This window comes from Sturnira hondurensis, unplaced genomic scaffold (genome assembly GCF_014824575.4).
Source record: "Sturnira hondurensis isolate 20B ecotype Veracruz unplaced genomic scaffold, ASM1482457v3 Scaffold0009719, whole genome shotgun sequence".
In the NCBI taxonomy this organism is placed as follows: Eukaryota; Metazoa; Chordata; class Mammalia; order Chiroptera; family Phyllostomidae; genus Sturnira; species Sturnira hondurensis.
The window spans coordinates 5,379,609-5,451,697 of record NW_028082350.1 but is presented as its reverse complement, the minus strand read 5'-3'; the positions used below and the strand labels follow the sequence as shown (position 1 = coordinate 5,451,697).

General features: G+C 36.1%; 1 protein-coding gene and 1 pseudogene across 1 annotated transcript; both read right to left on the bottom strand.

Annotated features, from left to right (window-relative positions):
- Positions 1-33,660: 33,660 nt before the first annotated feature.
- SLITRK5 (SLIT and NTRK like family member 5) lies at positions 33,661-42,983 on the bottom strand. The gene is made up of 2 exons (XM_037057548.1): positions 42,179-42,983; positions 33,661-39,160 (listed from the first exon to the last, which is right to left on the bottom strand). Exon 2 carries the CDS (start codon positions 39,150-39,152, stop codon positions 36,261-36,263), a length of 2,892 nt encoding a protein of 963 aa, XP_036913443.1. The 5' UTR covers positions 39,153-39,160; positions 42,179-42,983; the 3' UTR covers positions 33,661-36,260.
- A 6,719-nt stretch (positions 42,984-49,702) lies between these two features.
- LOC118994884 (uncharacterized) lies at positions 49,703-49,775 on the bottom strand (annotated as a pseudogene).
- Positions 49,776-72,089: the final 22,314 nt, after the last annotated feature.

Below are 72,089 nucleotides of genomic sequence, written 5' to 3'. Positions count from 1 at the left end.
ACAAAATTTATGCAAATCCTCAAAATGTATCTTTCTGGCACTGGAAAACTTATCAAAGAGTACATGGTGGTATGTGGAAAATGATAACACATGGATGAAAATGCTCTGAAGCATGATCTTACACACTTTATATTTGTTTTATTAATTGATCTGATAACTTTTCAAGTATCTTAAAATATAAACATTTTATAGTTCAAGCAGAATCAGATTAAGCTAACTTTGTAAACAATTCTTTATCTATTTATAGTGAATGTCTATACCAATATATTCTGTAGACTGTGGTATGACGTTAATAAAAGTAACATGTTCTATTGGATTCCTAATATGGTTAACTTTTCGCTGTTTAATATCCATTAATAGAATAATTAACCTCAGTCTAACATGAGGCAGACTGCTTTCAATTTATGCCTGTGATCACAAGGATAACACTCACTGGTGACAAGAGCAATAAGCAATATAAATTCATACACACTTGCAAAGAAAATATTTTTGTCATACTCCTTACTGGCTGTTCATCATATCTATTGCTTTCATACATATGAAGTGAAATTTTATGTTTCAGAAAGGCAACCATTTAAAGTAAATAATTATGTAGGCAAGCTGATAAAAAACAAGAATATTTGACGTCAATATTATGAAATATTTAAAAGCAGAACATTTGGGTCAGGCAGATGTGAGTTCCAGCATCGGCTCTGCCGAATAATTTCTTTGTGAACTTGAGAGAATTATTTACTGTCTCCAAGATGTTTAATGATAAATAAGGATAATAATAGCTTTTAAAAAAATGGGTTGTTTTCTTAGCTAATAGTTAAAATGGTTTAGTAAATTTAAATGCTTAGTATGGTGTTTGGCACTTGGCAAGCAATCAATAATGATGTTTTAAAATAATTATTTATTTACTTTTAGAGAGGGGGAGAGAAGGAGAAACGGGGTGCGGAGAAACATGGAAAACATGGACAAGAGAGAGAAACATCCATAGACTACCTTTCCTACACACCCCAAGTGACTGAACCCACAACCTAGGCACGTGCTCTAACTGGGGATTGAACCAGTGACCTTCCTGTTGTTGGATTATGCCCAACCAACTGAGCCACACCAGTCAGGTCACACTCAATAGCTCTTAACTAAATCAGTATTTACATTAAAAAATATTCTAAATGTTTTTAGGATTATTTGTGTGTACTTAGCACAATACCATTCAATAAAGGACAGGAATATAGGTATCAATACATTCATTATTATAAGTTGTATTGATAGATTAATAGATTCTAAGATCCTCAGTATTTTGAGATTCTAGAATTAGAAGCTATGTTTATTTTTAAACCCTCATACCTAACAACATGCTTAACGTATTATAGGTGAGGCCTATGTTATTTGTCATGTGAATATGTTTTAATTATTTTTAGTTTTTACCTTTGAAAAAATATAGACAATTAAATCTCAGAAATCATTTTTAAATCTTTAAATCATGAGTTTTCCTCAAAGAAGAATAAACAGATTACTCACTTTTATGTTTCTTAAAAATATTTTCGTATTATTCCATAATATATTTTATTATAAGATATTATAAATATACTTTCAATATTAAAAATTCAAAAATATATTACTGCTAAGTGTGATTTTATAGTGTATTATAACCTAGGATGGTGTTTAATTCCTACATTGCTGCTTTCATACCCATTAATAATATTAACCAATTTCTGACAATTGTTTGGAGAAAGTGTTGTATGGATATCAACCTTATTAACAAAACTATTACATTCTTAATTTTGGAGAGACCTTATTTTTATTTTATTTATTTATTTTCAAAGATTTTATTTATTTATCTTTAGAGGGGAAGGGAAGGGGAGAGGGAGAGAAATATCAGTGTATGGTTGCCTCTAGTGCACCCCCTGCCGGGAATTGCATCCCCTGCTGGGAACTGGCCTGCAACCCAGGCATGTGCCCTGACTGGGAAACGATCCGTGATCGTCTGGTTTGCAGGCCCGCGCTCAATCCACTGAGCTACACCAGCCAGGGCAAGNCATTCTTAATTTTGGAGAGACCTTATTTTTATTTTATTTATTTATTTTCAAAGATTTTATTTATTTATCTTTAGAGGGGAAGGGAAGGGGAGAGGGAGAGAAATATCAGTGTATGGTTGCCTCTAGTGCACCCCCTGCCGGGAATTGCATCCCCTGCTGGGAACTGGCCTGCAACCCAGGTATGTGCCCTGACTGGGAAAGGATCCGTGATCGTCTGGTTTGCAGGCCCGTGCTCAATCCACTGAGCTACACCAGCCAGGGCAAGGGAGATCTTATTTTTAATGTAATCCCACAGGGAAGTTGAAGATGATTGACTGACCTGTCAAGAAGCTGATCTGGCACCACCTTTTCTAATTTTCGACCATTTTTTAACCCTTTCAATTTGAGTCAATGCCTAGTTTTGCTTTCTGTTTTCCTTTAAGTGACTTGATAAGGTATTTTGTCATGTAATCTTTTCAAGATATAGCTCTTCATATTAATCATTTTAATTTGCCTTATAAAAGATATGTGTACACATATATGTGTGTCTATATGTGCATGTATATCTCAAAATCACTTCCCATGCAATGCAGAAATAAAAGAATAATTCACGGTAAGTTAAATAAGAAGTTAATGGGGTTATAAATTGTAAATAGAAAAATAAATATATTCTTCCTAATATAAACACTTGGACCTTTTATTTGTGGACTAATTATATATATGTATATGTCGTAATAATTCACTGTTTGCAGATTTGATTATTTTGTGTCTTTTTAATTTTAGTGGATCTCATTGGGACATTTAACCAGTTTTTAATCTTATTTTTTTTTTAATCTTCATTTTCTTTCCACTCATAAATAGGTTCCATATACCTGAGTCACTGCTCCTTTTTACATTTTCCAATGTTCCTCAAGTCAGTTCAATTACTAAGTCAGTTATAGTAAAACATTCATTTAAACTTATAATGTTTCTTGTATGTTATGTATCCCCTGGTAGAATTCACTCGGCATTTATTTATTTTTTAGTTTTGACCTATTGACTTTATTTTTACTACCTAGTATTTGTTTCCAAATTCCATTGCATGCCTCTTGTAGATGTTGTTCAAACAGCTTCTTTATACATTCTGTGAAAATCTGGCTATTCCCCATCCCCTAACAACCTGTATTTCCTTATTTGCTCTGAGTTTCCCGTTTTGAGAATAAAACAAATGAAAAAATTTGTCCCCGACAGGCTGACACATTACTAGTGACTCAGCTTTGAAAAAATTACAAAAAAATTAAGATTTTGAATTGTAATCATCATACAAGATACCAAATGTGTACATGTTGATTTACCTTTTCAAGTCTATTTTATTAACAGCAACCTATTCTTGCAAAACCATGTACAATTTCTACTATTTTTTGTCTCTGCTCAATTAACTTACATATTCTAAAGGTTTTCTCAGCAAAAACGTAAACATGTAGTCTATAGTTCCCGAGAAGATTTTTGGAGCCATTCTAATGAATCAGATTTATATAAAAACCTCAATTATTTTTTCAATGTACTGGGTAACTATTTCAATGAATAATTTCATTTAATCCACCTCAAAACTTTGGAAATTTTACTTTTCGCACCATAACCTTTGACAGTATTAATTCAATATAAAACACTCTAGTTATTTTTTACAGTTTGACTGAATTTTTACTCCCATCTACTTGAATAGATAACAAAGCAGTTATACTTTGATTTAACTAATAAGACAGACTGTCCAATGCTTAACATCAGAAGAACAATCAGAAATGAAATATTATTTTCAATGTGTATTCATTTCCTATGGTGGCTGCATCAAAACAACACAAATTTATTTTCTTACAGTTCTGGATATCAGAAATCCTAGACCGTATTATGGGCTAAAATCAAGCTTTCAATAGGGCTAATTCCTGTTGAGTTTCCAGGGCAGGATTCAGTTCTCACACAGGTTCTGGGGACTGTAACCATTCTCTGGCTGTCTGGCTGCATCACGGCTATTTCTGCCAACTACAGAAATAGGGGAGCAGAGAGAGTGTAGATAGGACTTTAATTACAGTTGGCTCAGACTTTCCAGAACCATCCACCAGTATAAGGCAGGCACCTCATAAACTGTCCTATTCTTTTACTGTACTTGTGTATTCAGTTGACACCTTAAATTCTAAACATCCTTAAAAATGTATTTTTAGAGAAAACTGAAATTAAGAACCATTTAAAAGATTAAAAAAATAAAATAATTCAGTACATGGAACACTCACTGATAAGAAACTAAAATATAAATAATTATATTATTTTTGAGTTTGGAATTAAAGAGGTGAAAAAAGTATCATTGATGCCTCCAATACTGAGACAGAGAGAGAGAGAGAGAGAGAGATACATCATGGAAAACACAAAATTCTTACCAAAGTCCCGAACTACTAATATTATTCAAGATGCAGCTCAGAAGACAGTTATTCCACAAAGTCACTCTTGCCTTTTATCTCCCTTTCCCCCTTTATCTTCAGTAGACTAGGTACCTGTGTTATTAAAAAAAGAAAAATATTGCTATATCTTTTATATATTAATAGGCAAACTTCCTAGGATCTCAATTCACCATATCTTTTACCTAATTTTATTATACTGCATAACACATTGCATGAACCAAAAACATCCATGGAAAAAAAATATAGCATGGATGTATGGGTAATTCTTAAAATAAGATACTGCAGTTTTACACCTAAAATAAATATTTATGAAGTAAGTATTCCATATTGGAATCACTAAAATATAAGGGACATAGAGATAGACTCACATTATTATTATTATTATTATTATTATTAATTTGTTAGACGTGTCAGTAGGATGTTTCTATCTTTTAGAAAACTAATGACAAATTAACATAATTTTCTGTAGATATTCCAAGTTAGAAGCCAAGTCCAAAGGAGCTGGTCTAGTAAAGAACAGCACTTCCTCAAGTCTTTACAGAATTTGATAAGTGAAGGAAGATTGATACTTTACTAAATACGAATAATATTATCTTATGTAGTTTTATTTTCCAATAAAATTTACAATAAAGTCTATAGCATATTTTTATTTTTTAGTACTTTAGTTCATTTTAGAGTAAGCTAATTGTTGGTTTGACTCTGTTCCTTACTTAACTATACAGGGAACATACTTTTATCAGTTAAGAAAGATATTGAAAGAGATGATATTCCTACATACAACCACAGACAACCTGAAAGTCAAAACTAAAAACACAAACAAAAGCAAAACTAGTATGTGGTATGTAGAAGTTTTATAACATGAAGTAAATAATTGTTTCAAGTCTCAGCATAAACCAACACAAATAACTGCCATTTCCATAAATCAGAAGTATATATATATATACATATATGAATTGTGATATTATATTTAAATTGGTTTATTAGAATATTTGGTTGAGTTCTCAGAACAGATAGACTTATTCAAAATTATTATAGCCTGAGCTTAGTACTGGATTGAGTCATGTGAAAAATCAAGAATCTCCATTACAGTGTTCTTTCCCACCTATTATATTAATTCTAAAATGTCCGATAAGGAATGGGTCCTGGCCCACATGGTTGGTAAGTGACCAAATGGCACTCAGTGTGTCCTTTCTTCTGGGTACATTCAAGGTCGAGCCAGGATTTACTATCTCCCTATGGCCATCATTTCTCTCCCTTACAGGTAATGCATCTACCACAGCTGCTGCTGTCCAACTGCTGCTGACAGCGATTTTTGTTTCCTAAGAGGGATACAGCGATGCCTCTTTTTGAACATATTTTCTAATTGGCATGTAGCCCAGAAAGAACTACTTAACTTTCCTAGATATTCTTGACCTTCAACTTCAGGTGACCCCTTTCAAATCTGCTTTGAATCCCACATATATATATATATATATCTATTCTCTTGCTTTTATCCAGGTTTCTTGCTCATGGGTGCTGGGCTACTCTCAAATAAATGCTCTTTTAACTCTTAAACTTTGCCATTCCTAAGGGAGTCCTGCCTTCCAATACCTGCCCCATTATCACCGTTTCTAACCTCTTTTACCTCAGCTTATCTCAGAACTACATGCCCTTCAAGTTACCACCTAATCAGCCACTAATTTAATATTAATCCTAGCATTATGCTAAGCCACAGGGAGTATAAAGATGAAGTAAATGTAGTCCTCTCCCTAGGACAGCTTTTGGTCTAGCAGAAAAAGTGACAAACAGTATCATTATACAGCAACTGATAAAGTCATTATAAGAAATAGGCATTAGATTTAATGGTGCACATGAAAGGGACCCTATTTGAGTGTGATGCTTAGAGACTGTGTTCTAAGGAAGTACTTCTGCCCGAGGGAGGTGGAAACTAGAAGAGAGAGATGGCGACCAAGAAAAGAAGTATCACCAAAGGCAGGAGGCAATAAGGTACAGATTATATGACAGTGCTGTGTAAGAGTGTGGAGAGTGAGGCAAGGGGTTATGTCAGTGAAAATCTTGTTTTTGACCATATGGACCTTAGCCTTTTTTTTCATAGACAAAGAGGATATAGCAGGTCTTTAATTATGATCAGATTTAAAACTTATACAAATTACTCTGATAACAATGTAGAATGAATGGAGGAAAATGATGTTATAACAAAAATATAGTAGCTTCAAAAATAATGAAGTTGGATCCTTACCATGTACTATATAAAAGGAACCTCCAAACGGATCAAGCACTTAAATATAGGAGCTAAAACTATAAAACTCTTAAAAGAAAACATGAAGGAAAGCTTCATAACATTGAGTTTAACCATCATTTCTTGGATTATGACACCAAAACCACAGGCAACAGCAAGAAGTGGATAAATTGGATTACATCAAAATTTAAAAATTTTGTGCATCCCAGTACATTTTCAACAGAGTGAAAAGGCAAACCATTGAATATGATCATATATTTACAAAACAGATTAAATAAGGCAATATTATTCGGGTTACAAATAAAACTCCTAAACAACAATAAAGATCAATTTTAAAATGGGCAAAGAACTTTAACAGGTATTTCCTAGAAAAATCTACATGTGACTTACAAGCACATGAAAATTTGTTTCACATTATTAATTATTTGGGAAATGCACATTAAAGCCATCATATTATACAAGTTCATATTCATTAAGATGACTACTATCAAAAACAAAAAATTCAAAAACAACATCAGAATATAACGAATGTTGGTGAAGATATGAAGAAATTAGAACCCTTTTTCATTACTTGTGGGGATGTAAAATAGGGTAGCTGATATGAAAAACAAGTAGGGAGTTTTGTGAAAATAATTAAAAATACAAGTACCATATGATTCAACAATCCCACTTCTGGGTGTTCACTCTGCAACCTTCCCCATCCTCCCAGATTATTAGAGACCCAAACAGATGTCTGTACACCCATGTTCATAGTAGCATAATTCAACATAGCAAAAAGATGAAAGCAAACCAAGTATCCATGGACAAACAAAATGTGTTATACACTATACGTTATTTGGCCTTAAAAAGAAAACAAACTTTGACACATGCTACAGCAAAGATGAGCCTTGAGGATTCTGTGCTAAGTGAAATGAACCAGGCATAAAGGGACAGACATTGTCTGATTCCACTTATATGGAATATATGAAAAATATATGGAAAATACCTTGAGTATCAAATTCATAGAGACTAAAAATAGATGCTGGTTTTCTGGGTCTGAGGGGAAATAACATGGATTAACTGTTTAATGGTTATAGAATTTAAGTTTGGGAGGGTGAAAATATTTTGGGGCTGGATAGTGGTGACTGCACAGCAATGTAGATATATTGATGTCAGGGCACTGTGTTTTTAAAAGTGTGTAAGATGGTAGATTTTATGTCATGCATATGTTACTACAATAAAAAACTAAGGACTTAAATTTGAACAGTATTATCAGGAATCAAAGAGAATAATTTGGGGAATATCCAAAATTATAAATACTAGCAAATAAAGAAAGAAAAGTGTAAAAAAAGTTTTTGCTGGGTAGGGGTGGGTTCTATTTTACCATCCTTGGGAATTTTCAGCAGTGGTGATCTATATAAGCTAGAGAGGATATGTAGCATTTTCTTTCACATAGTACAATCTATAGACCAGCTAAATCAGAATGACATTGGGAGGGGGTGGATCTCCAGCATCTGAAGTTATAATAAGCTCTGTAGATGACTTAAAAGCACATCAAAGTTCTAGAACTATAAAGCTAGAGATAATAAAAACATTAGAAGAAAAAAATGGACACCTGGAGAACACGGACATTAAGGGGAAGAAGGACAAATGGAGATAGGATAAATGGTTAAACAGATGCAAGATGAATTCTAAGAAGTTACTTGAAGGTCACCAGACATGTTCATGAAACATAGGAGTAATTGACTGTGTCAAATGCAGCAGAAAAGACCACTAGATAAAAAACAAATTTACTGGGTTAAAAAAATAGGCCATTAAGAGTGACATTACTGGGGACATTGTCAAAACATTGCAGAAACATAAATCCAATTGATGGGTTGAAGAAAAATTTAAATCAGTTGACAAGAGTTAAGAACTGAATGGCAGATCATGGTTTAAACATAAGGTTTGATTAAAATGAGAAACGAGGGGAAAAAAGTCAGTTAGAGGAGTCATCAAATAAAATTAAGCTTTGTTTTATTCATGGAAAAAGGATGTGAGCCTGTTTATAGACTGCAAGTAGAAATCCAGTAGAGAGAGTAAAAATATATATAGAACAAAAAGAAGAAGAGAAATAGAACATTAGGATTACAGCCAAGGAATAAGGCAGATTTGATGACCTTGAACTGGAGGCGTTAAGTTAAAGAAATGCCTCATCAGAATTTCTAAATCCTGTTCACTGCATGTACCAAGCCACGAATTTCTTTCAGCTCACAATTAATTCTTCCCAACAGCTATGACAAAAGTTGCACCGTGCCTCAAATTTTAGGTTGGTATTCCAGAAATTCATCATCTAAACATTTCTAATCATCCCAGAGTGTGATGCCTTTTCTGCCTCCTTTTGAGGCTCAAAGAGAAGCCTGGGAAAATTTGTATTCCATTTTTAATTTTGTTTCCTCTCTCACGATGAGTGCCTAGGGGCACATCCATACATGCACTTAGGAAATAAATGCTGCATCTGTGCCTCTCCTCTAAGCAGGGACTTAAAACGGGGCCAGCTGGTCAGAGCACAGCTATTATAGCATTATCTCCTACAAGAAATCGTATGGTCCTTGCAGAGATAGCTTCATTTTCTGGTGCTGAATTCTGAGCCTACTGTCATTTTGCTTGTATTACACAAGTTGCACAAGAGATTGTGATTGCTTCAGGGATAATAGAAATGTGAAAGAACACCTTGTGAGGAAAATCCCAACTTCCAGCGCCATGAACAAATGAGGCCACTGGGTGTCCATTTCCTTTTCAGGAAAAGGAATAGTGGAAGTAAGAACCCACTCAGCGCAGATGATAAAATATGTCGTAGGAAATGAGTTCTTGAAAATTTAATGCAAAGAGTCTGTTATATTACTAGAAAAACGTGAAGTATGTTACCTTAACTCTTCAGTGAAATGAAATCTGTAAGTCCAAAAGGAATACCTCAGGAATTGTGCAAAGTCAAGGTTGTGTTAATGGTGAATGGCACAAGATGTTAGACCTTGGTTCTTGGGTTTCAGCTAAAAAAAAATTCAGAAGCAAGACTTAAATACAAGTAAAAATTTATTTAGAAAGTCATAAAGGTACAAGTGAGCCATGGAAGAAGTGAGCCAGCTGGACTGTGTGGGCTCAGGAAGCAAGTTACCGAGGCAAAGAAGGGCCTTTTAAGCTTAAGAGAAATAAAGCAAAGGCACAAGCCATGAGGGGAAAAAAAGAGGAAGGAGGGAGAAAGAGAGAGAGAGAGAGGTGTTCTCAAGAGAAAGTACACTGAGTCCTCTGTCTTGAGGTGTCAGGGGAGGATCTCAAAGGAGTATTTATTCATCGACTTCTCAGGTGTAGCTCTTCAGAGTCAGGGTCTCCACTGACTAAGCTGCACCAAGGAAGGGGAGCAGCACGCTTCCCTCCTCCAGGTCTTGCTGCTTGTGCCTGGAGCAGAAACAACCGAGGCCTAGATGTTATCTCTGGGCTTAATGCTTAAGCAAGGGATCATGCCAGTGAGTCATAGAGGCTATTCACCTGCCCCTATTCCTCCTCTAAGGGGGCATCTAACCCCATGACTAGCAACATATCAGAGGAGGAAAGTTAAGGGGGGGTCTCAATCTCATGGCCAGTGATCTGAAAGGTCAGGGGGTCTGAAACACAGGGCCAGGGTGTGCTAGGGGAAGAAAAGTCAGCCTGGGGGAAGGTCCCACCCTAGTTTTGCTTGTTGTTAGGCACCCAAAGCTTTCAAGCCTGGGGACCTTCTGTACCTGCTCATGTCTGTTTAATTGACTACTGTATCAGCTGTATGTTAAAATTTTTGACAGCCATAGAGAAATTTAGAAATAATTTCTTCCATATAAAAAATGGAGATTCTGTTCAGGTAAATATACCCAGAGGACTGATAGATTCAAGTGATTAAGCTAATTACTGTGAGTAGCTATAAAAATATGCATTTTCTGTAAGGACACATATGTACACGCTCAGGAAAGCAAGAGAGGTTTATTAAAGTTGCCCTTATATTGAACTTGTTTAGTTTTTACTCACAGGAAAATACGTATTTTTTTATCTGCTTTTCCCCATCATAGAAAAGCACACTCAAAAAAACAGTTACATGTCTTATACTAGCTATGTGGCTAAAAGCATATCTAAGAGGTAATTTAAAAATCTGTTGTGCTGATGTTCAATTCACTCTGGTGAAATATTTCAGTTAATATTTAATTATATAAGAAACTATAGAAATAACAAAAAATTTTTCATTTTCTTTTTTGGTGTATACCTAGCAATGTTCAAAGGCAGATTTACAAGCTCATGAGCCAATAGGAATGATGACAGGAATATTTCTGACTTCAAAATTTGGGATAATATATATTCCAAAAACCTCTTGCTTTCTGTATCAAACAATGTCATCCAGGTTCATTTATATTTGGCTAGTTTTTCTCTTTTACCCATTATGTTTATTAATTAAAAAATATTTCCTGATTGTATTCTTAATGCCAGATTCTTATCTTAGAGTTAGAGATACTAGAGAACCAAAGAAAAAATTGCTGTATGTTCAAGTTTAAATTCTAGTAAACGCATTCTATTACCTAAACTTGACAACTCTTTCTATGTACTGTCTTTGTTAAATGTATCTCATTACCTTTTCTATTGTCTCTCTCTTTCTCTTTCACGCTTGGGTTACTGAAATGCCTACACAAAGTGTTCTCCTTTCCACTATTTCTCCTTTTCAGTTTCTTTTAACCAGTCTACACTCTTCTACAAAAGTTATATGTTCTAAAAGAAAATTTTAATTATGTCAGAACCCTGCTCAAAAACTTTTAATCTCCCCCCAATTGTCTGGAAATTCCCCAACATTGCTTCAAGGCTCCTCATCAAAAAAAATTTCCAAAATTTTCTGCAAATTAAACTACTATATTATAATTAATACTAATGTTAAACAGGACTCCTTCCTATTACGAGGCTATCCCTGGGGTTTACGGCTTTCCTTCCTTGCCTGATATTGTACCTCAGAGTTGTCACATTTTTCTGTTAAAACTTTGAATGATTTGAAGCATTTGAGGGTATCACTTCTTCTGTGATAACTATTCTCTTCCCCAATGTAGTGTTTCTTCCACCGTTTGTATTTTCACAAGCTCCCTTTGTATTTCTATAGGAAATCTCTCCGTTATGTTTTTATATATCTACTTTTCTATGTATTTTTAGACTTTGGCATTCACAGGATGAGAAAAAAATGGAGGCAGAGGAGATTATCTCTTAATTCTGACTTCATCACTTAGGTCATCTTAAAAAATTTAACTTCTTCCATTCATTTTATTACTGCAAAATAGAAACCAATCTCTTTGGAGAGATTGTGCATGTAGAAATCTACAAGGCATTTTTATCCACACGTATAATAGAATACAGCTTGAGAAAATGGTTGTATATGCCATAATAGATGCAATACTAGGATTTTTCATGGCTTAATAATAGTGCCTGGTGAGTATAAAGGTATGCAGCAACCTTGTAAAATTTATTAACTTATATTAATGCCAATATATATTACGACTACCAAATGCTAGGTATTAAGACAAAACTGAAGATTTCAAACACAAATCTACATAAAATTTAGAATCTAGATTTTTTTTTCGGCTGAAGAATGTATTTTATTTTATTTTTTTAATATTTTATTGATTATACCATTACAGTTGTTCTATTCCCCCCTTCAATCCCCTCCACCCGCACCCTCCCTCCCCCACCATTCTCCCCCCCCTTAGTTTATAACCACGTGTCTCAAGTTCTTTAGATTCTGTATTTCCCCCACTATTCTCGCCCTCCCCCCTATCTATTTTCTGCCTACCATCTATGCTATTTTCTGTGCCTTCTCCCCCCTTCTCCCCCTCCCACCCCTCTGTTTCTAACCCTCCATATGTTCTTCATTTCTATGGTTCCACTCCTGATTTAGCTGTCCTCTTGGTTTGCTTTTGTTTTAGGTGTGGTTGTTAATAACTGTGTGTTTGCTGTCCTTTCACTGTTCATATTTTTCATCTTCTTTTTCTTAGATAAGTCCCTTTAGCATTTCATATAATAAGGGCTTGGTGATGATGAACTCCTTGAACTTGACCTTATCTGAGAAGCACTTTATCTGTCCTTCCATTCTAAATGAAAGTTTTGCTGGATAAAGCAATCTTGGCTGTAGGTCTTTGGATTTCATGACTTGGAATACTTCTTTCCAGCCCCTTCTTGCCTGTAAGGTCTCTTTTGAGAAATCCGCTGACAGTCTGATGGGTACTCCTTTGTAGGTGACTGTCCCCTTATCCCTTGATGCTTCTAGGATTCTCTCCTTCATTTTGGTCTTGGCTAATGTAATTATGATGTGCCTTGGTGTGTTCCTTCTTGGGTCCAACTTCTTTGGGACTCTCTGAGCATCCTGGATTTCCTGAAGTCTATTTCCTTTGCCAGACTGGGGAAGTTCTCCTTTATTATTTGTTCAAATAAGTTTTCCACTCGTGGCTGTTTCTTTCCCCCTTCTGGTACCCCTATAATTCGGATGTTGGAATGTTTAAAGATGTCCTGGAGGTTCCTAAGCCTCTCCTCATTTTTTTGAATTCTCATTTCTTCATTCCTCTCTGGTGGGATGTTTTGTTCTTCCTTCTGGTCCATTCCATTGATTTGAGTCCCCGTTTCCTTTCCATCACTATTGGTTTCCTGGACATCTCCCTTCATTTCAATTAGTTTAGCCTTCATATATGCCTCTAATTTGTAACTTTGTTCCTCTAATTTGTGACTATAATCAACGAGTTCTGTAAGCATCCTGATAAATAGTGTCCTGAATTGTGCTTCTGAGAGGCTGGCAATTTCTCAGTCGCTGAGAGTTATTGGCTCTGGGACTTTGAGTTCTTCTTGCGCCATCTTTTGGGCTGTTCGTGCCTGTTCCATAGCAGGATCAGAGCCCTAAAGTGTTCACTAGAACAGGGCAACTAAGTCGCTGGGTTGTGACGCTGTATGTGGGGGCGGGGTCAAAGAGGGACTATGGCGTCCCATCTGCCGCCTGCTGCCATGGCCCTCACCGGTGCCGCAGTTGCTGCCGTCACCTGGCCCACGCGTTTCGTCCCACTGCACGCGAGTGTTCCACCGCCGTCAGCCCTTGCCCCCTGGGGCCTGCGTGGTCTGTCTCACTGTGCGCGAATATGCGTCCGCGGTCTGCCCCGCACCCCAACTGGTTCCCGTCTGCCTGCGTGCCTGGGTCGGGGGCCCTGTCCTGCCCGACCCTGCTAGCTGCTGGCTTAGCCCCTCTTACCGTCCCCGTTGAACGGTTAGATGTAGTTGGACTTCCGTATAATTCAATTTTCTGTCCTTTGGTTGTGTCTTTGTTTCTCCAAATCTTTGTTGTATTCAAACTTGGTTGTGGGAGAAGGCACAGTGTTTCCACCTATGCCTCCATCTTGGCAGAAGTCTAGAATCTAGATTTTTGTACAGAGAGAGTTTTGTTTTGATTATTTTTTTTCTTTATTTCTTTCTTAGGTTCCCCCTTCCTGAGAAGGGGTGTATTATATTAATCCTGGAAAAAACGTTGCATTGTTTATTGACTAAACCTACGCAATATATTTTATTACCGATGTACTATGATCATTTTCCTCATTGCTGACTTTCCAAAAATTAGCTGCAGTGAAAGCCATAAGGCTTTATTGCTTGGGGTATATTTTCTATTAAAAGAATCTTATTTCTCAGGGACTAACAATCCTGCAGTTTAGAGGTGGAAATCAACTTTATGACACATTTTCTTTTATCTCATAAAGAGAAATTGTCCAAATCCAAAAGAAATAAGACTTTGAGTATAGTCAAATCTTAATAAATACAATAACTTGACTTACTGCAATGTTACTTTATGTTACTCTACTGATTTTCACTGCCAACGAGTGCATTAAATGTGCACTATTTTCAGTGAGAGACAAGAGAATTATCATTTTTTGGCAAAAGAAGGCAAAGTGTTCTTATGATAGCTATAATAATTTTGCAGATGCACTTATAAACATACCCAATTTTAAATACAAACTACTAAAAAAGATAATTTAGCACAGTTTCTGGATACTAATAATTCTAAAAAAGAAAAAAAACAAGTTTCAGAGTTCATCAAAATTAACAATATTTGAATGTTTTGTATATGTAATTCACCTCTCTCTAGTGTACCAAGCACATACAGAACACAATTTTAAAATTCTGTCAATTCTGCTAATAGTTTTGAACTTTTCACCATCTATTGTTAAACAAGGTTCCCAAGTTTATTTGAATTTTAACCATTGTGAACTTTGATGTAGATTTAGGCTAAATCTGTACAAATTTACAGAAATAAATTTCTTCTGAAGTTCAGAGAAAATTGACAATTTTCAAATATGTTAATGTTCATCGAACAGTATAAACAAACATTTTGACCAAAATTATTTTTGTTAAGTTTTGTTTAAAAATATTTATTCTCTATAGTCTCATAAATCAAGGCAGAGACAACTGAAATTTCAAATAAAACATCTGCAGTTTTAATAGTTAAATGTTAGTAAATCACTTTAATTAAGTCCAACCAGTCAGTTGGTGAAGTCTTATTTGGTTGCAAACTATTTCTGTAACTGAAATCAACTAGTCACTTGCAGTCACTTGGTGTGTGAAGGAGAAAAGGAAGAAGAGAGAGAAGAATGCACAATTTTTCTCCGGAGTCTTGCAGAAACTAATTTCCTTTGTTTAGATAATGGCTTGGTTCCTAGGCAGTAGTTAACTTAGCATGAGGTCCAGGTCACAATTACTATGATCGTTTCTGTTTGTAATAATTATATTTTGAGTACCCAACACAGCAAATTCCTAATCAATTCAATTTTCTATGAGCAAAATAAAAAAAATTAAAATGTGCTGAAGAACCATGATTACTAAGCTAACTGATGAATTCAAATAAATAAAGAATTTTCTTAAATTTTTTGGTAGTAACACTAATCAAGTTCCTCAAATTTTAGCAAAGATGAATTGTAAGAGAGGATGAGAAGAAAATTTAGAAATGTCTATATAGTATGGTTTCAACTATATAAATCAATATTTGATTAACAGAATCATTAAAATAAAACTAATTTAAAATTATCAATGTTCAAATTAATACTTGTTTGATATTTTAAGAGTAAGTATTTTGGTTAAATGCCACGATTAAAGTGATAAAGAGTAAATTTATATTCTGGTGTGTTGAAATTATCTCTTTTTCTGTATATTTCTCTATCCAGATAGCTTGTGTATTGAGGGTAATTAACGACTCGTTCTATTTTATTATTTTTTAAAAGATTTTATTTATTTTTAAAGATAGGAGAAGGGAGGTAGAAGGACAGAAAAGTGTTGGTGTGTGAGAGAAACATCATCTCTTGTCTCTGTCACACGCCCCCTACTGGGGACCTGGCTGGCAGCCCAGGCATGTGTCCTGACCAGGAATGGAACCTGCGACCTTTCAATTTGCGGGATGATGCCCAACCCACTGAGCCACACCAGTCAAGGCTATTTTATTGTTTTCCAATGTGCATCGCCTGTACAGCGTCTCCTGGATACTCTCTGCATATTAATCACATAAGACACGACCCATTCAGTTATTTGCTTATCTAAGAAAGTACATGAAATCTGACCACTTATTTTAAAAGGTCAACCACAACTGGCCAATTTCTAACAAGGATTACTGACAATTGTCAAGAAGTGATGAATAAAATGTTCTTGTTACTTTACCCCACACCTAGCTCACCTCCCAGCTGACTGCAAAGACCTGCATATTTTTAACAGGAAGAAGAATAAAATATATCTTACATTGCACTATCATGCTGCTTTATAAAATATATTGATTTTTTATCAATGCTTATTTCCAGTGAACACCATAACTTCAAAATGCTGGGTATTAAAATAAAACCTGAAATTTTCAAGCACAAATTGACATAAAATTTGCAATCTAAGTGACCGTCACTTAAATTGTCACATAAGTCTTCACACATACAACTTTGTGATTTTTCACAAATGCAGCTATTCCTTCTTATCAGCAAAATCTGCTGCAGCTGTGTTTCTTTTCTTTTTTTTTTAAGATTTTATTTATTTATTTATCTTTAGAGGGGAAGGAGAGAGGGAGAGAAACATCAATGTATGGTTGCCTTTCGTGCGCCCCCTGCTGGGAACTGGCCTGCAGGGAACCGGCCTGCAACCCAGGCATGTGCCCTGACTGGGAATTGAACCGCGATCCTCTGGTTCGCAGGCCTGCGCTCAATCCACTGAGCTACACCAGCCAGGGCCTGCAGCTGTGTTTTCATAGGCATAAAATTCTGCTTCATATCAGGCTGAAAACGTTCATATAAAATTCTGAGTCACATGATAGAAACAATATAATTTCATAGTATAATCAATTAGAAATTCCTTCACCATTCAGCTCAGTTTTTGATACAGGTAGCCTTCTGAATGACTTTGCTAAGTCATTACAGAACAAGGATGTCCAGGTGAAGTTAATGTTCCCTCACTATAAATGTCCAAAGCCATGGCCATTTCTTAAGGACAGATGAGGCAAAGCCTGTTTGAATAAATGCTTCATAATGTAGCCTTTATTTAAAAATTAAATTAATGTTTTAAAAAGCCATTCGAAGACATACTGTATTTTTAGATTGAGATGTTATTAGTCTAAACAGAAAAAATCATGCAAATTGTTCATAGTGTGTTTTTGAAAAGTGTCCAAGTTGCTTGATTGGAATCTATATAATATATTTTTGCTTTGCCTTTTGACAATGACAATGTATGTTTAAGGATATACTTTCTTAAATATATCATTTACTTTACCTGGTCACCAGTGCTATTTTCAAGAAACCTCAGCATTTCAAATATTAAATAAAAGTACTAGCAAATTTTAATTCAACATGCATATGTTCTTATATATTTCTGCAATTAATAAATTAGATTAAATGCAAATTTGTGAATTGGTTAAAAATAAAAATAAATGTACAACAGGATTATTTTAAAATATTAAAACACAGCATTTAATAATTTTAAAACACAGCTGAAAGAAGGAGCTCCTACGCTTCACAATAGTACAGATGGAACTAAAGAGCATTGTGCTGAGTGAAATAAGCCAAGCAGTGAAAGACAAATACCACATGATCTCACCTTTAACTAGAACCTAATCAACAATACATACAAACAAGCAAAATATAACTAGAGATGTTGAAATAAAGAACAAACTGACAGTAACCAGGGGGGAGGGGAAGGGAGTTATCAGGGTAAAGAAGGAGAAGGGTCGTCAAAGAACGTGTATAAAGGACCCATGGACAAGGCCAAATGGGGGAAGGATTGAGCATGGGACTTGGAGGAGGGAGGGTGTGGTGGCAGGAAAATGCAGACACAACTGTATATGAGCAACAATTTTTAAAAAGTTAAAAAAAAGTTGTCATCCATAATCCATTTTTGAAGTTGATTTTTTGAATATAAAAACTATAAAAATATACTCTCATAACTGTCAACAAAGATAATTAAATAACAATGCCTTTTATGTATTTTATTATACAGTGTGAGTGTTATAAAAAACAAATATTACAATGCTTAAAATAACTTAAAAATCTGTGTTACCAGGAAATGTAATTACAGGTTATTAACTTCTGCCTTCTCCAAATATAAAGGCACAAGGGATTTCTCCAATTCTAAAAAAGTAACTGTGCCTTTCACAGCCTGCAGAAGGAATTCAAGGTCAGGCTGGGTGGACATGGAGGAGTGGAGGTGAATGTCCTGTAGATGAGTATTCGGCTCAGGGACGAGAGTTCCAGCAGCAGCTCCAGGCAGGAGAGAGGGAAATGAGACTTCTGAGGACAACCCGTTTTAGGCCGGTGGGTGTTTCCGCAATTCCTTCCCTTTACTACTGTTTCTCCTGCCACGGTTCTTTACCCCTAATGANATTTTTAAAAAGTTAAAAAAAAGTTGTCATCCATAATCCATTTTTGAAGTTGATTTTTTGAATATAAAAACTATAAAAATATACTCTCATAACTGTCAACAAAGATAATTAAATAACAATGCCTTTTATGTATTTTATTATACAGTGTGAGTGTTATAAAAAACAAATATTACAATGCTTAAAATAACTTAAAAATCTGTGTTACCAGGAAATGTAATTACAGGTTATTACCTTCTGCCTTCTCCAAATATAAAGGCACGAGGGATTTCTCCAATTCTAAAAAAGTAACTGTGCCTTTCACAGCCTGCAGAAGGAATTCAAGGTCAGGCTCGGTGGACATGGAGGAGTGGAGGTGAATGTCCTGTAGATGAGTATTCGGCTCAGGGACGAGAGTTCCAGCAGCAGTTCCAGGCAGGAGAGAGGGAAATGAGACTTCTGAGGACAACCCGTTTTAGGCCGGTGGGTGTTTCCGCAATTCCTTGCTTTTACTACTGTTTCTCCTGCCACGGTTCTTTACTCCTAATGAAGTTTTTAAATATATTTTTACTTATCTTTTCTAAATTTAATTATTTTTCAAGTACAGTTTTCTGTCTTTTACTCCCATCCCAGCCCACCCCACCCTCCGTGCTCCCCACCTTCCTCCCCTATCCTAATTGAGTTTTCTTTCCACCAAAGCCACCAAATAGAGTTGCTACCACACAGTGTCTCCCCTACCTAAACAAACCCATGGTCAGTCTGTCTGTCTGTCTGTCTGTTTATCTATCTATCCATCTATCTCTCTCCCTCCCTCCCTCCCTACTGTTTGTAGTGTGAGAAAAACAGTGATAGGGCTAAATGTTTACCTTTTCTTCTTCAATTACCAGTCTTTTTTTAAATAGATGGAATATTAAACACACACACACACACACACACATTCACATACACACTAAGTTCTAAATACATGGACTAAAATCAAACAAAACATAAATAGATGAATAAAAACCACTTACATGTCACGAGAAAATTTCATAGAGATATCACCACAGAAACAAGGCCCTGAGCTTTGCGCTCATACATGGGACCCTTTCCAGGAAGCATGAATGAAGAAGGGGGGTGGGCACTACTGCAAAGTTCCAGACTCGAAGAGGCCTAGGGCTGGGGAAACAAGGGGAGAAAGAGTTCCCTTCTCCAATTCTGTCTCTTTACTCTTTTTGTTCTTGTTAAGTCCATTTTACTACGAATGGCTCCACCTTGTACCAGCACAAGGAGTCTGTGAGTATGTAGGTGGTGAAAAAAAAGAGTTGAAGGCTGCATTTTTTGAGAAAGAAGCATGAGGGGAACAGGAAATCTAATTGCCGAAGTAGAAGAAACACTGAATTGTGGTGACTCTTCTTAGGTGGATAATTCAAAGCAAAATTTTTGGGTGACTCAAATTATTGAAGTTGTCGGGGTACATAGTTCATGGTTTAGTGTTGTTTTAAAGATCAATTATATACAAATCAATAGATATTTTTAATTCAAACCTAACTAATTAAAAGGAGGTTAGGGGAATCACAGGATAGGACCCAGGGAAAACTAACACAAATACATTTTTTTCATCAGATACAAGTTTCACTTACACACAATGTGTATTATATTATTTCCCTAAGTATTATTTTAGGATTCAAGAGTACTCAAAGCAATAGAATTAAATAAAAAATCAAATTTCCCAATTTTTAAACTTTTAGCTTTTCACAAAGACAAGCACATGGATAAAACAAAATAAAAAAAATTAAATTCATGGTCCCCCAAGTGATTTTTTCATTTTTTCCTTAAGGACTTTCAGATCACTATTTAAATCTTGTAATAAAATAAAGTCTACATTAAGCAAAATATCAGGAAAAAGGAAAACTAAAACAGTACATAGCAAGTAGGGCACTGGGATGCAAAAACAGAAAAAAAAGAGACCTATAATTTATACACTGAATCATCATTCATGTAAAGTATAAAGTAATGATCTAGATACAAATAATGATCTGGAATTATACAATAATAATTATTTGAGATATTTAATAATATAAGTACTTCCCTTTTAAATAAGTAATAGAAAAACTGAGAAATATGCATATAACTACTCCAAGAAAGATTGTCAAAACTAATCCAGCTGTGACATACTAGAAATGTATCAAACTAGGCAAAACAAAAGGAATAGGAAGACTAATTCACAGTACAAGGTAAATGTTTCACGATTTTGATTTTTGGGTCTTTATCTCAATTATATGACAGATAGTTACACATTATTTGTGAAAAGGATAAAAAAAGATTAAAAAAATTTCAGCTTAAGGGCAGACATGCATTTACTATATCTACTCATTGAAAAATCTTAGAAATTTTCTCTGGACCAAAACTATTGTTTGAAATAATGGTATACTTGACAATGAAATCTGAAGATAAGTAGATTTTGTGAACATCTTGTTTAGCATCCCTTATATCACACAACAAACATATATACAATTAACAAGAAACAGACTACCCCACCCCAACATTTGTGAGCACCACTCTGTCTTGAGCACATGATCAACGAAGATATTTTTAAAGATTTTATTTATTTATCTTTAGAGGGGAATGGAAGGAGAGAGGGAGAGAAATATCATTGTATGGTTGCCTCTCATGAATCCCCTGCCGGGAACTGGCCTGCAACCCAAGCATGTGCCCTGACTGGGAATCGAACCGCGATCCTTTGGTTCACAGGCCAGCGCTCAATCCACTGAGCTACACCAGCCAGAGCCCAACGAAGATTTTATCTCCTGAATGTTGGCATTATTATCTGTGGGTGACTGATGGGATAAAAGGATTGCTGAAAGATTGTGTTGCCCCTTCCTCCCAGTGTTCAGCATGTTCTTGTGTGTGTGCTGCTTATAATGAAAATGTTCATGACATCTTACAAAATACAGAAGAAAAAGGAAACAGAAACTGAATGGATCAAGCAATTACTCCTGTAAAACTTGTGTAAGAGAAATACACATATACATATCACAACCTAAAAAAAATGCTGAAAGTAAACATTGTTTTCTTCTTCCGCTTTCTTGTATTTGCAGACACAGAAGATAAGTTTATTGCACCAATTTAAAATTGCTGACCGTGCACCTTCTTCTATTTTTTATCCACTGGAATGTTTTAACATATTTTAACGATACTGAGGGTCTTTAAATATTGAAAATATAAGGATTACCTAATCATTTTATATTATTTAGATATGATCTTATATAAAATATATTGAATGTAGAGTTTGAGTTTTCTTTTTAAAAACCAAAGTTTAAAACCAAGAGTATCTTTGTGTGTTAGATCACACATAAACAGGAATTGTCCTGTTTATGAAAGACTTAAAATTGTCCATTTTATTTAAGAAAGACTTACAGAATCATATTACTATTGAAGAACAGTGTGCTTTTACTTGATGATCTATTTAAATTTAAATGAAAAGGGAAATAAAAAAAAAGTCATTTTTTGAACATCGTTTTCACAAAATTGCATTATATTTGTGGGGGTAGAAATAAAAGATTCCATTTTACCTGTAAACAAATTATAATTGAATAGTATAGAGTCAAAATATATTTCACTGAAGTCTATAATTTATTAAATAAATATACATTATTGCTCTCTATGACAATTAACAGAAGAAATATGTATATTTTCTTTGAAAAAATTTTCAATTCTGGATTAGCCTCAAATTTTGTTGCATGTGTGGAAAAACTATTGTTAAGTGGTTTTTCTCCATTTAAAACGCCACATATAAATGTGGCATATGCAATTTAAATCAAACTACTATTTATTTATTTATTCATTTATTTATTTATTTATTTATTTATTTTTAGAGAGAGAGGACGAGAAGGAGAGAGGGAGAGAAACATCAGTGTGTGGTTGCCTCTTACATGGCCCCCTTCGGGGGCCTGGCCCGCAACCCAGGCATGTGCCCTGACTGGTAAATCAAAGTATTTTTTTAAAAAAACAATATTGACACAATAGAAATAATTTGAGTTGGTGATTAAAATACCTTTTTTGGTTAAGTTTCATCCATACACCCAATTTTCCCCCCAAGATGGCAAATACAAATCACAAAAAGACAAACGATCTCTTCTCCTAGGTGGCTACATTTTCAACATGATTGGCACACTGGGCCCCCCAATAAAATGAGTCAGCTGATTTTCATAGTTTCTGTCTTTGGGGCCGAGTTTGGTTTCCTGTACCACTTCTCCTGCTACCTGTTGTCACAGAACCTGGGTATGTGTAATAACCCAAATCATTTTGATCTCCAAGGCACCTTTATCCCGATACCATTGTCAAGAAGCACAGTGCCATGAACCAATGAACACTTCAGAAAGAATGACTTGGAAGTAACATGATTGTACGTTTCTCAGTTGAACTGATGATGAAAAAGAAAGCCACAATAGACAACAAGTCTGTAAGGGAGGCATGATTTATCTCCTTCACAGTTTTTTTAGGTTAAGACCAACCAGATTCAGCCAATTCCTAATGAGAGTAACTAGAAAAATATAAATATTTTTCAAAACTCAAAGTAATGTAAATCAACCATGTGAAGAATAATAGCAATGTAGAGCATTTCACTGAATTAAAGTCGTCAACATGTAACCAATGTTAACGATCACTTTAAAATATTTTTGCCTTCCATTTATAGACAGATGCTGTATCCTTACACTTATATGTAGGTATTCATAGTACCTACAAATCTTATGCAACAAGAGTTCCAGATGGTAAGATCTAGGTAGGGTTTGAACTACAGAATGACCCTAAGGTGAAAACCTAGCAGCAGGAATCACAACTTGATCCATTTGAAGAAAATCAGCACCAGTGGAATTTCTGTCCTGACAAACAACATACCGATTGCTCGATCTCTTGGTAAGTGAGGCATCATCTGTACGGAGAATCTGACTCATGAGCCATCCACTGTTGGAAAACACTTCAAAGAAGCACACTACTTCCTGGAGCTCTTCAAATCGTCTTCTCCACAAGGTGGAATGAGAAAAAAGATCTCCTGTTTTGTAGAAGGCAGAGATGCTGGTAACGGAAGACCAGGCCAACAGGCTCATTAGAAAGATGAACTGATGTAGCTACCATGGGTATTTTAGTCATGTGGTCAAATAATAAACAGTAATTGTTTAAAATTTAAAAAATAAATAAAAACATTCAAAAAAGAATGAGTTTATTTATCCCAAATCATAATGTAATTATCTTATTTACATATTTATTTATTTACTGAGGCCATTAATTCTTATATCTCAAATGTAAATCCACTAGCAATGTTGCAACAGTTTATGATATAGTGCTATTAAGAATTAGTATGAAATTATCCAATGTTCTAATGTGATTACCATATTTACATATTTATTTATTAACTGCCTGATAGATACTAAGTTCGGAACTCCTTAAAAGTAACTGAAAGTTTATTATTTAAAAAATAATAGTTTATGCTTAGTTTGCGCACAACCACATCCTTACTTTGTTTTATTGTATCCCCTTTCCATTCACATGGCAAAGTTCTGGTTTCACAGAAACATTTTCAAATGGAGAGAAATCTAACATATAAATACAATATATCTGGGGCAACCCTAAACCAAACATTATTTTTCCTACTGCAGTATTTATAAATTTGTCATGGTTGTGGTGCATGGTATGAATAAGTAATTGTCTAGTCTCTTTTCTTTTTTTGTTATTTTGAAAGGATAATTTAAAGGAGTCACCATGTATGTGAGCTATTGGCATTAGTTACAGTAAGTGTATACAGAGTATGTGAAATTACATACTATTAATTGAGTCACCATGCAACACACCTAGAGACTAGATTTAAGTTAAAATTTGCTTCATAAATATTTTTCTAATTAGTTTTGAATAAACAATTACTTATTTTCTTTAAACTATGCTTGCCTTTACTCTCTGGCATTGTAGGTAATGTTGCCTATATTCATACCACATATAATAGACTACATTTTAATGTAATATATTTATAAATATTTACAGATAGAAATTTAAGCAGAAAATTTAAAGAAGATATCTGCACATTGTTTAACTTCAGTACAAATGTCCAATTGTGCCAATTGTTACGTGGCTGTAACTTTCAAATGACTTAAAGTCATTTGAAAAAAACATGTTTTATATATATATATATATATATATATATATATAATGTTTTATCAATATGATGGACTTACATTTTCTCAATTAGTTGTCTAAATGTATTGTTATTTTTTTCTAATTCAACAATAAAAACGTAATTTAAGCTATTAAGACAGTAATTAAATCACAGATGTGATATCCACATTCCTCTTTAAAAAGTAAACAGAAATCTGCATGTCAGTATTGCTTGTAGAATTACAGTTCAAATGTTTAAAGAGATTCAAAATTATTAAAAATGATTCATTATTCCTCTTAAAAGTATGCACTATGTTCTAGCATATGATAAAATGGCTCTAACATTCAACATACATAACAGGTTTCACATTTTCGATTATTGAAATTATTTAAAAACAACTGAACTGAATATTTAGTTTAAATGTCATTTGAATGTGCACATAAATGGGTAAATTTATTTATTAATCAGTTAATGTATTATTTTTGTTTAAAATTAAAATAGTGATTTTTGTTTTTCTATAATAGCAATTCAAATAAAGTGATTTTAAATGAATATTACTAACAGAAATCTGATTTACTATTAAGAAATGAGAGAAAATAGTGGAAGATATTTTTTCTCAACTACAGAAATGTATTTTCATTATATTTATTCTAAATATTTTCTAAGGGTGTTTTTTAAAATTTTGCTCCTCATTATAACACATAACAATAGTATTCATAATATAAAATACAGTTTTTCATCAAGCTTAAAATGAAGTAAGTTTGTATGGAAAGAATTTATATTTTGGTACCAAAGCAGCTTGATGACTTCTAAAATTGTCCTGTTTTGGGTTCATAAGAGATAAAAATGCCTAAATGATGATTAATGAACATAAATGCTTAGAAAAATATGTCAATATGTTTTCAAAAATACTCTATCCTATGGTCATGGCACCTTATGACCAAATGCAACAGTCTTTTGAAATATTAAAACTCTCCCACTGAAATATACATGACTCAGCCCCAGAGAAAAATGTGTCCAGGTATAGGAAACTGCCCTGAGGAATGAATTATTCCTTCTGGATTACTTTTTCCCTGGAGGTAACATTCTCATTAAAAGGGTGAACTGATTTTCCCAGACCCAGGGGAAAGCACATAGTGCCCAGAAAAGCTTTCTAAATAGATAAACACCTCACCAGGATTAAAACACCAGGAGCACATCTGTGAAACGTCTGAAAATTTCACCACTATCTTGAGTAAGACAGGCTCTGAACAGCAATGTTGGAGCAAAACAGCAATCTTTACTTTCCTCAATTATTTAAAAAACTTCACACATTGTACCAACAAAACAAAATTAATCATCAAAATTTAGAATGGGGATGAGTTTCATATCTAAGTGCTAGAGTTTTTTTCTTTCTATATTTTTTTCAGAAAAAATATAAGTGAACTAAAATTTAAAATAAGAGCTATTTAGCCTTGGTTGGTGTAGCTCAGGGGATTGAACACCAGCCTGCAAAACAAAGGGTTGCCTGTTTGATTCCCAGTCACGGCACATGCGTGGGTTGTGGGCCAGGTCCCCAGGAGGGGGCGCATGAAAGACAACCACACATTGTCTCCCTCCTTCCCCCACTGTCTAAAATTAAATAAACAAAATCTTTAAAGAAACTAAAAGTATTTACAAATATTTTCTGTTTATTAAAAATGTATTTTAAATTCACTAGTGGCATCCTGGTGGTTTTCAAATGTGAATTTTCATGCCAAGGTACTAAAGAGTCACCTATATCCTTATTGATCTTGACTTCTTTAAAGTTTATGTCAAGGTAAATGCTGTGATAGACAAAGAAATTTATAATTTACACTGAATTCACCATAGTTAGTAGACATTTATAAATGTGTATTTGATAACTTATTAGAGCAGTGTCTACTGAGTCCAAGAAATGGTTCTGGGATCTGATGATAAGAGTCACTCTCCTAAATATCTCTTTTGCTTTTTATGCCTTTGTTTAGATAAAACTTGCCAGGTTTGTTAGAGAGAAAAATTACAATAAAAATAATTCTCAATTCATCCTCTGCTGCACTGAACAGAAACATATTTATATAGAACTACATAAATGTTGTGAGATGATATTAGTCAGACCTTTCTATTAGGTATGAATGCCAGCCTGCTAGAATTCCAATGCTTTTCAAGACATTAGTTCAGTGTACTTGAGTTTGTTGGCTTCTTAATAGGGATGGTGATGATTTAATTATTAGGCTTGCAGTGGATTTGTCATTGCTACCATTTAAAATTCTGAACATTAGAGCTCTCTGTTTATAACAATCAAAGAAGATTCATTTAAGCATTAGACAGGGGGATTCAGATCATCATTGAGAGTAGAAAATAGCAGTTGTAATAATATCTGAAAATATGAAGACAGAAATAATTTCATTATTAAATTAACAACCGAATTTATACCACTAGATAAAAAAAATGAGAAACTACCTACATTATTAATAATAAGTAGATGAGCAATTGCTAAATTTAGAATATGAAAATGATAAACGCTATATCATATATGTAGTCTACCTTTTGTAATTAACTCTGAAATTAAATAAGTCAAACATTCCTTAAATATTATATGGTAGATTGCTGATACATCTTTGCATAATTTTATTATTATATCATACAAAACAAGTATGCCCAAGACTGTTTGAATTAAAAGCAGAATAATGAAAACATAATTTCCAAGTCTATTACAAGTAGACAAAAATTACCATTAATTTAGAAATAGCACTCAATTTTTTGAGAAATAAACTTTAATCATATATTTTTGGAATATACTGAAAGCTTAATGTAATCATTTCAAAGGATAAGAAATGAAGTCAACACAACTACACTAAATTCTTCCCTTTTTATAGAAGTCCTTCCTTTTTATAGAAGTAAATTTAAAGTGCTTTTAAATTTACTGTGAAGTAAGTATCTGTAAATGACCAATTAATTTTGTAAACAACTTACTGGAGATATTAAAAAATACATTTTAAACTATGGTATGCTTTCACAGGTATATAACTTAAATAGCAGTAGTCACCAATATTGTCAATTTTAGAATTACAATTGACATGCGCCCAGTGCAGAAAATTAGAACCTAAATTATTTAAGCTCTTCACTTGATGATGCATTATATTATATTTAAAAGTTAAAATTATACTTAATTTTTAAAATGAAAACTAAGGCAGACACAAAGAAAACTGCCAAAGTATGCATCATCTGTAGTGAAAAAAGGAACATAATTTGGAAGTTTAGAATCATCCTTTGTCTTGTTGCAATTGGCTACCATTTGTAACAAAAATAGAGACAATATACAACTATTGTTTTATTATTTCATGTTCATTTTATCGCTGAACCAAATCACCAATAAAACTAAAAATCCAACTGATAGTATATTTATATAGCAAAGCTCATTCATATTTTGTTAGAAAATAATGAAAATGAATTCCAAAATTTTTTTACAAAGTGTCAGTATTTATTCTCAAAAAATAAAAAAAAATCTTTAAAAGAAAACAAAGAGATTTGGACAATTTATGAATCCCTTACTTCCTCTAGATATACATCAATTTATGGTTTATCTCTAATAGAGTTGGCAATATTGAAGAATATCTTTCATCAAATTATAAATTTGTAGCCCTGGCTGGTGTAGCTCAGTGGATTGAGCACGGGCCTGCGAACCAAGCAACCACCGTTCGATTCCCAGTCAGGGCACATGCCTGGGTTGTAGACCAGTTCCCAACAGGGGACACGTGAGAAGCAACCATACATTGATATTTCTTTCCCTCCCTCTTTCCCTTCCCCTCTAAAGATAAATAAATAAAACCTTAAAAATTATAATTTTGTTTTGTTCTTATATATTAAAAAAATGTCTTCACAATTCTGTTTCCTCCTTTAAAAAAATTGGGTATTAACTTTATTAGATCAGATTTTCCTAGTTACATCTTCCGGCCTGGCAGGACTCCTTGTGATATTTGATGTTTGACACAATTTCATTGAATTGACCTTTCACACTGTTTTCAAGTATATCCTCAGTCAGACATTTGGGGAAAAGCTTCAGTTGTTATCTGTGATTGTAATTTTCCCTCTGTAATAGCATACTTTTTTTACTAAAGCAGACTCCTTAGGTTGTCCAGGCCTGTGGGAGGCAGGCCAGTTTATACAGTCTGCCCTGAGAGACATGAGTCACTGTAAATCTTAACTCTTACATTTCCATTTCAAAGAGAATAGTCATTTTAAGGCAGTTCCCTTTGGTTGTAAAAATCACCCATTCTTGATTTTTTCTATATTTACTCTGATTTATTTACAGTGTAAACCTACATAGAATGTGCTACTTCAAACACTATATATTAAGTGTTGAGAAACTGAGATCCTGACCAGGGCCTGAAAATCCATGATTACGATACATACATTTTAATACTGAAGGAACAAAGTTTAATTAAACATGGTTGAACATGCAAATGCCCTCATGGTTCAGCAGATAATATAATATTATATGAAGCTGCTAGGCTAAGACAATAGGGAGGGTGCTTATTCAGCCTAAAGGCCTTCAAATTCGAATTTATGTTTTTAAAGAAAATAAAATTGTTCTGATCAAATAAAGCAGATTTTTCAGAACTTAGCCATGGATCACTACTTGATGAGCATTGCTTTAGAGTTCATAAGCACATAGCGAAGGCGTTTTGTAAACTCTGTGAGCTACCCAATCAAAATGTCTAATTTTGCATACATTAACATTCGAATAAATTTTCGCCTTTATATTTAGATGCTTGTATTAAAGATGATTATTGAGTGACAAGTCCATAGTGACAACTTCTTATCCACATTATCGCACTCACATTAAGTCATGCATACAAAAATAGCTGGATCGTTGCACTAGGAACGATGTTGGATAATCATATTTTTAGTTTAATACTATAAAGAGAAATATACCAACTCCTTCTTTTCAGTTTTTCGGGGGGAGGAAAATCGCTGGAGTTGCAAGAATCAAACATAATAGAGACCATTTTCAAAGTTTAAAATTAGGCACGGAGCTTTTAAATGAAAGTGCAAGCCGAAGCTATAATAGGACAACAAAGTGACTTAAGCAAATCCAATGCAAAAAAAAAAAAAAAGAAGAAGAAGACAGAATTCATTGTTAACTTAAATTACAAAAGATTTTTCAAGCCATATGGAATTAGCCATTTCATGAATATATAGTTTTATACAAAGACCTTTCATAAATGATCTTCAGTATATATAATTTTGTTAACTTTTGAGAAAATATTTTAAATTAAGATTCTGAATAATCAATATCTGCCTTTCACCCTTCTTCATATTAATATTTCCAGTGAGATATCTAATTCCCATCTAAGACATGGGGGTATTTAATCATACATACCCAGGAACAGCAGTGCTATTGTACTTGAACAACAATTAAAATAAAATAAAATAAAATAAAATAAAATAAAATAAAAAACAAAGTGCCATTGTACTGATTGAATGAGTTGAAAGGACAATATGGTGAATGATTTGGAATGTTCTCTGACATGTGCGAGCAATCTGAGGATCTGAATGCTCAGATTTGTAAACACCCCTTTAAATATACTACTCACCAGCTTAAAAATGTGGGGATAATTACAAAATTGAGGGAACTGTTTCAGTGAAATAAAATTTAATTTACAATTTTAAAAGTGCTAGTTCATAACTGTTTAATATTTGCTACCTCATTGTCCAACAAAAAAGAAAAATATTGTGTGTATTCGCATATTTAAGGAGACTTTAGCAAGGACACAGCTAAGTAATATAAAGAAAAACATGTATAGTAAACTTCACACACCTGGGAGTGGAGATAAAGTAGATGTTAAAATTCGGGATTTAAATAAATTTAATAGCTGTAAGTTTCGCATTACTATTAGGACTTTTGCGATTGGAACACCATTTTGACTCTGGGCTTATATGCAGCAATTAAACATATTATCGTAATGTTAAAAAGCATGATTTTGTACAGATAAGTAATGTAGATATATCATTGCAAGTAAAACGTATTTATTAATCAAGTAGTTATTTCTATATATAAATTTTATATTTAATATGTAAGTGTTTAGTCGACATGGGCCTGACGAACCTCTCATAAACAGAGCACGCTGGTCACAGTCTCTGTCACAGCATCAGACAAATGATTCAGCCACTGAGGGGACACAGGTTACTGTGCCCCTTCTGCTTTTATTTAAACAGACATGGACCTAATTACAAATTGCAAATATACACAAAATTGGGGTTTCATATCCCATATTGTTTTGTTTTTAATGAAACATACCAGATTATTTTTAAAAATGTGTTATTTGTAAACAGTAAAAATTATTACTGGTGGTAAAAAAAAGTTTAAGAAAATCGAATACAGGCATATTCCAGAATATTGAAAAATTACTGATTTTTGCTATTTGCCCATGTATGACTCAATAATGCAGTTATATAATTAAATTTGAATTTGGTATATTTTGTGATATTTTTATACATACTTCTTTGTATTTTTGAAATATTTCTTAAAATGCAATGATCTGCAAAGAAGTTTGTCAGAAGTTGACATTAAAATATTAATAAGCCCTCAATTCAATAAAGCCACAATTTCATTTCTGCATTTTAAATTTTAAAAAAAATCATTGAAAACATTGTTTTTTAATTCACCATTTTAGAAACATGCAATTTTGTTTATTTCATAGTGGAAATATACAGTATTTTTTCATATTCACTGATAAGGATACCTAATTAGGGAAAAACTCTTTGGAAGATTTCCATTCAATATATCACTAGCAATATTACTTTTCTTCTGTAGAATCAATTTCTTAATATCTAATAAAAATGTACCTGATATACTTAAATTATGCCATATATCATTACATTTTTATTTTAATTCTATAGAAAATGAAAAAGTCAAATAATTTCATATTTGCATTACATCAATTTTCTATGAAGTATTTAAGTTTTGATCTTCAAAAAATTAACAAGAAAAAATTTAAATCACTCTTAAGCTTATTTACAGATAAATATTGTTCTTTTAAAAATTGGGTACAAAATGGATTCATTTTATAATACTGGCACAATTACCATGAAAAATATTTGACTTGTGTCTCACAAGACAAAGAGTCTGCTCTAAACCAAGGGAGGAAATGGTATATTGTTATCACAATCAAACATTATACTGCATAAATTCCTTTCTTTACTCCACTCTAACAGGCCTAAAGCACAGAACATAAAATTATAATTTAAAATAATTATAAAAATGAAATATAAAGAAACTAGTTGAACATTAGGCATTCAATGCTCTTTGATAATACATGTTTTTTGTATGCCACACACATGCAAATACAGTGAGGGAAATACGCATAAATAGCTATAGAAAGGTGTTTAATTAAATTAAATCAAATTAATGGTACAATGCAGTTCTCAAATGCTATATTAACTGTACAAGTTTCCAAATACAGATGTTAGATAATTAATTTTATGCACATGACTAATGGCCATCAACTAATTTTATCATCATATATTGGTATTTGGAAAAAAGTAGAGAACTTAAAAGGTTTAAGAAACATTATCCTTAAGCTAAATAGTTAATTTAGTAAGTTTAATTACTACTATCACAACATTGTATTCCCTTTGAAATAATTAATTAAATGTTCCTTTGTTCTAGCATTTAAGTTAGCTCTTCTGTTGTTTTTAGTTCCTCTTTCTCAGCATAAAATTTATTATTAAAATTAGTTATACCAAACATTTTGCCACCCTGGAAAATATTTTAATTTGGAGCCATCTGAAAAGTGCAAATGCATATTTTCAAGTTATTAGAAGCATATTGGTAGTCTGTTTTATTTTCCTTCATTTGGAGCTGTGTGACTTTGAAAACCATCTATGGAGCTCTTGAAATCAGGCAGTCATTTTTTACATTTCAAACAAGAACTGAACAATTCTCACTCTTCCCTTGCCCTACTGAAAAGCAGTGAAGAGAAAGGATAAGAAGAGGGAAGGAGGGAGGGATGAGGGAGATAGAAGGAAAAAGTGAGCAAAAAGAGAAAGTTAGACATTTAATTTGCTAATTTGCTATTGTCATAACTTAGTAGCAAGACCAGAATTAATGCTACAGGGCAAGAAATTGGTATATTAGATTAAGGCCTTCAGTTCTAAACTTTCCACCTATGTGTAGCTATTTCCATCACACATGAGTTTCATTTTCCTATTGCTATTGAGGAAACAGTAGTGGTACTAGCTTGGATATCCAGGACATTCACCAAAGTTTTCCACTTAACATATTTAAAGGTGATAATCTTACCTTAAAAAAAGATGTTTCAAGTATGATATTATGCTAAACTTGATTAATTCATAACTTCAGTCAATAGTTTAGCTGCAAATGATTTTGACTATTACCATATCAATTAGTTGCATTTATATAGAACATATTTAATTCCTCTGAAATAATTTAAGTATTTACACTATACTCACACAAAGGTAAAAAGAAGATTTTATTAAATCTACCTAGAAATTATTTGTAGATTACGCAGCATATCAAGTAGAACAAGCACAAAGAATAAGCTTAGTTTGTATCTAAATTTCAATTGATGCCTGAAATATTACATATTGTTCTCCAAAATTCTATGGAGTATGCAGGCCCTCTTCATCCAATCACATACCACTGATCTACCCAATTTAATTATTGATCCAGGAAACAACCTAAAAAAACAAAAATCAAATATTCAAAAACACACAATTTATGTCGTATTGTTTATGTTACTGTATCGGCAGGAGACCATGTCTAAGGAGAAAAACAATGCATTTTAATTCTATCCAAGTCTCTTGACTCTATATATTAATTTTTTTCAAGTTTATTAGAGAAATGATGTTTATTTTTATCCTCTTGATACAGTTGGGAAAATACAATTTTAAAGTTAGAAGTTACCTCTTTCCACAAATCATATAATTGTTGTATTTGAGATTAAAAAATGTTGCATACCATAGGAAAAGTAGAAATATAAATAAATCAGCTAAAGAGAGTGCATGTTACAAATTATGGACTACAGTGCTAGTATAAAATATTATTTTGGAAAACTTTGAAATACATCAACAAACTTTGTTTGAAAGCTACATCCTTAATTTCATGTATTTCTCATCTTCTACTTTTTATGAATCAATTAAGGGAAATAAACCTAGTTAACAGAGGATTCCACTTCGCATTTTATACAACCCCGCCATATCTATATACAACAATACTAAGAAAGTGATTTTGACATTTTTAAAAGAAAAATAATTTCCATAATGAAGAGAATTAAAACCTCAACTGTGACAGCAAAGGCTACCATTTAATTTTCTTTCCTAATCCTGGATTTAACATGGAGGAGGTAGATGAAAAGTAAGAGATATATTTTAAAATTTTCATAGCATCACGTGACAGTTTTAATCTTGTTCTTGATGCTTTGAAAAAAAATTGGAAGAAAAACTCTTCACAGAATGGGGATAGCTTACTTCACTTGGCTGATGTAGTATTTATACATATATATTCCTCAGGGAAACTCTTACCACCTGTTCAACCTGAATTCAAGCAGTTATTGTCAATTTACTCATGGGTGAATGCTGCCTCTTTGTGGCAGTTGGCCATGGAAAGTACTTTCTAAACACAAAGTTCATGAACAGCCCTTAATATTGTATGCATTTCAGTTGAGATTATCGGAAGACCCATCAATAGCAATGAAACACATGGCTCTTTAAGGTTCAGATGAATCTAAAACTTTTTACCCTTAAATACTAATCTCAATTCACTGGCAAAACTTATTCAGAGGTAAACCGCTTATATCCACCCATATTTTTAACATTTAGGATATAGATCAACTTGAGATAAAGCATCCACCATAATTTTTGAAGATAATTTTACACAAGTAAAAATATAGAACTGTAGACATTTGTAAAGTGAATAAATACTATTGACATGAAAGAAATACATAATATTGGAAGAAAGATGGATAGGCAATATATTACTTACCATGCTCCATGTATTAGATGAAAACTTCAATAAGGAAGATAAGTATACAATTAAAATTTCATTAATAAGCACGTTGAGTGACATATGTAGAAAAACAGAATTCTGTGAACCACCATGGTCTAATTACATCTATATAGTTTTAAATTTGATAATTAAGGGGATTTTTTCCCATAAGGAATAAGTTAGGTATTATGTCCTAAGTTGTTAATAATGAAGATTCAGTCAATCACACACAGCTAATTCTTCCGCACTTTAAGTAATCATTACTTCAATCCCTCATATTTGACATAGTTATCAAGTGTTTATTCAGAAACTATTTAAAAAATTACATGTGCTGGGATACATATAAGAATGTAACAACAGTAGCCCCATCTTACAGAGATCCTGTTTGTGGTTATCATCACTGCTTGCTGCCCAGAGGGATCAAGACATTGTATAGGGATTTGCACAGTCCATCATTTGGTCTTCGGAGGTGCTAGTACGCATGGATCTGCACAAATGCAATGGGGTTTGGTTAAACAATCCAAAATCGGCTACAACAGTAGTCAAATCAATACATCATTTTGGTTGACTAAGAAAAATACTTTGAAATCTTCTCTAATAAAACCAGAAACTTGCACCCGATTCTCCCCTGAATGGCCCGATTAATTGCCCTATTTTTAACATATACTGGGACACAATCAGTTTTTTTAAAATGACAGATCCAATTGGGTGGGTTGCATTGGCTTTAAAAATTTGGCCTTGTGTTCTCCACATTTTTAATGGTTTAAAATGCCTTCCTGATATCACTTCAGTTTTGGAAATGCAGCTCCTAATATAGTGCGACACCTCTGTGAAAATCATAGGCTAAATAGTGAAGGAAAGAGAAATGCTAAATGTGCATATAAAAATAGGTGCTACAATAAAATATTTGTATATTTCATCAATAAGTTATTTTGACTAATCAATTATGGATCATATAGCTCTGTAAATTTAATGATTTGTCCACATCTATGGTGATCCTTTTGAGATCACAATACTTTTGTTTTTAATTCAAATGTCCAGAATGCATACAAACACATCCTTTTAAAAGAAAGAAAAGAAATGAGGAGGGAGGCAAGGAAACAGAGAGAGGGAGGAGGCAGGAGAAAGGGGAGAAGGAAGAGAAGAACTTGCTATTGAAGTTGGGGGTGTGCTAATCTCTCCACAAAAGCCATTGAGACCCACCCATGGCTAAAAGGGGGAGAAGAGCGGAGGGGGGAGGAGCGCAAAAGAGAAAGAGCAAAACCTTCCACCACTCTTAGTACTTCCTACTACAAAGTGACCGAGACCTTCAACAAATCACCGCGCAGCAAACCGCCTTCCAAAAAGCCTTTCTCTCTCCCCCTACCCGCATGAGAAAGTGATGTGCCCAGTTTACACAAATGTTCCCCCCACGTGTAAAATTAAAAGGAAATTGCACACCCTTTCAGTATCTTCCGCTGAAGCTGAGAATCTCGTGCCAAGGCACTTCACTCTAAACGTTGAAACAACACAATTAATCAAATGTGTTCACGTGTGTATATCGGCTTGCTCGTTTGCTTTAAATGCAAAAGCTCCAAGGGAGTTTCTTTACTTTCAGAACTGGCTAAATGTGGTCTGTTTTTCCAGCACTTCGAGGTAGTCCGGCTCAACGTTTAGTTTTGCTTTTAACTCCAGATATTCGTTCCGGTTGGGTTCTACAAAGACAGCACTGGGGGGGCTGTAAAGCACCGGTTCCCGTAGCCTGCTGTCCCCTGCCCCCGGGTGCAAATACTGATGGGGGCGTCTCAGGTCATAGTTAGGGGAGAAAGTGTAAGCAGCAGGGCCACAGGGGAATTTGGGGTATTCCGGGAGGCTACTGCCGGCGGGGGTGGTGGAGCAGTGTTTGTCTGGTTCTAAAATGCCCCTGTAAAAGCGGTCGGCATCCTGCACCGGGGACAACAGGTCCTCCCGGGGCTCGATGGTGCTGACGCTATAGGCGGGGCTCCGCAAGTGGTGGCTTTCCCGCCGGTCCTCCTCCGCGGGCTGCAGCTGCAGCTGCGGCGGGGGCTGCTGCTGGGACTGCTGGGGCGGCGGCGGCGGGGGCTGCTGCTGCTGCTGCTGCTGCTGCTGCAGGTGGTGGTTGCTGCTGTAGGTGACCTTGAGCTCGTGCAGGTCTTTGTAATCCTCCACGGAGTTGCCCTCTCGGGAGCGGTAAATGGGGTTTTTGCACATGTGGCCCAGAGGGTGGGGGATGTACTCATACACGTGGCCCGCGGGCGTCTTCACCTTGGGCAGCGAGGGCCCGCGGTGGTGCACGTGCGCGTGCGGGTGGCCGCCTGCACCGGCGCCGGCGCTGTACACGCTGTACTGCATGTTGAAGGAGCTCACGTCGGAATTGTTTGTGCTGGTGTGGTCGCTCTGGTTCTTCTTCCTGCGCTTCATCACCAGCACGAAGAGCCCCGCAGCCACAAAGACGGACATAATGAAAACCAGCAGGAGGCTGAGTATCAACACGGACAAGGGCACCGAGGAAGCTCCTCCACCGGTGCCCAAGCCCGCGGGCGCCCCCGTGCTGTTCAACCTTACCGTAGGGGTCACCGGGTTGGTCCTCGAGGGGAACTGGATGGAGGAGGGCGTGGGCGTGGACACCACCACGTCGGAGTAGTCTGGGCACAGCAGCTCCGACTTAATGGATCGCATATCTGTCTCCGCGAACTTCTTGGGCGCCTTGCAGATGACCTCGTCCACCAAGACACCCACTTTGAGCTGCTCCACCCACAACTTCATGCCCACCACATCGCAGGTACAATCCCAGGGGTTGTCGTGCAGGTCGATTTGGATGAGTGACTTCAACTGGTCCAGAACCCCACTCACTGGCAAGGAGGTGAAGTGGTTACTCCTTAGGTTCAGCCTGAGGAGGGTCAGGCTGGAGAAGACTCCGGAGGGCATGGTCTGCAGGAGGTTGTTATTCAAGAATAGCAGCTGGAGGTTTGGGACTGGATCAAAAGTTCCAGACTGAATTTCGCGAATGAGATTGTATTGGAGGAAGAGATACTGCAGGCTCTGGAGCCCATAGAACAACTCTGGGCTCAGCCTCTCAATCCTGTTGCCATTTAGGTAGAGGCGCCTCAGGTTAGTGAGATCCCCAAAGGCGTGGTCTTGGATCATGGAGATGCGGTTGTTGCCCAGGTGTAGCAGGTCCAGCCCCGTGGCCTCCAGGAAGTCGCTCCTACGCACCACGGCGATGTAGTTTTCCGTCAGATACATTTTCTTGGGGTTGTAGGGCTTGGGCTGCAGCTCTGCGATGCTCTCGATCTTCCGCTCCTGGCAGTTGACGTTGAGGCCCAGATCGGAGATTTGCAGATTGCAGTAGCACTGGGTGGGACACTCCAAAGGCACAGGAGATTTGGTCTGGTAGGCAATGCTGGGTCCAGAATTGCTGTAGCTCAAGTCCTTGAAGGGCTGCCTAGAGGTGGGGCGCACCCTGGGCTTATTGGGTTGGCGGGTCCCTTTAGGGGTTTTCAAGGGGGGTTTGTAAACAGCGGAGGAAGAGGTGGCCACGGAATTCACCGAAGCTGGGGTGGTGTGTAAATACCCCGTGGTGCTCAAAGGCGTCTGAGGCCTCATCTCATAGTCGGAAATGAGTTTCCTTGGGCAAAGTTCCTGCTTGGACACTTCATCCAAGTCTCGGCCATGTAAGCGGAAGGGCGTCTCACAAACGACATCCCCCACCAGGGCCGAGTAGGAGATGCTGTCCAACCAATCCTTCAGCGAGATGAGCTCACAGGAGCAATTCCAAGGGTTTTCCTCCAGCTGTAACTCCACAACTTTATCCATGTGCTGCAACAGCCCCACATAGGGCAGAAGTTTCAGCCTGTTTCCCCGCAGGTCCAAGTGCGTTAAGGGCACAAAACGGAAAAGGTTGTTGGGTAAACTGGACAAGAGATTGTCATTTAGGATCAGCACCTGCAACAAATGCAGTTTTCCAAAAGCATTGGGTTCAATGACACTGATGTAATTATAATCGACCTGTAGGTACTCCAGGCTCTCCAAGCCAAGGAATATATCGTCACGCAAAAGTTCCAGTTTATTATTGTTCAGATGCAGTCTCCTTAAACCCCGCAGCCCATGGAAAGCCCCTGTCTCAATGTCCTGGATAACATTGCTACCCAGATGCAAAATTGAAGCCCCAGTGTAATTGACAAACTCATTGGGATAGAGACGGTTCAAAAGGTTTCCAGACAACAAGAGGTGGTAGACTGGGAAACGGGGAGGGCTAATTTCAGAGAGACTGATGATCCCTCGGTTTTCACAGCTCACAGTTAAAATGCCATCCTTTTCCTCACAAGGACATGCATTGTCACAGATTTCCCCATAATAATCGATGGTTTCTGCACACGAAAGGACGAGAGATGTTAGAGCAAATGCTAGAGTCTGCAGCATCCAGCTATGCATTTTTCTGTGAAGGTCCTGTTCCAAAGTCACTGGGGGGCAGCAAGTGTGCATTTTACCTCCTGCAAGGGAGAAAGTAAAGAAAGGAAACAACAGAATATGACAAAAATTAAAGGGGTCAGTCAGGAAGTCTCTTTTCCTTAATACTATCTCTGAAAGTCAGTAGGAGGGGCTAGGAATGACACCGCTCCCCAACATGGCATTCTCCGGATTTTATTAACAGCTGTTTTTTTTTCAACTTAAAGGTTGATTTCCTTTCCTTGTAAGTACCACAGGAAAAACTGCTCTTTACAAGATAAGGGCAGGTTGGTTAAGGTCCTATTTTAGTGTTCTTCCCATTCCCCCCTTTTCAAAACCAAGCCATAAATATACATAAAATGGCTGTCAGTTCAGTTTCATGGTTCTAATTTAAGAGAAAAGAAGCACCGTTTTACAAGGTTCCCCACCTCACCTACACCCAGCCCCTCTGCCTTTCTTCCAGCAGCTCTTTAGTTCATGGTGAAAGTCTCCCATTTCCCCAGAAATTCAAGGAACCACAATATTTGGGCTATTTTAAACCGTCGCTCCAAATGCCAAGGTGGGGACCTAAAGAATACTTTTCAGAGGCAAAAACATGTGAGATAATGCACCAAAAGGACCCAGAAGAAACTCTTAAATCAACTGTCTTCAGGGGCTTTGGAGAAAAAGGAGACCGTGTTCGCTTTGATGGCAGACTTCACTGCCACGCTATTAAGCACATCAGCATCCTAATTGCATGCACGGAGCCACTTAACAGTAAGAGTGCGCCCTGCGTCCACTTCTCCTCATTGATCATGTCAGCGACGCTACCGAACCGCATCTTTAAGCCACTGAAATAGTTCTGCACGATGGATTGCAAAGAGCTCTGTGAAGGCATCCGCAATCTCGGAACACCTTTCGACAGCCAGAGTTTAAAGAGGACGGTCCAACTGCTTACCGGGCATCAGCTAAAAGTAAACCAAGGACCAGCGCCAAAGGCCCCCTTACCTCGGGCTACAAGTCTCTTTGCCACGGTATGCAAAACTAACCCTATTGAATTAGCAGGGTATGGGCTGAACTACCAGCATTCCCATCTTTGGAGCTGCTTATTACATTTAATTGCCAATGCTTTGTACTACCCTCCCCCCGGGGCTTTCTCCCCCTTGGGGAAAGGGCACTTGGGTGGATAAAGAAGCGAAAAGGTGGAAGTGAGGGAGTGACATAGGTTAATTCTTTAGTATCTGAATTTCATCACCCCGATGAATCAATCTGATCCCCTCCCCCTTTTCTTTCGTGCTTTCTTTTTGTCCTTTTAAAGGCTTCCTTCGACTTCCTACTTCGACTCGAGAGCAGCACTCATAAAAGAAAGGACATGAATGTAGCGAGTGTGTGAACGTGTGTGAGTGCGTGTTGTCGGCTGGAGGGAGGGAACGTTTGGTGGAAATGCTCCGGCTCTTGGAGCCAATGCCTTTCCTCCGGTCAACCTGGCGTTCGGCACACCGCCACCGAAGTCCAGGGTCGAATCGCAACCCAAAAGTAAAGCCAAGACGCTTCCGAGTCCCGGGTTCAAGCAAGAAGACCTAGATCTGGATCTCCGAGTGGAACTCAGCCCGTGCATTTAAGACCCCCGGCGTTCCACGCACATGTGCAAGTGTGCCTGCGAATCACACGTGTGGCCACCAGACGTGTCAAGATGAATCGGAATCAGTGTATAAACCTTGAATATCCCCGACCTCCCCACGCAACGGCAAACACCTTCAGGCTGAAAAGCGGCAAAAGACCCACGAGGAAAGCAAAATGTTTACCTTGAAATTTCGGTTCTCAGCTGGATCAGATCTGCACACCCATTCAGCCCCGGGTTGAGTCCCCTCCCCCTCCCTCCTGGCGCTTCCCCGCCCCCACTCACCTCCCACCCCTGACAGCTCCTTGCAAATTGTGTCCAGCCGGTATTAAACTCGAGCGTCTACAACTTTAATTCAGTACTGGTTAGCCAGGGACCAAGAGCTTTCGCTCACCCTACTCCCTCCCCCCCCCCACCTTCTTACCAGAAAAGGAGCCTAAAAAATTTCAGAAAATAAAGTTGAATGAACGGGGAAGGCTGACATTCTGACTCGGAAACGCACCATCCATGTAAATCCACGGGTGTGCTGCACGTTCTCAGGTTATGATTATTATTATTACAATTTTTTTAGGGCAGGGGGCCTGTATTTGCTTCCCCCCAAAGAATTTGGACTCTGAATCATCGCCCTGCACATACCCATTAAGCAACTTGGGGACACGAGAGCTGGAGCCCAGCACCCAGGCCGGACCCGCGGCTGAGGGCACAGCTGCTCCCACAGCGGCCCAGGCAGAAGCACCCGGAGTTCCAGGACGCGAGGCTACCCCTCCCCCACCCCGCCCCAAAGCTAAGGAAAGGGAAGGGGAGGGAGGAGAGGGGAAGAAAGACACCCATTCCGCTGCCACACACACACACACACACACACACACACACACGAGCCTCTTTTGCAAAGTAAACGGCCGACTTACCCGGTCTCACATCTCCAGGGCCCACTCATGGTAGCCACCCATACAAAAATACCTCTTTGGGGTGTGCTCTCCGTTTCTCCAACCCAAGAAGGGCGAGGAGGTGGCGAGCAGCGCAGTCCGCGCGGCTGGAGAAAAGGCGCCCGGACGTCGCCAGCCTAGGGCCGCCACCGCGGTGTCGACCGCGGGTTCTGGGGCTCCCCAAACGGCTCTCCCGGGCGCTTCCGCAGTAGTCGAAGTGGGCAGGGGGGTAGGGGGTAAAGGGGGGGCGATCGCGAGCTGCAGGCTGAGAAAGGATGGGGAGGGGGCGGCGGAGGACGAGCTATGGAGGCGCTTCGCGGAGAGGGCAGAGACCGGGGGCCCAGCGGGGTGGGAAGAAGCCGTTGGAGGAGGGGGCGCGGAGCAGGCTGCCTGGTACCGCTGGCACCGCCAACGTGACGGCCAGCCCGCGGAGTGCTCGCACCCGCTCACACTCACTCGTACACACGCTCCCACCCGCGCCAACGCGCGATCGCGGGGTCCCCGGCAGCCTTCACCGCACACCCCAGGCGGATACTTACAGTTGCCATCTGCATAAGGGGCAACTTTCTCCAAGCTAGCAGCAGCCACCGCCCCCGCCAGCCGTCTTTGGGTCCTCACACCCTTCGGCCTGGGTTCCTGCCGGCCGGCCCTCCCCTCCCCCCTCGGGTCTCCTCCTGAGAGTCTTCACCACATTCCCCCCTGGTCAGTGGCGCGCGCCCGGGGACCAGACAGAGGGAGCGGGACGCCGGGCTTTGCATGCATCGCCCGCCTTCTTCTTGCAGCGCACACTGTACATGGTAGTGAGGGGGCGAGCGAAGGTGGCACCGGCCCTTCGGCTGCTCCCGCAGCGGTAGCAACTCCTGCTCCTGCACGGTCCTCCTCCCCTCGTGCAGCGGCGACCACCGCGCTGGGATCCTGCCGCTGCTTCCCCCGGCCGAGCCCGCCGCCGCGGCCCCTACTTAGTATTTGTACGGCTCCCGCATCTTCTCGGAGGTTCCAGCGCTCCTGCTGTGCGCAGGGGTTTTTCTCTATCCCTTTCCCAGATGCAGCCCACAATCGTCATTATTTGGAACTCTCTATCTCCGACATCCTTTAGGGGGTCTTGGGGGACAGGAACAGCGTTGTTCTACGCCTGCGGCGCGTCCCGGCAGCTCGGCGACTCTAAGAAACTGAGCAAAAGTCGCGTCTTCCCTCCCGGGCGCCGAGGAGGTGGCAACGCGGTAAGCATCGCAGGGGTCTCTAGGACGTCTGCTCCCGGGCGGGCGCAGGGCCGCGTCCAGGGCACTTGTTTATCGTCGCGCTGCTGGTGCGAGCCAAGCTGCAGCAGACATGATGGGCCCGGGAGGAGGCGGTCGCCGCGCGGCCGGTAGGTGGCAGCCGAGGGTGGGGGCGCTCGAGCGGCTCGGCCGAATCCCCCCCTCGGATGTCACGTTCGCGGGAGACCGAGGAGTCTTGGACCAGGTGCGTAACGCGAACGTGGCTCCGTGCAGCCCTCGGATGGAACAAGGGAGGAGTGGAAATGACCCCGACAGTGCCGGGCTGGGTGGTGGTCGGGCAGGCTGGTTGCAGCCCCGCGCAGAACGCCTGCGGACCCGGCTATTTAGAGTAACAGAGCCCGTGCGGCTGCCTCCTGTGGGAGTGGTTCATCGTAGTGGCAAACCAGGGTGTCTTTTTTTTTTTTAAGAATTACGTTTCATAGGTATACCTGGGCGATACAAGGGAACGGGAATGACTTTCAGAGAGAATATTTCTGAATACACTGGGTGTGTACTCAAAAGCTGGAAAACCCTAAATAAATGCAGTATCGATAGAAAGCGAGTTTCTTGAAGAGTCACCTGCTAAACTCCACTGGAGTCATCTCTACAGTAAGTATCCCTGGCTCTTTCCATGAAACCAAACACCGCCCCCCCCAAAGGGGGTCTTTATGCCCATTAGACGTGTATTTTCAATATTTGTGATATTAAACCCACAGTACACCCCAGGTGTGTGTGTGTGGGGAAAGTTGATCAGAAGTGGCCCAGTGCGGGTTGCGTGCACATGTGCCTGTTCCTCTTCTTAACTGGGTAGTTTTACCACTTAAATATTTTTAAATGAATTTTAATTTGGAATTATGAACTATCTTTTGGAATAATCTTACACATGATGGATATTGTCTCTTTGGCTACGTTTTGGGGAGTCATTATGGTTAATCTGTGGTTTCCCGAGTAAATGTAGGATTAATCTAGATTCTGATGTATATAGCCACAAACATATCTTCCCACATTCTCTGTGTGTATTGAATTGGACTTTTTTTCTGGAGGTGGTGAACATTGCTGTCTCCTGAGGTTTTGCAGTATTTCTTGAAATTTCTTCTGACTCTATTTCGCAGTTTTTGTTAGGTAAGCCATATGTAATTTGCTGGAAACAATTTTGTTTATTTGGCTTAAATTCAGGACTTGTACAAGAGAGAGAGAGAAAAGAAGTAATCTGTATTGGATAATGAAAATAAAAACCTTACAGTAGATCTTGGTGTTAAATTTATAAACATTTGACCTAGGAATGTTAGCCACTTGCTACAGATACACTGTATAAACAGACAACTTCAACTGCGTTCACAAATGGCTCATTACTATATTTTTTACATTATATGCTAACATGATTATTTTAAACACTTATTTTAAAGTATACAATCACTTCTATTTTCAAAAGGGAAGTACTAATGTGTCATAAATTTAAAATTACATGTTAATACAGTAAAAAACTTTTGGCATACAAATATTAAGAACTATCGAAGACATAATTTCCAATGTTGATAAACTATAGAATTTCTGAAAGGGTAAAAATGCCTTAATTAGTGGACTTATCTTTATTTTATTATTGTATTACTTAGCAAAATCTTCACAATTGCAATTTAATATTAAATTGTCATTCAATTTATCATTCTGTATTATTTTTATTTTAATTTAAATGTTTCTTTTTCAAATTAAGATAAATTGTGTCATGCTAAGAAGTATTGAACATATCTGTGATTAATTGAGGTTGTAGTTTTGCTGGAGACATTGACACTGAAAATACCCTAGTTCACTTCTTGTGGTTCAAACTTATGAGTGATAACTTTGTACCACTAACTCAGTATTAACCAGGGCCTGAGAACCACCGTTATGGTTTTCCACTAGGTGTCTCCACAAGCTGCTCTGCAGGAAAGGGAATTTTGAGGAAATATTGTGACATGAAGAGACCACAGAAGAACTGGGAGGAAAAGCACCACAGAAATAAGAAAAAGCCTCAGGAGTTACTCTGTAGACTCCTATTTTTTTTTAATGTTTACTACTACCTAGAAATGAAACACAGGAATCACCTAACAAATCGAATTCTAGCCAAGGTTTAACCAGAAGAACAAACGTTATCTATGCTGCAGTTCAGACTGAAAGACATACAGTCATATGATATGTCCACTCGCTTTCATCCAAAACTCAAATATAGCCCATGAGTACATAAACACAGTTGGGAACTACAAAGTGAAATGATGGATCAAGTAGATCTCTCCAAAATTAGAGTCATTGATACTGGATTAAACGTTACTTGATTGAGTTGGATGTGAAAAGCTGGGGACCTTTGTCTCAGTATTTGTGCATATAGTTATGCATGTTTTAGTTAGCTAATGGTGTAGTGTCATTGTAAATGTATTTCATATGAGGTAATGTGCTTGGCACTATGCAAAATATGAACAGAATTTGATATCTGCAGATTAAAATTTAAATTCAAGCCACGATTAGCATACTTGCCTCTTGAAATATGTGAATTCATACTTATTATTATTTGTAATCTTTATTTTAGTTTTTTATGGGCTCTGTGGAGGTTAAATGCATTTCTTAAAATGTTTCATCGTGTTACATTTGTGTAACAATGCTTGGTGTCTTGAGAATATGAAAATGCTTAATTAAGAATTAGTTTCTTACGAAGCAGCCTAACAGATTATAAAGTAGGCCATTACTTGGTAATAATTTTGAAATTTCACAAGAACTAATCAACGTCATTGAAATCTAAAGCCAGTAGATCTTGCGTTTCTTTTTGCAACCCTAACTGGTGAGTGGAGATGATAGCGTTTCAGTGCCGGATTCCCTATCCCTCTAAAGTTAGCTCTGTTACTTTACTTTCACAATAGTAATAGCTAAGAAAGTTATGCAATGACACTTATTCAAGGACACATTTTCCTAACTAAATTATATTTCAATGTCTTTGAAATTTAAATTGCATATACCACATATACCTAAATGGAGAAGAGTCTCTTCTGGAGGGTAAAACACCTCATCATTTATGACTGTTTCTCCTTGCAATTGCTAAATTAAATGACCATATAACATATGTTTTTGATCAGTCTGACACACTTGGAATTACAACAATCAAATATATAATGCAGGATGTTTATAAAATAAAAAATGACCTTTATAGACTTAATTAGTTATTTATAGGCTTAGAATATGTTCTCTGAGGCATAAGAGATGTGCATAAAACAATATGTAAGAAGATATTAATTCTAACAATGTTTTTTCATATGTAAATGGCTAAGGACAACATCTATAATTGGAATACTCTTGGACCTTTAATAACTACATATAAAATATGGTTCTGTAATTATTAATAGTGTACATAGCATCATATAAAACTATATATAAATTATTAGTGTGTATATATATGTATATATATGGACAGAGAGAGAGAGAGACGGAGAGTGAGGGGAAGGGGAGGAAACCTTGTGGAAAGATACACAAATTCAGTAATAGTGGTAACCTCTTGGGAGAAGACTGGGGAGTATTGAGTAGAATGGAAATGTATTTTTCATCATATATTCTGCTTTTTACTATTTGAAAATTTACATACACATTTCAGCAAAAGATTAACAAGAAAAATACGCATTTAAAGATAGTATTTGAGAGACTGATATGAGAGATAATGAAGAGGTGGAGACAAGTTTACCAAATTAATCTCTATCCCATAGTTCTCAAAACTACTGCATTTTTAAAAAGATTTTATTTATTTATCTTTAGAGGGGAAGGGCGGGAGAGAGAGAGAGAAATATCAATGTATGGTTGCCTCTGGTGTGTCCCTTGCTGGGAACTGGCCTGCAACCCAGGCATGTGCCTTGATTGGGAATCGCCTGGTTTGCAGGCCCTCGCTCAATCCACTGAGCTACACCAGCCAGGCCAAAAGTGACTGCATTTTTGTGACACATTTCTATCAGTGGAGATACTGTACATGTTTTTAAACATGTGAGTGTTAATTTGTTAAAATGTTTTTTCTTTATAACTCTTATATGTGACATTTAATTCTAGCTGTCTATACTAGTTAATGGAATAGTAATGAATAGAAGCTAGCTTCTATTATCTTCACTATATAAGACCACGCTGGGTAGTGACAACATTAATTTTATTTGACACTCTGGTGGGTGAAGGGAAAAATCAAAATGGTTCTCGAGAGAAGATAAGTTGATTATATTAGAAAATAGCAGCAGCAGGTCTTTGCAGCTATCTTCAGGAAGGTGAGTGAGTGTGTGATTGTGACGTTTTAAGTATAAAAACAATCATCAGACCCTGTTAAAATAAAGGCTGTGTCCATCTGCCTTATCCATACATTGACATATGCAGATTCCACTGGAAAATGGCAGTTTCATTCTATAGCTGGATTAACTTCTTTATGTGTTTTTCTATTAGATCTGCAATTTATGCCTTGGGATCTACTGGCTCTTGGTTCTTTCATATCTCTAGTCAATTTTAGAAAACAAGTCCGAACAGACATCATGTCATACCTATATTTTCTGTATCCTATCTGGTTTTTCAAAGAAAAACAATGAATTATCCTAAAGCACAATTTTATCATAAAATTTCCAGAAGAACCCCTACTTAAATGATCATAACTAAATCAACCATACTGTAGTCAGCTTTTGATGTTCAGTCCAGAAATTGTTATTCCATTCAGCTTTTATCAATGGGAATCTTTCATTCAACAGGAAATTAACATAATCTCTCTATTCCCTCAAAATGAATCAATCATTCTCTTTACTTCAAAACTTTGGTTTATACCACCCTTTCATCTAACTGGCTTTTCACTCTTCCTTTATCTATTATTCTAAAGAATTTACCATAAATCCTTTCTTTAGTAAAAGAAAAATCTTCCTTATTCCCTCTAACCAGTATTGAACTTGCTCATCTTAAAACATTCTCTTGCGTTGTCTACCACTTGCTCTAGCAGAGTCCTGTTTCCTGGTTGAAGTTGTCAGATTCTTCTGGCATATTGTGTCTGTTGCCCATAGTGGTGAGAAAAATGAGCTCCAAAATCTACATACAGAAGAAATACTTGTCTATTTATGAATTTACTCATTCAACAAATATTTGTTTAGTGTCTATATTGTATTCAACCCTGTTATGTTTGAGATAAGATACTAAGTTGATTCATGTCACGGTAGCTAGATTTCAGAGATATTTTGACTTTCTGCTGAATCACGCGTGTTCTCTAGTCCAAACAAATGGACTGTAAAATATAAAAATATTATTGCATAAATTGTATACTTGACTAATGTTTTTGTAGCATATATTTGCCAAGTGTCTAGATGAGTGCTCTCTAATAGAACTTGCTGTGATGATGGTGGTAATCTATATCTGCGTTTTCAAAATCGATAGCCATTAACTACACGTGACTATTGAACATTTAAAAAATGGCTGGTATGACACAAGAAACACAACTTAAAATTTTAACTTATTCGAATTTAAATTTCCACATGTGGCTAGTGGCTACCATATTGAACAGTGCAGATCTAAATAAATCCCTACGAGGCTGAAATGGTGTTTCTTGTGCAATTGATGGGATATCCTGGAAATTCAATCAAAATGAACAGCTGCACTCACAAGTAATGGTGGTGATTATGATACCCTCAATAAATAAGGCAATTATGATCCATATTGGCAAGGGGCCTGATTTACATTCTGTTGAAGGGCTCTAGTCAGTTTTTTTTTTTTAAATTGCATTTGGTTGAGGGCCTCTACCATTCTTTTAAAGATTTCAAGGCATTTCACAGTCACTTCAGAATTTCTTATTACATTCTCATTACACCCCTGTCAAGCAGGAAAGGTAGATTATTTTATTATCAATAGACTTTTATTAGAATACAAGTGCCTTTTTATGCATGATGAAGTGCTTTCTAAAGTACTTTTCTCCAGATCACACAGTGGTGTATTAGTAAAACTGGAAAAGAAAGTCCTAAATGGGTACTTGGCTTCAAGAATGATCTAGAATAACCTTTTTGTGCAGAGAAGTCTGTCAGTAATAAAACCGAACTCCTGCATTCCGTCTATTTGAATGCAAAAGCTCTATGTTGAAGTTTAGGAGTGTGTGTAGTACAGTTAGAGTAGGCAGTTTAGACAGAAAATTGTAATTGATGAATTTATAGAATGCAAATATAGCCCCTAATTTCAATGACCATCGGAGTAAATTTCAGTTTGAATGAAAGTATTTTTATATATTTGAAACAAAGATGTAATAGTTTGGTAAGTAGTCCCACTCACAATAAATTATTATAATATCTGAGATTAAGTTTTATTTGTTTTTAATCAATGTCTCTTAAATATTGGTAATAAAGTTGACTTGTATTTTCACCATTATTTTTTTTCATGGGCAGAAATCAGTATAGCTTCAAAAGGATTATTCATTAAGGGTTTAAGTGAAAAATAAGTAGAAAGCTGCTTGATCCAGAGATGTAGAGTGGTTCTCAAAGATCTCAACTCCATTCTTAATGATTTGCATGCATCACCTGTGCACTCTCATATGTGAAGAAACCTCTCACCCTGGCTGGTATGGCTCAGTGGACTGAGTGCTGGCCTGGGAACCAAAGGGTCTCTGGTTTCAGGGCACATGCCTGGGTTGCAGGCCAGGCCCCTGGTGGGGGACATGTGAGAGGCAACCACACATTGATATTTCTCTCCCTCTCTCTCTCCCTTCCTTTCCCCTTGCTCTAAAAAATAAATTATATATGAAATCTCTCTTGGTAGATTGCATGTTTTATATATATAGGAGTTACACAGTGAAATACTACTTGGCCATAAAAAGAAGGTATTCTTACTTTTTGTAACAAACTATAGAAATGATCCCTGAAAGTATAGTCTTTAATCTTACCCTTTGTGACAAGCTAGTCAGAGAAACACATACGATTTCACTCATGTGGAATTTAATAAACATAATAATCTAGCAAACTAAATAGAAAAAAAAACCTCTCATAGATAGAGAACAAATTTGAAAGCTGTCAGAGGGGAGGGCTGTGCACACTGGTTGAAAGAGGTAAAGGAATTAAGAAGAGGAAGGAAGGAAGGGAGGGAGGAAGGGAAGAGCTTGTAGACACAGACAACAGTGTGCTGACTACGGAGGGGAGGAGGTGTAGGGGGTGTGGAAGGAGGTGGACTGGGGGTAAACAGAGACAGAGGGAGGCTGGACTCTGGGCGATGAGCACACAATACAATATGCAGGTGATATATTGCAGAATTGTACATCTAAAAATCTATATAATTTTATTAACCAATGCCATCCCAATAAATCCAATAGAAAGAAGCTACTGTACTTTCTTTTTGATGGACTATATGACTATCACACTGTTTAACCCCATTATAAGTAATAAAATATCTCTTAGAAGAAAAATACATGTAATTATTATTCCTAAAATTTAGACTTTCAATTATTCATCGAATCCGGAGTGTAAAGTTATCTTCATTTAAACAACTATTGGTAATCTAATGGTTATTTGTGAAGATATACCTTCTGTGGAAAACAAGTATCTGACAGCCCAGTTTTTGTTTAACTTTTATGATGAATTTTTATCTAGTGATCAAAAGCATTCTATTAATCTCATAAAGCTTTTAGAGTGCTACTGACTGCATTTGTAGTTATTGTCATATGACGCATTATACTCGATGCTGAAATTTTAATTGATTTTTAATCGAAGCTGAATTTTTAATCAATGTTAATGTACAAATAACCAATTTGAATTTGAGTCACCGGTATGAGATACATGATTCATTTTACAACCAATCCACATATTTAATTGAATATTATGCAAGTAGTGACTTTCATACAGATAGAGTTTGGTCTGTGATTACACTGCCACTTATTGTTATGAAGATACTCATGAACTGATTTCCAGGTATTTTTATATTTAAAAACATTTTACTAGAGTATTATAATGTTAGTATTTAGAAGTAATCTACAATAGGTGGTGATGGAAACCTAAATTGATTTTTTCTAAAGAATAGAAGTCTCTTTGATGAGATTTTTTTATTTTCATTTTGATTTACCAGGCTCAGTCAACACAAGCATCAGTTCATATATATATGAACTGATGTGTGTATATATATGTTTATATATATACACACAAATACATATGCATCATATATAATTAAAAATCAAAGGTAATCTATATACACATGCAACATACATATAATCATTTACTATTTGCAAACTAATTTCATTAAATTCCTGCTTCTTTCATGTAATCGTTACAACTATAAGGTGCTATTTTTTCTTACAGATGGAAAAACTGAGTTTTAAGGTAGTTGGGGATATTGCATATTTTTAAACATTTTAAAAGATATTTTATTTATTTATCTTTAGAAGGGAAGGGAAGGAGAGAGGGAGAGAAATATCAATGTATGGTTGCCTCTCATGTGTCCCCTGATGGGAACTGGCCTGCAACCCAGGCTTGTGCCCTGACTGGGAATCGAACTGCGATCCTTTGATTCACAGGCCTGCGCTCAATCCACTGAGCTACACCAGCCAGGGCAAAGATATTGCATATTTTATAGCAGATGCAGACTATGATATGAATTACAAGGACTCAGTACGTTTTTTTGACTTAACTATGCTAATTCAAATGCACACCTCTGACCTTCTACTTCAGTTTAAAGAAAAATGAAATAATATATATATTAATTATTACTTTCAATAAAGATAGTTTCCAGGTGATTCATCATTTCTATGATGTAAATAAATGTATTTTGAAATGGTCAACAGTAGAAATCCATTCCAAATTTCTCATACTACATAATGTTACTCTTAAATATTATAGCAATAATATATGTCTTAAACTGATTATGAAATATACCTATAAATAAACTGTTATTAGAGTGATCTACCTTAAGGGTATCAAAGGCATTATTAACAACCACAAATTATTGACACAGTAACACAGAAACACAAAGTTCATAAAGGAACACCTTTTGAATGTATACAGCATACATTTTCCTAAAATAGAAAATACTGGTAATAATAGTTTATTTCTATTTCTGAATTTTTGACTAATCATCGTTTTAATATTTGATAACCCAGTGTCAAAACAAGCATTATGGGCCTCATAAAAACTCAATACTAAAATACTCAAATGGCTCTTTTGAGGAGGATTCACATCAGTCTTTTCATGAGTAAGTCGAGGGATATAGCCCCATAGTTCTTAGTGATATGAATTTGTTATTTACATGATTTAATATTGAAAATGGCAGGACATGTTCTAATTTTTTCAAAAGGACACATTCAATGAGATACCATGCCTAAATTAAAATTTTAATGATCAATAAGCCAGTTGGTGAAAATATTATTCACAAATAACACATGTCCACTCCAAATAGCTAAATTTTATTTTATTATGCTTCAATATCTGACTTTAACTTCATTGATCATCCCTGTCCAAGAGTGCAATTTCATTATGAGTGCAACCTGCATATCTCCGTAAATAATTCCAAGAAAATATATGAGTCTTTGGATATGCCACTATTCATTTCCTTCCTGTAAGTGAAATAATACATGGAATGATTTGACATAATTAGGAGTCTCCAAATATTCTAATTTTGTAAATATTAGATTCCTCATTGACCGTCACTTAATCTATTTAGGACTCTGCTGAAATCAGTCTGTGTGTGGAAGGAAAGAATACAAGTATCTGTCCAATTCAGCAATTCATGACATTTCTGACCATCTTCTAATATGCACTCGGAGAGCCTGCAGCAGCACTTGAGAATGCATCTTGGAGTCCTTCCAGAAACTGTGTCAAAGAGCCATGTCTGCATTCACAAAGAAGCATTCACAGCTGTCAGAAGTTAAATGTCCCTGAGACTCATAGTACAGCTGCAGTCCTTCCAGTACACTGACAACATCTGTGGAAACTACAATTTGATAACTAGTTCTTCCACGAAAAAATATCACAGAAGACTGATTAATCTTGGGATGACTGATAATAAATAATTATACATCTATGGCAGATGAAGCATCATCGCCCTTCATTACTTAGCCTGCACTGCTTTTGCAGCTAATTTTCCCTACGAGGGAGAGTACTCTTGCTGCAATAAACTGTCAATGAACTTCTTGTAGGCAAACACCTGCAGACACCTGCTGGCAGCACGCATGAGATTTAGGATCGTAGAAATTCCAGCATAACCGAAACACTGCAAAGCAGAACTGGGTTTAAGTGAGCGTGCGAGAATATGCATGACTGAAGAAATGCACGCTTGAATAGGAATTTCATGTTTCCATTTATACTTGATAAAATGAACAGATTTTTTTTTCTGAAATGTGTAGTATAGCTGAGCTGAATAGAAAGGCAAGCTACATTTGCAAATAAGGTTTTCAGTTTTGGAAACTCTATCCCGATTTATTATCAGGTCTTTTCAGGATAAGTGAGTCCTCTATGGAGCATGTTTAGCCATATACCCTCCATGTCTATACGGAGATAAGTCATACAGACTTTCAATAGCTTTTTAAAAATGTTTAAGGTACTTTTAAAAAATATCTGAAAAAATTCTAAGGTTATAAATCTTTATTTCTGTAATAGATTATGTGAGGTCCAAATGGAGTTAAGTGGATTAGTTCATCTTTGGGTAGCTATTCAACCTTATGGTTGGGTGGAGAAATCCATTTGAAAATGCATCAGTGTTTAATTGTTGTTATTTAGCAGATCAATAGTTCCTAAAATTAAAATGTGGTTCCCCAAATCTAGGGAATTATTAGAGATTTACTTGAAGGGGAAAACATTTTAATCATGCAAGTTTTGAGTATGTTTTTGGAATTCTGAGTATGAGAAAATGAGTAAAATGGAAAGCTTAGTTGCATTACATTTTTTAGAAGATTTTATTTATGTATTTATCTTTACAGGGGAAGGAGAGAAGGAGAGAGACATCAATGTATGGTTGCCTTTCGTGCATCCCCTGCTGGGAGTTGGCCTGCAGGGAACTGGCCTGCAACCCAGGCATGTGCCCTGACTGGGAATCGAACTGCGATCTTCTGGTTTGCAGGCCTGTGCTCAATCCACTGAGCTACACCAGCCAGGGCCTAGTTGCATTACATTTTAAATGTGGCAGGGGGCCCTATAGAGATCATGGAGTAGTACAACTCAATTTATGAACCCACACAGTATAAACGTTTTAACCAAGTGTGCTTCTGGTTATTAGAGAATTAGATAGGTCTCCCAATGTTATGACTCCTTACTCAGTGTAGATCAGACTGAACAAAAGTATGATTTAACTTGATAAATAACTTATAGTGAAAAGTACAAAATAAGAGTACACTAACAACCACACATTCCATGCCTTCCATGCCCGTTTGGCATCATTTAAAGTTATTTTCGTAAGAACTTTGTATACAAGTAGATTATTATAAAAAGTCAGCTTGGTTTATTGAATAACTTTGTTACACAGGTGAAGAGTAGGTAAGTTATTAAGTCATAATCTTACCATGTGTGTTTACTGACAGTAAACATCAAGCCCAAAGGTTAGTTAACTTTATGGGAATAAATAAAGTTGTGTTGTGATGAAAATTGTCCTACACTCTTGATTACACATGCATTAATTTATGCACGCTAGTTAGATCATGCTTAGGGTGCCCTTATTCATATTAGAGACTCATATATATACATTTCTGATATCAACTAATGCAGTATAAGGACTTTATATTTCAGATTTTTTGGTGAATTTGATCACCCTTTAACAGAAGACAATAAAATGTAGAGTATTTTCCAAATGGCATTCAGGATAGGTACTCTGAGGAGATTGAACAAAAATAGGAGGTACATGTTTTTATTTTCAAATTATTATTAAGGAAAATATAGGTTTAAAGTAAGACACATTTTTATTATATTTTATCCAATCATTTTTAAATTAAAATGTCTTCATCTAATATTTTCAAACACAGAGGTAAGGTTCCCTTTAGGTTACACTATTATTCTTTCTTGTGTATAATGGACTTGCAAATACTACAAGTGATTAAAATAGAGGTTTGCATAAACATTCCCTGGGACTCTCAAGTCATCTCTGCCTTTTGGTGGCTACTTAAAATATCGGTTAGTTTTTTTAATATCGGATAATACCTCCATTTTCCATGAGAATTAAGTGAGATGATTTATACAAAATGTTTAGCACACTTCTCAGCACTTTGCAAGCACCTGAGTCTTCATTATTATTATTTTGTTGTCATATTGTTAGTGGTTAGGAGCGCCAACCTAGTTTGAGTCTATGCCATAAAATCAAGGGCTGGAAAAGGCCACACAGGACTGCTGCATTTTCCCCCCAGAAGTTACATATTCTGGGGAAAAAAATAGGACAGGCTGCACTCATTATCAGCTGATCCTGATTAGTTACAGATTTATGGCACCAAGAGTCTCCCATAGATGAAGTGGTTGCTGGCTTGCAGGTTTCACCAGCTCTTTTTGGCTACCGGAATATGAAAATGGGAATGCTTGCCAGACCTCACTTCCTATGATGAGTTTTTTTAAAACTCATGCATGCAAATTGTTCCAAAAGGCCTGGAGGACAGAACAGAGGAACTCAAGTTTTGTATCTCCAGTTTACAACATCATAAATAGGGAAAAATTGTACCAAAATTGTATGGGAAGTCAGGTTTGAAAGTGCAATGTACTTCGATACACTGAAGAAATCATAAAGCAATTTTTATAACTGTCTTCTTAATGAAGATGTAATTTATATATATTTAAAATAAGTTTCTGGACTTAATACCATAGTTAATATTTGGATTTAGAAGTTAAGTTTAATTTTATAAAAACATACAGGACAGCCACTTGAAGTTATTAGGAATATTAAACTTTAGTTTAAATTACTTAGTTTACCATGTATATAGAATGTTATATATGCATAACATTAACTCAAATTATTACTCTGCTATATTATCTTTTATGTTTTTCAGTTATGTGCAAATATATTTCAAAAATGTTAGTTTTGATTGCTATCTATATGTATATATTTGCTTGTATATTTGGAATGATTTTTGCCATCCCTGAGCTTATATTTTAAATATACAATCTTTCCTAACTTTTAATTTTCTTATTTAATATGTCTATTTTAAAATGCCTGCATTAAACAAGTATTTTGGTTGAGTGCAGTTTTGAAATATAAGATTATGACTTTAGAAGTCACATATAAGAAAAAAATGAGTTCCTTTTTGAAGAAAAATTCCTCAAAGGTTGATTTTGGTACATTTGACTTCACAGATACTACTTTTCACATGAAAGCAAGTTATATAACTTTGCACTTACAGCTAAGGAGATGAAGTTCATACACACACACACACACACACTCACACTGGCAGAGAGTGAAAATGATGAATAAATGTACCATGTGTGGAGTGTCCCATTTTTAAATCTCAGAATATAACAAAATGCACTCACCATGAATGTCATTCTGAACACAGTGATTCTTTTTTCTGTCAATTTCAAAGGACACCTCATGTATTCAAATAAACTCTTGTCACGAATCTGAAATTTTCTTGAAGCAGGTCCCAACTACATTGCAGTAATACTTACATGTCTCAGCAACTTGGCTACTTGTTGATTTTCACATGAAGATATGACCTATGTGCCCCATCATTTCAAATAATTTTTACTATATCCAAATGTTAGTTAATAGATACCTTTTTGCTGGGAGAAAATCCAGTGGTTTTTACTTTACTTATTTGGGAGGGTTTAGATGTTCAACAGAAAATGTATGTGGCTTTGATTATGTACACCAAGGTTCTATGTTGGAGCAATATTCTTATGACTTGTTTAGGCCTAGTTTCTAAGCCTGTTTTATCTATTCATTGTTATTTTCTTTTTATGTTCTTCTTGTTATTATTTAAACTGTTACAGTTGTTCCCACCTTCCTACCTTTCTCCTCCTTCACCCACCTGCACCATCTCTCCACCCCAAACTAATGCATTGCTGTGCATGTCTGTGGGTTGTGCATAATGTTCTTTGCTTTATCCCTTCACCATCTTTCATCCAGCACCTTCTTCCTTTAGGTCAGCTGTCAACCTGTTCTATGCATCTAAGCATTTGCTACCATTTTGTTCCTTAGTTTATTGTGTTCCTCATTTTCCACATGTAAGTGAGATCATGGGGTATTTTTCTTTCACCTACTGGCTTAATCCCCTTAGCATAATTTCTAACACTTGAAGGGTGTATTTTTCTTTTACTGTTTGAAACTGTATTCCTTATGCATCCAGCCACCTTTTTTGCAGAATGCTGAATAACCCAGGGTGTAGAGTTTGAGGAACTGAAGAGGAGGCGCCGGGGGCCATAGTAGCTGGAGCTTTTGCCTCCAGTCGTCTGGAGGGCTGCTTGGGGAAGAAACCCTTCAGAAATGCATGGCCGTGTTAAAGTCCTGATTGGTTGACTCAGCAGGTCATAGCTGACCATTAAAGAAGCTCTGTGCTAGCTTTAAGGGCTGCAGAAACTTCTAGCAACTGTTTGAGCAATTACTTCTAGAAACTTTTTTGTGGCTAATGGCAGTGGGTGATTCTAAGGCACTCTGCCCTCCGGAGTTCATGAGCTTCCACTGTGAATTGTTAGGGAAGACTGATGAATGTTTTCACAAAATAAAACACTGAAATGGGTTTGGGTTCGTTTGTTGGTTTTAAAACTCTTTTCATTGTGTGACACAAAATAAGAACTCGTATTAGCAAAAGTGATGCAGTTTAAGAACAAAAATAATTATGAAGGAAGTACCAGTAATTTGGGGGACATTCACAGGTCAAATTCAAGGGATGTTCAACATTTTGTTGCCCTGGGGATGATAAATATTTAATCTCTCTAACCTTTCTAACCTTTTAATCTTTATTCCCAAAGTGCTGAGTGCATACTGTCTACCTTAGAAGAGGATGTCTTGGGGAAATTTTACTCTTTGCCTTGTCTGATTTTAATATGAAGTTTGTAGGCTTATCCTCAAACCCTCATATTTTATCTTTGATCTGACCTCATTTATTACATTTGCTTTTAAGGGCAAATTATACAGACACTTTCTTATGGTCTAATGATACTTGTCTCCTTCTCCCCCCATGCCTCTCTCTCCTTCTTCATCTCCATCTCCTTCCCTTTTTTCTTTCTTCCTTCCTTTTTCCATTTCTGTCTCTATTTGTATATCACCAAACCTAAAGTGTATTGATCTTGGCTCTTGTTCAATCTTAATAGAAGGCATCAGTGGAAGTTTTTACATAACTTTTCAAATTGTCATTGAAACAATAGTGATTATAAGAAGCCATTTACTGTAAAGTATACCTTATTTTCCATGTCATAAATGTAAGGGAAAAAGTTGTGCTAGAATTGATAAAAATATATAACTAAGTTGAATCTATGCTAGAAATTAATACTCAGCCTCTGAAGGAAAGTTTTTCATGTCTGTTTTATACTTTCAGCTTTGCGCCCATTTCTATCTTTATGAAGTTAACTTTTCTGCTCAAATGTCCTTTAGAATTTACCATGATCAACAATCCCGAGAAGACTGTCTCTGATGCTTCCATAAAATCTACTCCTATCTTTGCTTCAGAAACACTGCACACCTTTGTGATTGTATTTGCCACACCACGACATCATGGTTTATTTGTCTCAGTGCTTTATTCTAACATAAGTTCTTTCACTTTAGAATTTAATGAAAATTTTGTTTCCAGAGACAAGCATTACATATAAGCAGCTTACAATAAAGGATCAATGGATATATGTTGGACGAAAATTCAATAAATTAAGAGAGAGGACAAGCTATGAATGTTAGATGTGTTTATTTCCATTTCACAAAAGTGGACACTTCCGGAGGTTGAATGAATTTTCCGATAATGGTGCAGGACTCAGACTTACCTCCTTTGTATTCTAGCCCCAGAGCTGTCTCCATTGTTCAAGCCTAATGTTCTGTTTTCTTCTTGACTAATTGAGTGATGCCAAATGATCACACACCAGACACTGGCTTAAGAACAAATCATGACAGAGGAAAAACCATTTTGAGAATTAATGTATTGGCAAATTAAGTAGTATGGGACTGTTGGATTAATTAGCCCACACGAGCAGTAGCAGTAACCTTGGATGTTGTACAATAGTCTTAAATGGGTGGATGTTTGGAGGTTAGTTTTAGTGGATTCTATCTTGTAAGGCTTACTGTAGAATATCTTTTGGCCTAAAAATCAGATGTTAGAATACACTGACAGATAGATTTGAATCTTTTAAATAATAAGCACTAATACTTTTGAAGCAATTCTAATTGCCTGATATAATGTATTCTCTAATTTAAGTTGGGGCTAATTTAAGGTTTTCTTGAATGAAAAATTGATATAATATTGTACAAATTTGTAAGCACCTTGGTTCTCAATTTATTCCCGTGTTGCAGTTAAAAATTCTTAGCTCACATTATGTCAATACTGTACAAGTCTAATTATTAATATTGTATTTCTGAGTGAACACAAATACCTCTTTGAAAACTCTTGAGGTTTCCAACTGCATAAGAAATATGTGTAAATTATGAGAGGAAAAAAGTGACTAATTTTGCCTTCATGGTAAGTTTCCTATAAATTATAAACCTTTTCTATCATAATTGTTATTTTAGACAAACAGGTTCAACCCATGGGACTGTTGCAACATCAGCCATGCTTGACTTATGACTTTAAGTAAGTAGGTCCATAATACATTTTTCAACATGAATATCATCAAATACTATCATTAATGTGAGAAATGAAATTAGTGCAGAAGTTAAAGAATGACATAATGCAGTGTTTCTGAAAATTTTAGATTAATTAGAATTTATGATTTTGGAGGTTTTATACATAATATATAATTTTTAAAAATTGAGAGAGAGATAGAATCAAAGGTGGGAAGGGGGGATGTCTGGGGTGGAAGGGAGTGGTGGGGGAACATGGAGACAACTGTACTTGAACAACCAAAAAAAATGTGGAAAAATTTGAGTAAAGGCAACTTTTTTCAAAATTTGAGCATATATTATTGCCAGAAAAGTGTACAATCACCATAATAAGTAATTGGTATCAATAGCATATTTTCATTTATCAATATCGTGTGTTAACTCACATTTTTTCAATTTGTTACATCTCAAAAATCACAGCAAGATTTCTGAGCAAGCAACTCAAATTCTTCAAAAATTCGATTCAGGCCCATTGAGTGTGTGTGTGTTTTTAGGAGAGTTTCCTCTTAGTGGACTCCTTTCCAAGAACACTCTGCTGGCTATAGAATACACAACAAAGAAGGGACCCAGCCTAAGAAGACTGAGAACATGTGACTCTGTCTCAGGCTCTCGGCCTTAGGGACACATTGCTTCCCTCTGTCTTCGTAGAGCTCTTCCTTAGGAATAGTTCTCTTAGCTGTCCCTTCACCAGTAGAGGCATAATAATCAAAGAACCCATGATTAGAGCAAAAGAACTCTGGAAAAAGGGCCAAGAAACTCATTGGTCGTGATTTTAGTTGTGTTCTTGATTTGCCAGTGGTCCAGGCAAAATGAGTTCTTTTATACAGACTAACCTGACTCGGGAAGCCATTGTGTCTTGGACCAAAGCTGTAGCTAGTAATACCATCTGTACATTACCTGTCTGTATGTACTGGTCATCTCCTATGTCACTCTGTGATTCTAAAACATGGGTGTTTGAAGATTCAAACATTCTAAGTTGAAGCCAAATACAGTTTCAATGGTTAAATAACATGCAAATGCAAACATTTCAGCACAACTGAAGAATAAGAATTGTTAACCACAACATCGAGGTATCTTAACAGAGTCTAATATCACTTTAGTGACATAGGTAAAGTCACAGACTAATAAGAAGAACAGTAATTAGGATTCCAGTTCTGTTAGGAATATAAAAAGATGTGGTCTCCATATGATATTGATTTGCTTTCATGGAATACTAGCATCCATAGAAGAGAGCTTCCATTTTTATTCCAAATTTTTCATAATTTTAATGAATTTGAAGGAAAGACTATTTCTTGAGGAATCACAGATATGAGAGATACATATTTGTGACAGATTGGATTTGGATAAGAGCAGGAGAAAATGATGGGTTTTCAAGGCACCAGAGATGTAAAAGAGCAACTAAAGTCTTACAGTACCAAGTAGTTTCCTACCAGTTTCCTACCAGTTTCCTACTGTTTCCTACCAGTTTACAGCTGTTTCCTACCTGCTACTATAATCACATAATATGTTGTCGAATAATAATAGATTGAGACTGTTCCTAAATGCAATAACCATGTGCAGTCACTTTCTCTGGGTAATGTATCTTTCCTTCTTGTTTTCACAATGTTGTTGCAAAAAGTATTAGTTGTAGTGATTAATAAGCAACATGAACTCAACTTGTTTCGTAGCTTGGCTTGACTTAAGACTGGCAGGATTGTCATAACTCTGTTCTCATTCTTCGGGGGAGTAGTCTCTTGTAGTAAATGTTGTTTTGAAATTTTATTACAGGGTAATCTTAAATTTATTTATTACAGTTAAAACACACAGCAGCATATCATAAGACTATCATAATAGCAGATAAGACTGGCATCTAACAGATTTAATTTTTTTAGCAATTTCTTTTCTTTTCAGATTTTATCAAGATTTACGTGCTTTTCTCTCCTGAAGTGAACTCTGTATCTCTCTTCACAATTCGGGTGTATGAAGCAAGGGATTCACTGCTAGCTGCCTAACGTGTAATGGAATCAACCAGAAAAAAAGCCAAGAGTTCCCTTTTACAAAATATGAACCCTATTAAAGAAAAAAATAACCCTCATCCTGATTCTTCTTCTTACAAATGCCCCTAAAATAATTTATTACCCAAGTGAACGACCAGTCTAGTGGGAAGCAGCTTTCCAGACTAAGATGTAAAATACCTAAAATACCTTAAGAACGTTTATTGCTGTTTAACTGCACCTGAACATTTTTCGAAAGATGGGTCAATGAATCAGAGGTATCAGTTTGTAGAAAATAGTTCCTATGAAATTTGGAATATAATAAAAATGAGATTAACTTATTTAAATTACCATTTATATTTTATGTGATCGATTTCATAGTCTTGGAGAATTTGTGAGTAGAGCCTAGCTAAATATCCCCCAAGAATGGTGTTCCACTAACGATGTTACTCACTTGGTAATGCTGTCTTAGTTCCTTCTTAGAAATGCTTTTTAATAAGAACTAGTTCCAGAAAGCCCTTGACAATACTACAGATCTTTAGATATAGTTTCATAATAATTGTGGCTTAGATGAATATTTATTCACTGTTGGCACCTCTCAAAGAAAGGGGTAAATCTTCATGATTCAAACCTTTGAAATATTTACCCTAGAAGTAGGAGTAGTTCCCAAATTAACTCAATCTTTACTTCTGCTTTTTCACTTAATTTTGTCCATATACTTGTAGACATTCTATTGGATATGTGAAAATATATATATATGGTCAGCATTAGAAATACTGTGAAAGCCAATGAGGGGATATCTATTAAATACAGATGTGTTTAAGTTGCATAGATACTTCATGTTGCATCTATACAAGTAATTTTTAAGTTATAGTTGCACTCAATTAAACATGGTTGGAATGCTTAAAAACATCATACGTATGTTGTGCATTAAAATTAACTGGTTGGTTGAGTGAACTTGTATTTTTAAAGTATACATATATAATTCTTTAAAGCCAAAACATTAAATAACAGTAAACTAAATTCTCTTGAGCAAAGTATGCAAAACCTGATGTTAACTTTGACCTACACATCCTGTACAGTTAGCAGCACTCCAGACACTCAGTTTGAAAACAAGGCTGTTTTCTAATCAAGTTTTTCAGATAGTTGCAGTGTCCAAATGTATTAGCCATTTGTTCATCTGTACCTTTTCCACTTTGTACGGAGATATAAAACCACGAAACAAATAGAAAAAGATTGGAAGAGTAAGCCAACTTGAATTTATTTTGTGAAGTTGGTTTAAAATAAGTTTTTGAAATCTACACAAATGTGTGCAATGATTGATGATAATACTATTTTTGAACTGAAAACCTGGTAATTTAACTTGAATTTGATTTCCAGTCATCAAATGAGGCTTTTTCTACATTTTCTTTTCACGTGAATTCTTCAGTTTTCTGTATGTTTTTCTCTTTAAATTTTAATTTAGATCAACGGCTTCTATTTATTTAAAAGATGCACATTCTTATTCAATTTATAGTAGAGACAAATAAATACATTTAACCCGTAAGTCAAATAGAAGTGTAATAATATTAATAATAATTATAAATTAATAATAATTAATTAACATAATTATAAATTCATTAAAAACTGGGTTGAAATTCAAGTAGAGGACTTGTTTAAGATAGGAAAAAACAATTAAGAAAAAATATAAATAGCCAAGAAAATGGTCAACAATTAAATATGAGATATCATCTCACCTACAATATTAGCCTTAAGTATGCAACATTTGTCCAGAAAAAGTTTAAACCAGTAATAATATAATGAGAATGGTTTGTGTGACACTGATGTAACCTGGTAGCCAAGGAGAGTGGACTGGAATGTGCATGCATGAATGATTAGAAGTTCACTATACTAGTCAGTGAAGGTGGAATATACTGTTGAGTGAGCATGTGTACTGTGTGGCCATCACATTCCAAATGACTGAGAGAGAAAAGCAACAAATCTCCATCAACCTTTGCATTAAGCATGAACATTTCTCCACAGATGCTATTTGGATGACTCAGAAGGCCACAGCTGTGGATAACTGGTGACTGATTAGCAGCTTCCCCACGACAACACACCTGCTCTTGCATCACATCTCATGCAGTTTTTCGGCAAAACATCAAATCACCCAGTTGACTCAGCCCCTCTACAGCCCAGATTTAGTGCCCTGGGAGTTCTGGCTTTTCCCAAAACTAAAATAAACTTTGAAAGGGAAGATATTTCAGAGTGTTGATGAGATTCTATAAGATATGAAGGCAGCTAATGGTGATTGGGAGAACTGTGTGAGGTCCTAAGGTTTCTACTCTGAAGGGGATTGAGATGTCCTATGGACAATGTGTCTTGTATATTCTTCAATAAATGTCTCTTTTTCACATTGCATGGCTGGATACCTTTTGGACAAACCACATATATAAGATCCATTGTTGGAAAGGTGCATGATATTCCAAACAATATTGGTAGGAATATTTTGGAGAAAATAATTGATACAGATGACTTTATATAATTTTCTTTCTCTGTGCACTTGCAGACAACCTAATCTATTTAAACTTCACTTTATCAGTCTGTTACTTTGAGACAATGATATCATCCACTTAAGGAAACTATTATATAGAGTAAGAAAATCAGGTATGTAATATTCTTTATTGCAAGCTACATAAGAAATTGCATAAATGTTAACCAGTAAAATTATTATAATTTATAATTAAGTTTATACTCATATTTTCTAGAAAGAAGCTTAGTAGTCACAATTAAGAACCTTTACTATGTTCAGATCTTTGGTCTAATATTTCTATTTGTAGCAACTTATTAAAGGAAACATTAAATTTTCACATGCATACAACTACAACATCTAGTTTTTGATAAGTATATAGTGAGTTTATGAAAATATTTACCAATCTAAGTGTAGTGACTATTTCTGATTTTTTAAAAATGTTTTGGAATAATGAGTTCAGGGGCAAGCAGGGTGCTGACAAATGCGAGCATGCGGACTGGGACCTGAGGCCAGCTGCACCGCCCACTTCCGCCCAGTGGGTAGAGCAGGCAGCTAACTGTAGACCTGCCTTCCTGATCTTTCAGTTTAGACAAGGCACCTGTGTCTCTCTTACTCTCAGAAACTTCACATTTATCGAGGCAACTTTTTAGACGTCTTTCCTTTCCGAAATGAGCTTGAGCAGGAGTATAACTCTCTTTATTTCTCTCTTTTGTATCTAAATATTTTCTCTTTTTCCCCGTATCTTTCACTGTAACCATGAATAGTTTTACACATTTAGAAATGTATAAAAAATAGTACAGTGAGAAAGTGAATGCCCAAAATCTGATTTTATTTTTTAAAGATTTTATTTATTTATTTTTAGAAGTTTCATCAAGGTAGGAGGGGAAGGGAAGGAGAAAGGAAATATCAATGTATGGTTGCCTCTTATGCGTCCCCTGCTGGGAACTGGCCTGCAACCCAGGCATGTGCCCTGACTGGGAATCAAACCGCGATCGTGTGGTTTGCAGGCCCATGTTCAATCCACTGAGCTACACCAGCCAGGGCCCCAAAATGTGATTTTAGTTGGGTTTCATTATTTTCTATGTCTATTTCACTGCCTACATTACTTTTAACATTTTAAAATATTGAAAAATTACAGATACCTTGATGAAACTTCTTTCCTAAATAGCTCAAGTATGCAACTCCCCCGGAAAAAAATTCTCCTATTTCAGTACAATACCATATCACCTCTAAAAAATTGAGTTACATTACCAGTATTAGTTAATATTAATTCTGTATTTGAAATATTTACATATTCCTAAGTGACTTTTATAGCTGATTTCTTCACACCTAGAGTCAAAGACCACACATTATTCCATTTGGTTGTCTTGGCTTTTAAATCTTTTAAATCTAGAACAGATATAGTCTCTCTCTTTTTCCCCTGCCTCCTCTTTCCTTTTATACTATAGAAAATGTAACATTGGGTATATTACATGTTCTCACTTATAACTTAGAATTGATGTCCCTTTCAATTCACTTACTCAAGATAGCTGTTTGAATATAGAACTTTTAAGGACTACAATTTTCTAATATAAAATTCAATAAATCATGGTGTTTTATAAATCAATAAATGATGTTTCCTCCCTCATTTTAAGAACCATATTTCAGTAAATGCTGAGAAACACAGTAGATACAGTTGTAAAAAAGTTGAATGCAGTTCCAAACATTTGATTCTTTTCCAAAGGAGTACATTTTGAATGATATTACTATATAGGAGCCTAATGGCATCAGCCAAGAAAAAATGCCTGCTCCCAGAGCTAATTATCCACAGGGCAAAGCACAAGAATTTGGAGGGTTTGTATAGTATACTGTGTGGTGGTCACATTCAAAAGGACTGAGCGAGTGGAACAGCGAATCCGCATCACATTTTGTGTTACACTTGAATACTCCTCCACAGGATCTATTCCAGTGATTCTAAGGCTTTCGGAGACAATGCAATGAGTGCAGCACAAGTAAAAGTGGGGCACAAACACTTCAAAAATGATCAAGAGTCTGTTGAAAGTGATCCACGTTCTGGAAAGCCTGCAACAAATAGAACACCAGAGAAGGTTGAATTCAGCCCAACCACAGCCCAGATTTGGCGCCCTGCAGTGTCTGGCTTTTCCCAAAACTCAAATCAGCTTTGGAAGGGAGGAGATTTTAGTCTGTGGATGAGATTCAGGAACACACCGTGGGTGCTGATGGTGATTGCAACAAAAGATTTTGCAGAGTGTTTGGAACAGTGGAGGAGATGCTGGAAGAACTGTGTGAGGTCCCAAGGTGGCTACTTTGAAGGGGACTGAGGCATCATGGTCCCATGTACAATGTTGTAGCTTGTATCTTCTTCAATAAATGTATCTGTTATTCATAGTACATGACTGGATACATTCTGGACAGACCTCTTATTTCCTGCTTTTAGGGGAACAGAGGAGAGGCAAAGATTTTGTTCCTGTTCTTGCTGCTGCTTAGATGATTTTAGTTCCAAATAATCAGTATTTCTTATGAAGTGTCTTGGGTTAGTCTTTCCTTGGTCAGACAGTTGGCACCTCATTTATGAAATTATTCAATGTGATTTTCCTTCCTGAGGTATAAAGGTCCAAATCTTTTTGATGTTGGAGTTTTATGTTGGGTAATGGGTGGGTAGTATTATTGGTTAAGTTATCATTCTTGAATTAACTTTTCATAAAGATTGCTTTCCATGTTTTATTACATGTTTTTGGTGAGAACATGTAATATAATGAAAACTATAATATAAGGCTTAATCTCTAGAATTATCAACAACTAGTATTAAAATTTTGAGTTTCGCAGACTTTCAAATCATATATATTGTTACATATTTATAACTATATTTTGCTCTGATTTACCTATTGAGGATCTCCGGGTTGAACTTTAAGTACAAAATTTAATACTTCTTGAGTTAAATGTAGTCATTTAAAAATATACTAACCCTTTCCTGCCTTCATCTTAGTTTGAGGTGGCTATTTTCCTTTCAGTTGACTTGTTTTTACTTACATATCTATGTTTATTAAGTGTATATAAGATGAAATTTATTGAATAGGGTAGTATAAGATTTAATAAATTTAATATCAAAACATTTTTTGATAGTTAAGATACTTTTTTAAATTAAAATGCATTGTTGAGTTGAATAGTGCTTCCTAAAAATTGTGATATTTAAAGGCTTAGCACCATGTAAAGTGTGAAATTCTTCTCTTTGGAGTTTAGTGTTAGAACAGAAAAATATGGAATTCAACATATTTACCATATGCACAAAATATATTATTCTTATCAATGAAAATATATTTCTTTCTATAAATGCAATATCTACTTAAAGTTTTAATCACTCTTTGGTGGTACATATGCAGATAAAATATTCAAGTGATGTTAAAGAGTGCCTTTATGCTGTTTTGTTCTCAAGCAGATCTGAACATTGATTGAAACCAAAAACTGCAATATCAAAACATTTAAGTTTGCAAAGTTATTTTTGTAAAGTATTAATTAACCCCAAGTCTCAGGAATTAGATTATAATATTGACTAAAATGAACAATATTAGGAATTCAAAAAAGATTGAGATGTAATTGACATGTAACATGATGTTAGTTTCAGGCGTGCACATAATGATTCGATATTTGTGTATATTGTAAAATGATCACCCCAATAAATCTAGTTAACAGCCATCACTGCATATAGTTAAAAATACTTTCTTGTGGTGAGAACTTTTAAGGTCTATGCTCTTAGCAACTTTTCAATATACAGTAAGGCATTATTACCTATAGTCATCATGCTGTACATTACATCCCAGGATTTGTTTATTTTATAACTGGAATTTTGTACCTTTTGACAACCTTCACCCTTTTCACTACCCTGCACATTTCCAGCCCCGAAACTCTGGCTACTACCAAATCTATGACTTGGTATTATATATTTCTTTCTTAGATTCCATGTGTAAGGGGAATGCTAAGTTATTTGTCTTTCTCTATATAACTCATTTAATTTAGCATAATTCCCTCAAGATCCATCACTCTTTCAAATCACAAGATTTTTTCCTGTGGCTGAATAATATTCTATTGTATGTATGTACCACATTATCTCTACCCACTCTTCTGTCGAAGGACCCTTAGGTTGCTTCCACGTCTTGGCTATTGTAAATAGTGCGACAGTGAACATGGGGTGAATATGTCTTTTCAAGTTGGTGTTTTTGTTTCCTCCAAATAAATACTCAGAAATGCTATTCACAAATGTAAATTATAGAAAGAGTTCTTTCTGTTTTTTAAATCCCAGTCATCTTTCCAGGCAGTGTTATACAGTAAAAAGCGCTTAAATGTTCCCACAATGTTATCCTATAAAATAACAGCCACCATTTATTGAAAATTCACCATGTACCAGACCAGGTATCAAGGATAGGTCATATATAATTTCCAAACTCTCAACAAGTAGTATAAATTTCTTCTAGCGCCACTGAAATTTCCCTCCTTGCTTATTAGGAAACTGAGCTTAAATGATGCTAACTAAAGTGGCCAGGATCATACAATTAGTGTTGACATGGATTGAAACCCAGGCTTGAACAGTTCAGTCTCCTTCCACCACCACAGACCCTAAGAAAACAAACAAGCAAAAAATAGCTGGGCCAAGTTCCTGTCTCTCAGTTGCCATAATACTTGGTCTGGCTGCATAGACCTCACTTTCTTCCCTTTTAAACTGAGATTAATATTTGTCTGAATCAAAAGGCTAATGTGGACAGCCACTCACCCCCATCCCCAACATTAAAAAACATGTGATCAGGGCACCATGGAGGACACTGAAACCCTTTTAGCAGGTCTAGGAAGTCCTCTCTTTTTTTCAAAGATGCATTTTCCAGGCTGGATCTTCTCCATATATTTCAATTAAAACAACATATCCCAGCAAATCAATAGAATGCAAAAACAATGGAAAATTCGGCTGGAGTGGCTCAGCTGGTCGGAGCGTTGTCCTGTATACCAAAAGGTCGTGGGTTCCATTCCAGGTCACGGCACATACTTGGGTTTCGGGTTCCATCTGTGATCAGGATGCATATGGAAGACCACCAATCAATGTTTCTCTCTCACACTGATGTTTCTCTCTCACTGTTTTTCTACAATCATTAAACATTTCAAAAAAATAAAAGGAAAAAATAAAAAAATTATTTTTCAGTTTTGATTTTTAGTACTACAGTATCAAGAAATATAATGCACATAAGCAAAAGGCCTTCGGAGTCCCCGTAGTGTAAGAGTTTCTGCATGAGGGCCACTGCTCTACATATTCAAGTCTTTCTTTTTATTTCTCAGAATGCTGTTTGATGGGTGCGTAGTTGCAATTTACTTAAAGTGGAAACTTCATAAACATAGAAATTATTCTGTTGGTTTTATTTTTCAGTGTTTGTAACACCATGATATGCACACAATCTACACTTAAATTTATCTGTAGATTGTTGATTTGTAGAGGTTGATTAATTCATCCTCACTTTTACATAAGTAGTTAAACCCAGAGCAGAAATTCACACAGGTTTATAGTTTTATTTGAAGTCACAATTAGAAAATAAACTTTTGTCCAAAAGTGAAGGATTTCGTATTTCACCATTGGAAAATATTTTCCCTTTTTAGAACACTCAAACTCCTTCTTAGTTAATATTTGTTTTGTAGCCCAAAGTCAGGGCTTTTCATCACATCTTATGAAAGAGAAATTATTTTCTTCCTTTAAAAGTTAAAATTTATTTTCACAATATGAGTTTTTAATTAGACATACTCAAGTACTAGCTGAAAGAAACAAAGTAACAGATTTATTATAAGTGTGGAGGGAACTAAAATGGAATTTTACTTGATAATGTACATTTAAGTGTCTCAATGGCTGGAAAACCACTTCTGTCTTTGTTAAGCTCTTAAATTTTTATCTTTCCCGGTGTGCCTATGTTCCCATCTCATTTCTGTACATGGCCGCCTAAAATTAGCATAAAGCAGATCAAAGCATCCCCACAGTGGACATCTCAGAGTGAGAGCGGATGGATACAGCTTTATAGGTCAATCGTGCATAGCTCACTGACTGGGCATTGCTTTGTCTCCATTCTAAACTCCCTGGAGAATGAATCCAATTGTGTGTGGTTCATTCTTCACACAATTAACTGAAACTATGTCAGTAGTGTATTTGGGCAGGGAGGGAGAGAATGTGTCATCTCACATGGAATGCAACGCTGACTTTACATGGGAAACAACACAGTGTTAAAGAGCAGATGTATGGGAAGGTTCTCTAGTTTTAGGATTCCAAATAACTACATCTTTCAAATAATGTTAGACTTGTAGAAAATGCATGGAAAATGCCCATTGATTTATTAAAAATCTACTCAGAAATTATGTAAACCTTTGCTTCAATGACTTTAATATTAGTGGCCATCATGTTCTAGGAATTTTGATCAATAACAAAAATGCCATAATAGCTACTATTATCCTATATGTGGTAAGTCATATAAAATGCCCACACAGCAGTTTTAGTTGGTTTCTCTAAAAAATAACATTACTATAGCACATAGACAAGTTTACTGGTTTCAGCATGAACTAAATAGGCTTCTCTTTGAAAACTTTAAAAATATAACTGGATACTTACATTGACACTTTTTCAGAATATATGTTTTATGAATTTCCTCAACCTGAAACGTAAAGTATAATGTATAATGTGGAAAGAAAAGTATGTAATTTTATACTAAGGACTTAGTACCATTATAATAAACTCCATAGAAAAGTTACACAGAAACACAAAGACCTGGGTTTGTGTTTTTCTAGAGAAAACTCTAGAAAACTAGAGTTTTCTTCAACAACTGGCCCTAGGTCAACAGGCACAAAGCCTGACTTGTTCTCCCTCAAGTCTTACCTCTAGAAGTTACACAACTGCTAAAACCTCTTAGAAGAAACCTCTGAAGCCAGTAATTCTAGTGCTACACATTGTCACTGAAATGTTTTCTTAGAGTTCATAGATCTATTATTGTGTAATACAGATATTGCTAAAAAAAACTTTGTTTAATAACAAATGTTGCAATAGGAGAAATGAACATGAATTAGGGCATTTTCTACTGTTCTCAAAAATATTAATGAAGGCTTGGTTGGTGTATCTCAGTGAATTGAGCTCGGGCCTGGGAACCACACGATTGTGGTTCAATTCCTAGTCGGGGCACATGTCTGGGTTGCAGGCCAGTTCCCAGCAGGGGACTCACGAGAGGCAACCATGCATTGATGTTTTTCTCTTTCCCTCCTTCCCTTCCTCTCTAAAGATACATAAATAAAAATCTTTAAAAATATCAATTAAAAAACATCTGTGTACTGCATTAAAATTATTTAATATGAAGTTTATTGCAAAATATAGTAAACATCAATTCTGTGTATTATTAAAAACTGAATTCAATATAGAAATGAATATAGGAGCTACATAGTATACAGACTTTAAAGTAATTTTGTGTGTTACTCTCAATGCATTTTGTTCTCATTGCAAGTAGTAATTATTGTATAGTCTATTTTAACATTCTGGACCGGTAATGAGAAGGCTTAGGCAGGCCAACCTTCCTTTGTGGGAGAGATTAGGAAGCTGAGTGAATGATCGAAAGTACTGCAAAACAGATCTTGGATGAGTCTGAACAGGTGAGAAGATACCTTGAGTTCATCATCAATACCCTACCAAAACAGATGGATACAAGGTTGGAGAATTCTAAAAAAGTTTAGGTATTTTACCTTTTGTTCATTTTTTAACAATTTAACGTTTAGTAGGGAAAACTTTTAGGGTTTCCAAAAAAGGGAAGACGACAAGTCTTTTCACCAATTAATTACTAGGTAGAGAAGAAAGAATATGTGCAAGAGAACCTGAGACTCAAACTAGGATATGAAAGGGAGAGAGTATAGCTAATGTCACATTAAATTTTACTTAGATGAAGAGAAGGCAGGGAAGTCTCTGAAGTTAACATAATGCAATTTACGTAGACTCTGGTAAGTTCAATAAATTTTA

Excerpts from the sequence above, each read along its gene's own strand:
- SLITRK5 (XM_037057548.1), bottom strand. The coding sequence starts at position 39,152 with ATGCACACTTGCTGCCCCCCAGTGACTTTGGAACAGGACCTTCACAGA.